General features: G+C 38.2%; 2 protein-coding genes, 1 long non-coding RNA gene and 1 pseudogene across 6 annotated transcripts; 3 read left to right on the forward strand and 1 right to left on the reverse strand.

Moving 5' to 3' along the window:
• Positions 1 to 1936: 1936 nt before the first annotated feature.
• On the forward strand, positions 1937 to 16795 carry Akr1c19 (aldo-keto reductase family 1, member C19). Of its 3 annotated transcripts, none has more exons than XR_873094.2 (9): positions 1937 to 2288; positions 4523 to 4690; positions 5470 to 5586; positions 6828 to 6905; positions 7402 to 7524; positions 10986 to 11095; positions 11361 to 13821; positions 15237 to 15319; positions 16512 to 16795. XR_873094.2 is itself a non-coding variant. In NM_001013785.3 (9 exons), the coding sequence occupies exons 1-9, from the start codon at positions 2205 to 2207 to the stop codon at positions 16552 to 16554; spliced, it is 972 nt and encodes a 323-aa protein (NP_001013807.2). In that variant the 5' UTR covers positions 2174 to 2204; the 3' UTR covers positions 16555 to 16793. The 3 variants fall into 3 exon arrangements, 1 of the variants encoding a protein (NP_001013807.2); XR_003950459.1 differs by having other exon boundaries at positions 11361 to 13735; NM_001013785.3 differs by having other exon boundaries at positions 2174 to 2288; positions 11361 to 11526; positions 16512 to 16793.
• A 373-nt stretch (positions 16796 to 17168) lies between these two features.
• Positions 17169 to 18211, forward strand: Marcksl1-ps4 (MARCKS-like 1, pseudogene 4; annotated as a pseudogene). The gene has a single exon (NR_028405.1). The product of NR_028405.1 is annotated as an MARCKS-like 1, pseudogene 4 (transcript).
• Positions 18212 to 20598: 2387 nt separating this feature from the next.
• Positions 20599 to 26895, forward strand: Gm40656. Its single transcript, XR_873103.3, has 2 exons — positions 20599 to 26028; positions 26287 to 26895. It is a non-coding gene; the product is annotated as a predicted gene, 40656 (long non-coding RNA).
• A 9710-nt stretch (positions 26896 to 36605) lies between these two features.
• On the reverse strand, positions 36606 to 47833 carry Akr1c12 (aldo-keto reductase family 1, member C12). Its single transcript, NM_013777.2, has 9 exons — positions 47707 to 47833; positions 44663 to 44830; positions 44158 to 44274; positions 42781 to 42858; positions 42165 to 42287; positions 41363 to 41472; positions 40630 to 40795; positions 38595 to 38677; positions 36606 to 36864 (listed from the first exon to the last, which is right to left on the reverse strand). Exons 1-9 carry the CDS (start codon positions 47788 to 47790, stop codon positions 36822 to 36824), a joined length of 972 nt encoding a protein of 323 aa, NP_038805.2. The 5' UTR covers positions 47791 to 47833; the 3' UTR covers positions 36606 to 36821.
• Positions 47834 to 72089: the final 24256 nt, after the last annotated feature.

A 72089-nucleotide genomic window follows, 5' to 3' on the forward strand; every position in this document is an offset into this window, starting at 1 on the left:
TTATTGACCCTGACCCTCTTTTATTGGGCAACCAAATTGCTTTGTTCCAGAATTCAACAGATTACTTTTCAAATAGTTATGCAAAAATATCACTGAACTGGCTGCTATTCCAGAGGACCTGGGTTCAATTCTCAGCACCCACAAGGACACTCACAATCCATGTGAGCTCACAACTCATTCTCACAGAAACATGCATGCAGGTAAAATAACATCAGTGCACATTCAAAGATTCAAGGCAAATCTTTGTGATGGCTCAGTATTTAAGAGCACCGTCTGTTCTTCCAGAAATCCTGAGTTATTTCCAAGCAAATACATGGTGGCTTACAAGCCTCTATGCTGGAGCTGATGCCCTTTTCTGGCGTGAAAGTGTCCACCTCTCCTGGACCACATCCTGACACATCATAGCCAACATTGGATAAAATGAGATAAGCCTTCTTGAGAATATTTTAAGTTAAAAAAATAAATTACATGCTACTTATACCAACAGGCTCCCAAATTTCTTTCTCATAGTTTTATTTTTGTCTGTGCCTTTGGTCCTTGTTTAGTTTAGTACCATGCTACAACTGATGTCTTCAGCACTCCTTTTCCCAAAAATGCAGCTGATGGTAACCAAGTAACCCTAACCTTGACCATTACAATCACTTTCTTCTTTTAAAAACTCCCTGAACTTACTTTTTTGGAGGAATCTGTAGTTCCTCATCTGGATGTTCCTTATGACAGTGCCCTCACCCAGCAAAGAATAGGCAGAGAACTGCCCTGCTCCCTGAAAACTTTCAAGAGCCTCATGTAGAGCAGAGGTTAGCTGACCTACAGTCTCCTCATATCAGGATATAAAGAGCTGTAGGTAACCCCTGAGGCTTAGGTATGAGAGTTGTATTACAAATGTCAGTTGAGACCAGGCTCCACAAATGTGCATGTTGGTTTTTTGTTATTTTTTTTTTCTATGATGGCCTAAATCTGCTTTATAGAGAAGTTTTCTTGATGAGGAGTAGGGACTAAATTTAACTTTGAGAATAAGAGCAAGTATTTAGAAGATAGTTAGGGATAATAGCTTAATAATGTGGTGGTTATAGGTGTTAGAAGGCCCATGATTTCACTAGTCCTAGGTAGCTCGCTAAGTTTTCAACACCAGGACTGCTGAGTTGGTCTTAAGTCCAATTAGACAGCTGTTAGTTACCACCAAAATATGAGTACCACTACTGTACACTTAGGGTTATTGTACCATGGTAGTGGTCATTTTAACTGGGATAATTCTGGACCCTGAGTAGGTTGTATAGCTGCTGGTAGTGGGTAAAATAGGTTACAACAATATTTGGCCATATTCACCCTCACTGGGTCAGTGCTAGTCTTCCAAAATAGGACAGAAAGAACACCAGGTGGAAGTGGTTGACATTACCTGGATAAGCTCAAACCAGCTCAGTAACTTCCTCATATGGGAGTGTGTGCCTATTGATGCTACACTTTTATTTTAGTGAGCATTTCAACTTTGGGGTTAATCTAGATTCTATTCCTCATTTATTACACTGAATTTGGGATAAAATAGTCTTTCAAGAGATATAGACCCCTTTTCTAAAAGTGCCCACACTGAGGGAAATATAGGTAAGAGACAACAGAGAGAGAGAAGACTGTGCCTGTCAGAGTCAAGACCACTGTTGCCCCCCTTGGTCTGCTTTTATTCTGAAGTCTAAACTTCCTTGTTTGCTGAAACTCAAGCTAGACTGCTTGCTCAATTTTTGTGCATAAGAACTTAAAGTGCTGCTGAGCTTGAGACAAGGGGAGACTTGAGATATCCCCATCACCACAAGGTTTCTATCTAGAAAACAACCAGTGATTGTCCCTTAACCGCTTGGAACAGCTGACAGTAATTTATATGTCATAAAGAGAAATTTAATTTAAAAATCATGATTCACTACAGAATTATCTTTTATCTTGGTACCATTATCTGAATGATACCAAGTCACAGGTAAAAGCAGTTCTTTAAATTCCTACCTTCCCTTTGGTATTGGTCAATCATTAAACAGGTAATGTCACTGGGTAACCATTAGACAGGTGTAAGTGCTGTTTAATCATTAATCAGATAACAACACTGCTTAGACATTAGAGGGGGTTGTGCCTTTGGTTATCCATTAGCCAGGAAGCTGATTGACTGTTCCACGAAGGGTGCAGGAGCAGCAGAACTTGCTTAGTCAGAAGAGTGATAAGCAATGAGTTCCAAACAGCAATGTGTGAAACTGAATGATGGCAACTTCATCCCTGCGCTGGGCTTTGGCACCTACAAACCAGAAGAGGTAAGAACAGTGGTGCTGCGGTGAATGGGTCAAAAGAAAATGGACTGAGGGTGGGTGGAGGAGATGAAGCCATCAAGTCACTCACTTGCTATGTGACTCAGTGGGACTCAACTGGTTCTGTTTCTCTAGACTACTGTAAAGGATAGAAGATAGTTTGACTTTGCTCTGTATCAAGGTCTAATTACATCATCACTTACCAATAATTTCAATAACTGGTCTTGGCTTGCTAGAAGAATCAGTTACCAGTCCACAACACCATCAGCTTCCTTGATTCTATGGTAATGGCAGAGGAAAGAAGAGAGGTTCCTCTGTTTAGCTATGTATTTCAGGTATTTTCTCCCTATTAAATAATACAAGACTTAGAAAAATCAGCATGTTGAATGTTTGTATAAATGTCTAAGGACTATCACAGTTCTATGTAGAGAAGCTCTCAGTAAAATTCACAGTAAATGCTGCACTTGAGTTAAGTAAAGCCTCCACTTACAACTCTCAATTGTGGGGACTGAGGGGACACTGCAATGTGATGCTGGTATAAATGGTAATGGTGACATGCTAGCTGGTCTTTGCTACTGTACCTTAGGAGTGGAACACCATTGTCCAGAAGGTTCTCTGAAGTGAGGTGAACAAACAGGGCAATTTGCAAACCTTGAAGAAATTTCATATTTTAAAATCTTCCTTAAAGTCTCACAATTTTAAAATAAGTGAATTATTCCTTTAACTTTGAATGTGTACATTTTTTATCTCTAAGATTTACAAAGATATTTGTGGAGTAACAATGACCAAGCTGCCCTGAATGCAATTTACCTTCTCATAAATATTCAAAGATCAAGAGTGAAGAACTATGGTGAGACATAGTTACTTTATAGGATAACGTGGCATGCAGAAGGGAAAGCAGCAGAGCTAGAGAGCTGGTTCAATGGCTATGAGCATTTATTGCTCTTGCAGGGACCAGGGTTTGATTCCCAGCAGTCCCATGGTGGTTTATAACCATCAATAATTCCAATTCTAGTAATCCAACATGGGACTCCACAGGCACTGTCTGCACATGATGCACAGACCTACATGAGAGCAAAACATTCATACATGAAATTAATCCAAAATATTGTTTAGAAAAAGAAAAAGAAAACAAGTGTCCAGAAGTCTCAGCCTGAGTAGGCCTGCAGCAAGACAACCTGGGCAGGTTTCTGGGCTCAGTGCTGACAATCACCATTTCACTTTTCATTGAGAAAAGAAATTCTTTTTTCTCTTCCTCTCTCACTTTCTCTCCTGTCATCTATTCCTTCCTTCCTTTCTTTTTTATTTGTTTTGAGATAGGGTGGCTTGGAATTTGCTATGTAGAGCAGGCAGACTTTGAACTCACAGAGATGTTTTCCTCTGCTTCTGGAACATTGGTATTAATGGTAGGGTATCATATCCTGCTCTGAAGTTTTTAATATAATTGTGAATCCTCTATTTTTTAACATATGAATGTTCTCAACATTACTCAAATCTGGCAGAGTAGGCAATAATTTTAAATTTAAGTCAGGTTATATCTTCACTAAACAAAGTAACTTTTATTGTAATGGCCAGCAACTCAACATCAATAATCCCTTACAAAATAAGGAACAACCAGCTGTCTATACAGATGATATTTTCATATATTGTTACACTTTGATGCAGAAAATAACTCAGTATTTCCTAGGAGTCTTTGCTAGAGGAAGACACATAATTCAGAAGCAAATTTGAATTCCTTTCTGTTTTGATCCAAGCACCCTTCTCCTGTTGTAGCTGTGACCCCACTACATAAATTATAACAAGACTATTCCTATATACTCAGACCTGTAAACTTTTCCAGAGTACTGGCTGAATGTCAGATCTATTTCAGGTGCTCTGATGCAGCTGATGGACCATTGCTGTGTGGGTATGTAAAGGTCATGAACTTCTGGTGATTGATTACCAGTAAACACCCAGGGAAAATAATTTGACACTTACTACCCCAAATGCTCACCTAACCTGAGATATAGGAAAAGGATGATTCTCCCGAAATAACGCTTGTGTATTTGATCTCCACAATTTCTGTTGTAGGTTCTGTTGTCTTACAGGTGACAAGATTTCAGTGGCAAGATTAAGCACTAAAGCTGTATGAGAATGACCTGGAAATATATAATTCCTTCAACTTCAAGAAATTGACAGTCAGATCCATTTATGCCACTCTCTTCTGTGCCTTTAACTACTTCCCTTTGCTATTTCTCCAGGTTAATGAAAATAAGCCACTGGAGGCTATCCATTTAGCTCTAGAGGCTGGGTTCCGCCATATTGATACTGCTTATGTGTACCAAACTGAAAATCATGTAGGGCAGGCTATTCGAAGCAAGATTGCAGCTGGCCTTGTGAAAAGAGAAGACATATTCCTCACTACAAAGGTATTGTGTGTATGGTGCTTAGGTGTACAGATTAGTTGAAATGTAATATAAGCAAGCAAACACTCACTTGATTGGATCATTAGGTGGTAAAATATACATTCAGGTTGAACTCTTAGTTGCATATAATTCATAGATGATTTCCAGCACGAAAAGACAAAATGATTATGACTTCCTACTGTCTACTAATGCATAGTTCAAAGTTCTTCATTTTTCTAAGCCTCGATTATATTTTATCATGGGCAGTGAGTTCAGGTAAACAATGAAATTGTGGCTTTTATATCTCCTAGATAGCTTTCTAATCTGTTATATTCCAAAAAACTAATTTTTACCTTTAAATATCAAATAGCAGTAAAAAGCAACCTTCATATTAAAGATGGGTTAAAGTGAATGTACTTGTGTCCATCACAGATTAGAATATTCACATGGTGTTCAATGATGTAAGCTTCCAATTCTTCTTTAATTGAAGAAATGTTTGAATAATTAGAATAATAATTAGTTTTTGATCTCTTTACAATATAATCCAGAGGCTGAATATTATTATTAGTTGATGGGAGTTTTATCTTTTGAGAAAATTTCTTTCAGTTTTGAAAGATTGAAAGCATCCTATAATGATGGTCATGTGTATGTCACATTAATGGAAGCCACAAATAAAATAAAGAAAATTTTATTTATTAGTACTTTCTAAATAGTACAAAATGCACCAGTGTTATGTAATATAAAGCCTCAATATGTGAATGATTTACTAATCCAGGATTTTTTCCATTCTTTCATGTAAGTAGCTTTGGTGCACTTTCCATAGGCCAGAGCTGGTTCGCTCTAACTTGGAGAAATCTTTGAAAAACCTGCAGCTGGATTATGCTGACCTCTATCTTATACATTATCCCGTGCAAATGAAGGTAAGCAATTTAAATGACCAGACTTAATCAACTTTGACAAGCATGGGGCTATTATTTTCCACAATGATCAAGATAAGTTTATATTATATGTTCCTGTAAACTCAATTGCTATGCTCTGTATTCTATACAAAGTAATTATACACAAAATAGTAAAATGGGAAGCCCAAGTAATTGCTAGAATTTTAGATTTAAAACTAATCTTGCATTAGTACATATTTGGATTTAATTCAGCTTTTCTTTGTGGCATTGAGGCAGCTCAAGTTTCTGGGTTATTACCTCCTTATAGCATCTTTGAGTTTACTATCATTAAAATTAGTCTCGAATATAACCCTAATTTACCATCCTTAGTGGATATAGTTGCCTTTTGCCCAAATAAACTCAGATAGAAAAAGACAACTGATTGGCCTAGGTCATGACTCAATTTCATTATTGCTGGAGATCAAGTTTGTATGACTACTGAGTTTCTCAGTGATAGAAAAATATCTCAGAAGAAATTTACTGGTCCATCTGGTAGAAAGTTGAGAAGTCCTCTGAGCTGGAAGTGAAGATTATACAAATGCCAGAGAAGAGACTCAGAGGCAAAGGCTAGAAATTGGGAGGGCTGTTCAGTCAGCACTGCAGCAGTCCCAAGTTTAATTCTCTTCGTTTTATATACTTTATAGTACTGTGGGATACAATGTCATAAGCCGACAGATACAATGGCTGGTGTAATTTGGTATCTGTTCTCATCTGGAGGCCTCCCTATTCCTCCATGCTCCTTCCTCCAAGATTAACAGAACATTCAGCCCCTAGCCTTGGATATCAAATGTATGCCCTCTTATCGTTCCATGTGTCAGCAGTCAAGGAAATCTGCAAGTAGACCTTGGCCTGACTTGACTCTGCCTGACAGGAAGAATTTCACAGATGCAGGCAAAATGGCTCCCAACACAGAAGTATCAATAAGACATGACAAAATAATAAATATCAGCTAGGAAGCCAAAGGTAGATCTGTGAGAACACTGCATAATAATAATTAATAATAATAATAATAATAATAATAGATATGTAAAATTACATGATATATACAAGAGACTAGTTCAAGCACCCAAGAATACTGCTTAAAATTTCACATGCAAACTGATCTGTAAATATAAATACATAGCATGATGCTCCACTTAATGAATATTTAGTGCTCCAATTCAAGCTATTCCTATGAGACACTGTATTTACTCAGACCATCATGGAGACTATTTCTATTACAGCCAGGGGAAGATCTGTTTCCAGAAGATGAGCATGGAAAAACATTATTTGACACAGTGGATATATGTGCCACATGGGAGGTGAGCAGTTGGAAGAGGGACAACAGAGGAGGTAAGGGAGGGAGCTCAAGGGTACAGAAGGACATGGGAATGTGCCTCTGGGTGTAGGCATTCTTTATGTTTACAGAATGTGTCATTGGAGTTCCTATGATGTGACAGAGGGAAATGGAGTGAGTATTCAGGACAACAGGAATGACTGGATTCTGCTGTGATACCCACTTTGAACATCACTGCTTCTTAGCAAGGACCCAGGGATACTGCGTGGTTGTCACTTTCTTCCTCTGTTAGCTTCAGTCTTTTGGTTTTGTCATGTTCAGTGTCAGGGATCATTCAGTGTCTCCCTAGGATAAGTTTCTCAATGTTAGTGTGATGATGACCAAATTCAGGGTCTTTCCCACTGTGGCAAGGGCCGTGCTAATGAGCTATATGTGCAGAGTGGACACATCATTTAATAGCTCCATCTTGCATTTATTTATTTCGATATAAATATGACTCTTTGCAACTCCTTCATTCCTAGGCCATGGAGAAGTGTAAGGATGCAGGATTGGTCAAGTCCATTGGTGTGTCCAACTTTAATAGCAGGCAGCTGGAGAAAATTCTGAATAAGCCTGGGCTCAAATACAAGCCTGTTTGCAACCAGGTGAGAACACTCATGTGCCTCTTTACCTCACATCCACTTCCTTATTTCTGTTTGATGCCTCCAGTCTGGTTGCCCCTTCTTTAATTCATCTTATTTTCATGGAAAGAAGATTATAAAATAAGTGACACTGTATCAAAACATTCTTAGAGATTCTAAAATAAAATAGTGGATTATTAAAATATGGAGATTTAAAGTATTCCTGGAAGCAGATGTCAGTAGGAGCATTTAAGGATCAAAGTAGACTTATCCTTGAGCTGGAAAATATATCTCAATATATATATATATATATTGTATTTTTCATTACTTTTTTGTGGGAGCCACATGAATACCAAGCTTCATATCCATTACATATCTGCAGGGGGCCTAGTTCCAGGCCTTGTATGCTCTTTGGTTGATGGTTCAGTCTCTGGTAGGCACCAAGAGTCCAGGTTAGGTGCCATTTTTGGTCATTCTGTAGAGTCCCTATCCCTTCAGTGTCCCTCAGTACTTCATTCAACTCTTTGACAAGACTTACAAGATCTGTCTAATGTTTGGCTGAGGTTTTCTGCATCTGTTTTGGTTAGCTGCTTGGTGATCTCATTATGTAACATCTTAACTCTTCGGGGAAGTAGTATGAGGAACATAGGAAACACTGAACACTGTTTTTAAAACTGCCTCCAATGTAAAACCAAAATACAAAATTGAAACCAATGAATAGTAGAATGTCATGGAGAATGTTCCTATAACACTTGTTTGAATTCTTAATTGATAATCTTAAATGGTCTGAGAAACAAAAGTGTCTTTGTCTGTCACCAACTGTAGCAAAGTTATATGCATGTTTCTTTTTATCCATGGTGAAGTAGCTTCTTCATCCAGACAAGAATCAATTGTTCTTATACATAGAAGTGCTTTACATAAAGTATCAGTCTAATGTTAACAGATGGATTATGGTTGCTTTTAAGCCCAGGACCAGCAGGGTTTAGTGCAGAATTCTATCAGACATTCAAAGAAGACCTAATGCCAATACTCTTCAAACTATTCCACAAAATAGAAACAGAAGGAACACTACCCAATTCATCCTATGAAGCCACAATTACACTTATTCCTAAACCTCACAAGGACCCAAAAAAGGAAAAGAATTTCAGACCAATTTCCCTTATGAATATCAATGCAAAAATACTCAATAAAATTCTTGCTAACCAAATCCAAGAATACATCAAAACAATCATTCATCATGATCAAGTAGGCTTCATTCCAGGGATGCAGGGATTGCTCAATATAGGGAAATCCATCAACATATTCCACTATATAAACAAACTCAAAGAAAAACAAACACATGATCATCTCACTAGATGCTGAGAAAGCATTTGACAAAATTCAACATCCCTTCGTGGTAAAAGTCTTAGAAAGATCAGGAATTCAAGGTCCATACCTAAACATAATAAAAGCAATATGGAGCAAGCCAGTAGCCAATATCAAACTAAATGGAGAGAAATTTGAAGCAGTCCAACTAAAATCAGGGACTAGACAAGGCTGCCCACTCTCTCCCTACCTATTAAATGTAGTACTCAAAGTCCTAGCCAGAGCAATTAGACAACAAAAGGAGGTCAAATGGATACAAATTAGAAAGGAAGAAGTCAAAATATCACTATTTGAAGATGGTATGATAGTATACTTAAATGAGCCCAAAAATTCCACCAGAGAACTTGTAAACCTGCTAAACAACTTCAGCAAAGTGGCTGGACATAAAATTAACTAAAAAAAAATCAGTAGCCTTCTACTCAAAGGTACAGAGACAAAGAGAAAGATCAATGGAATAGAACTGAAGACCCAGAAATAAACCCAAACACCTGTGTTCACTTGATATTTGACAAACCATACAGTGGAAAAAAGACAGCATTTTTAACAAATGGTGCTGGTTCAACTGGTGGTAAGCATGTAGAAAAATGCAAATCGACCAATTCTTATCTCCTTGTTCAAAGCTCAAGTCCTAGTGATTCAAGGACCTCCACATAAAACCAGATGGACTGAAACTTATAGAGGAGAAAGTGGGGAAAGCCTCAAACACATGGGTACAGGGGAAATTTTCCTAAACAGAACACCAATGGTTTATGCTCTAAGTTCAAGAATAGACAAATGAGATCTCATAAAATTGCAAGGCTTCTGTAAGGCAAAGGACCCTATTAATAGGACAAAATGGCAACCAACAGATTGGGAAAAGATCATTTCCAATCCTACATTCTATAGAGGGCTAGTATCCAAAGGGCTTGAGATCCAACAAAGAACTCAAGAAGTTAGACTCCAGAGAACCAAATAACCCTATTTTAAATGGGGTACAGGGCTAAATAAAGAATTTTCAACTGAGGAATATCGAATAGCCAAGAAGCATGTAAAGAAATGTTCAACATCCTTAGTCATCATGAAAATGCAAATCAAAACAACCCTGAAATTCCACCTCACACCATTCAGAATGGCTAAGATCAAAAACTTAGGTGACAGCAGAAGCTGATGAGGATGTGGAGAAAGAGGAACACTCCTCAATTGCTAGTGGGATTGCAAACTAGTTCAACCACTCCAGAAATCAGTCTGGTGGTTCCTCAGAAAATTTTCATTACTTTTTAATTAAGTAAAATGAGAATAAATTTATTTTTGTAATATATATTGAATATACATTTTATATTTATTATGTATGTTATTTTAATTATAGTTATAATAATATAAAATATTTAATTCTAATAAAAATAAGACATATACTATATAAGATATGTAATGATATAGTAAATAAAAATTAAATGTAAAACATAGGAATATAAGTATTTTCCTTAATTTTTAAAGTAACATTTGTGTGAATGTGCTCATGATTGTATGTGTGTTTGTGTGTGTGTGTGTGTGTGTGTGTGTGTGTATACACATATGTTATGGTGCATATGTGGAAAACAGAAGATAATATGTGTGTCTCATGGAGCAAACTCAGTTCTAGCTTGGCAGCAAAAATCTTAAGCCACTGCACAATGTCCCTAACGCTATTATTGCAATATTCTTATGAACTTGTTCAAAGCAGGTTCTTTGATTTTTCTCACCTTCAGAGAGCTTAGAAAGATCCCCCAAGAATGAAGATGTTCTCAGACATTGTTAGATTTGTGTTTAGAGACGTTGCAATAGTTCTCTTACATAATCTGAATCTCCCTATATTTAAATTTCTCAATTTCTGGAAACATCTTCAAGCCAACACTATGCTTTCTGTTTGTAATTTGCAAAACAGAATTAAACTCCAAGGTGTGGCTCATAGAACTGGATTATCACAGGAAAATTATTTTATATTAGTAATATAGACAAGAAATTAAGTTTTAAAGACACAGATTACATTATATTGATAATCTAAATATGTTACATTTTTTTTCAGGTACTTGCCTTTAATGTTTCTCTGTTACATTAACATTAGCATCTCATGTAATCATATATCTTTGTTTGCCCATCTACAGGTGGAATGCCATCTCTACTTGAACCAGAGGAAGCTGTTGAACTACTGCAAGTCAAAGGACATTGTTCTAGTTGCCTACTGTGCTCTTGGATCTCAACGACCTAAGCGATGGTAAGCAAGGCAATGGGGAGTTTACTTCAAACACCAGTGCTGCTGAGGTCTTTCTGGTACTATCAACTCAGTTTCCAGAAGCTCAGCTTGAACTGGCTTAGAGAGAGGGCTGAATTTGCATTTTTAGGAGACTTCAATGATGGAAATGTTGCTGGTCCAAGGACTCCTTTGAAGACCCCTAGTTTTGAGTGGGTACCCTATGAGTTCAGAAGCCTCCTAAAGATTCTCAACCTTTGAAGCTAAAGATTTCTGCCTTTTCTTCTAGGGTAGACCCAAGCTCTCCAGTTCTCTTGAATGATCCAATTCTTTGTGACATGGCAAAAAAGCACAAGCGAAGTCCAGCTCAGATTGCCCTTCGCTATCATCTCCAACGTGGAATTGTGGTTCTTGCCCAGAGTTACAAAGAGAATGAGATAAAAGAGAACATACAGGTGACCAGAGAGGCTGCAGACATTGGCCTCCTACATGCTATCTCACTATCTTTCCTCTATTTTCTTCTCTGAAATCTCTCAGGGCATTTTTCTTTTCTGAGTCAATCTCTTAGCATTGCTTACACATATGAGACTTCATTTGCATTCAGAAGTGCTCTGTACTAAACACAAATGTCAAGTTAACTTGATAGAATTAGTTTTAGGGAGAGCACAGAGATTTAGGATTCAGCGTGAAGTCAGCCATGCACTTGTGAACAGCTCCTCTGCAAGGGATCTCTTTATTGCTTGCTGAAATGAGAGTGTAAGTTTGGATAGATATTTTGATATGACAATCTTTGATGCTTTATTTTGTACTTGGCCTGCATAGTCACATATTTTGCTTAATTTTGTTTATTCATTTTTAAGTTTATGTGTATAAATCTTTTGGCTGAATATATGTACATGTACCGTACACATTCCTGGTGCCCACAGAGGCCAGAAAATGGTATCATATACCCCAGAACTGGAGGTGTGGATGGTCGTGAGCAACCCTGTGGGTACTAGGGATCAAATTTGCCCAAAAAGAGCAGTTAGTGCTCTAAATTACCAAGCCATCTCTCCAGGCCTGTGCTCACACATTTTAATATGATTATATTTCTTTCTAGCTTCCCTAGCTAAGTGCATATTATTTTCTTGAAGACTTACCTATGCAGATGATCTTTTATTTTCAACTACAAGAACTATGTTGTACTATTACCTAAAGTAGTTGCAAAGTGAACAAGTTCCAACATAGAGCTTTAATATAAAGAGTCTTATTTAGTTCATTTGTCCATGATCTTAAATTCTTTTTTAGTTTGGCCTGAATACAGAGGCATATCTCTAGCTGGGATTCACTCAGATATGTTCATAAAACTGTTGTATATGTTTGCAAGATGATGAGGTCCATCTACCTCAGGATTCAGTTTGTCTCTGATGTTCTTTAACTTCAAATAATTTTCATTCAGTGGCCAAATGGCATAAGCTTCACCTCTCCACGTGTTCTCCTTCAAGTCACTGAGTAGATATTTGCAAAGATTTTAAACTTAGGCCAATAATTATTATTATATCATTTTCTCCTGCTAATTTGTAGAGGTTAATGTAAGCTATAAAGCATTAAGAGCTGGGAGATAGCTCAGTGCTAAAACTCTTGCCTAGCAACCATGGGACTGATTCTCCAGAACTCTTATAAGATTCCAAGTGGATGTGGTGCTCTCCTCTATCTCCAGCCTTGTCGGCAGACAGGGGATCCCCAGAATAATCCGGCAGGTGAAAATAGCCATATTGGTGAGCTCTGATCTGATGGAGAGACCCTCCCCTAGGAAATGAGGTACAATTGCTAAGAGGATGAAGCCTGATAAAAACCTCAGGTTTGCACACACACACACACACACACACACACACACACACACACACCCATGCAAACAAGAATAAACATATACATTCATACATATATTTATTCATTCACTCAATATATATATTCATGAGCTAAAGCTCTTCTTTTTATTGTGATTATTCCTTTACTTTGTGGTTAAATATGTTCTTTCTTCATTAAGAATAGAATGCTATATGCCTTTTTTGTTTACAGATGTGTTACAAACTCTTCTTTAATGGAAGTACAATTAATGAAGTCATGTAAAGTAAAAATTCAAAAAACACTTAAGTAATTTTCTAAATGTCTATGTGGTGTTGCCTGCAAGAATACTTATATCCATGGATTTTCTCTGTCTTATTTATGCTCACCCTTTCTCAAATTATGTTGGAATATCAGTCTTGCTGAACAAAGTGACAATCATTTTGATCTACCTTCTTGTATTTAAAAATAGGACAAATTACTTCAACAGTATGGATGTTTAAACAAGACCTGGATAAGAGAACAGTACCAAAAGTCACTCCTACATGATGGGCAGAGCTCTCATGAAGGGGCATCCTTAGACAGAGAGCTGGAGGCAATTAACGTTTTCTAAGAGTCTAAGAGCAAAAGAATGTCTTGCTTAGGATAAGCTCCTTAATTGCTCATTCAGTACCAACTAGTTAGACACTGAATCACATATATACAAGCAACACTAAGTGTTGTGGCTGGCCAGCGGCTCACATGTCTGGGTTCTAACCTGGGAGGCATTCTGGAATCTGGAAGAGAAGAGGGAGCTAGGCGGCGCGAGAGAGAGGGAACCAAGACAACCGTCTGATCAAGGTTCAATTTTACTATTCCGGACACTGGGTTATGAAGCAGGGGAAGGGGCCCACTCCCGCCAAGTCATCCTGGGAGTCCAGTTGCAGGTGACCACGTGTTTGGCTCTGGAACAGCAGGGCGGCAGGCAGCAGCAGTGGGAGTGGCAGACAGCAGCAGTGGGAGTGGCAGAACAATAGAGCGGCAGGCTCCACCGCATGCTCTCTTCCCGCTAACAGTGAAACCTGAGCAGCCAGGTTTCAGGCTGAGGGGGGGAGGTTACAACTAAGTAGATTCAGCAGGCTGTGTTTGTGAGTGTGTGTGTATTGGTGTGTAGATGTGTAGTGATAATTGAACAAAAGAGAACATGAATATGAGAGAGAGTAACAGGGAGACATATGAGACTTCTAGAGAGGACGAGAAAGGGGGTGGCAAAATGACATAATTATATTTTAAATTAAGAATAAAAATATGATTCTCTGAGCAGATAATTCAAGCGTATGTATATATGATTTCCATAATTTACTATTGTTTACCTTGATTATATCTTTCAGTGTTTAGATAGATCTTTCATTCCTTAGGTATGCACTAAATTTGTCCATCAGTTGAGAAATCCTGAAGTTTTGAATTAGTGAGAAATTTAATATGTAACTATTGTGGGAGATTTCAATTTTAGGTGGCTTTTTAAATATATTTTAAATAACTTTCTTACTGTTTTTCTATTAGGGAATTTGTGGGTATTGTTAAGTTTATTGATAGAAAAGTGGCTCTATTTATTATCTCTTAATAATTTATTCTCAGTTCTTTTGATGTTTTTTAAATCTAAAGAAAAGTTGACTCACTGATTTTTACTAGATGGATCAGTTGTTAGACTGTTGACATTTTAAGCTCTTTCCTCTCCCTTCTTCCCTCCTTTCTTCCCTCTTTTTCTCTCTCTCTACCTTCATCCTTCTCCCTTCCCCCTTCCATTTTCCTTCCCTCTCTTCCTACCTTCCTCTGTTCCATTTATATATCCCTATTTTTAGAGAAAAAAATTAATAAAATTTATTTTATTTTTATGGAAAATATCCTCTACAAGTCAAATCCTTTGTTCTTTGGAATTGATAAAATTAATACCTTCCTAATTCTTGGATTAAATTGTGTTGTAAAGAAAATTGTTAATATTTTGACAGTTCATTATGTGGGATATAGAAAGCTACTTATATTCACATACATATTTTAATTATATGGTTTGGAAATTTATTTTGGCTTGCTTGGAAACAATCTCTATGGTCTTTGAATAAAATCAAACTTGTATCTGCTGCAGGTCATTTTATCTATATTGTTCTGCCTCAACATATGTGAAAAATTATTTCCTTGAACTTTTATCTGACATCCATTGACCACTTGAGTATCTTTCTTTATATCGTTCATATTTTTGACCTTTTGTATATTAAAAATTGCCTTTCAGAATAAAACGTGATTCACTTGGCTTTTAAGATTTGCAAGTGTGCAGTGTCCTAAAGTGTTTCTAATTTTTCAATAGGTATTTGAATTTGAGCTGCCTTCAGAGGATATGAAAATCCTAGATAGCCTGGACAGAAATTTAAGATATGCACCTGCTCCATTGTAAGTCACTCTGAAAAATAGGCCACAATTTATTTTAATTTATGTCTTTTCCTTTTCAGTGAATGCTAGTTCGGAAACAAAAAACTTCCTTAGTTTCTTGAAAGCTGCCATTAGTACAGTTATTTTAACAATTGCTTTTCCCATTTCTGAATTACAAATATGTTAATACTGAAGATAAAATTTATGAAGAAAGAGATATAAAACCTAGGGGAAAATATTTAGTTGGAAAAAAAAAACTCCCTCATTGATTAAGTTGATAGTCATTAAATGTTTTTCTTTGCGGGTTTAGGCACATCTTCTCCCACTGAGGCCATGGTTATATAATCTGATAGTTTATACGTATTTCAAATAAATTCAAACATGGGATATGTAATCACTTTTTACTCGTGGAGATATTAATTCAAAACAGAAATGAGTATAATAATGTTTAAAAGTGGTAAATAGTTTGCAAAGATGAGTATATCCAGTATCATTGCTAAAAGAGTTTTTTAATTAATAAAACAAAATATGATGAGATACAACGCAAGTCAGAGAGTGGCAAGTCAGAGAGCGGCAAGCACTCAGGAATTCTGGCCACCTATTAAATAGTTTAGTAAGTAATTATTTTTGTCAATTTATGTTTTGTAATGGTGATAAAGCATAAAGATCTGCAAATTATATGATAGCCTTGCTCTTTTGACATAGATATCTATCTTATCAATGGCATTCTTTATCTGAATGTAACAGAATGTGTTGTATTTAATAGGTAGTGTATAAAAACAAATGAGTTAGTTAAATGAAAAGAGATTAGTACCTAAAAGCTGCATTATCCACATATCTTGTAATAATGTTCAGACTCACACTGCACAGGATATTCCCTTTATGTTTTTCCTGACTGACTGAAATGTGACCCAATCTTGCCTTTTGTGCTTTGACAGACTGACTGAAGAAGCCAAACGAAAGGAGCATTTTGTGAATGTCTAGCTCTCTAGATCATTCTGATCTTGGCAAGGAAAATAATATGAAAAATTCAGTTATAATATTCTTAAAAGATTTCCTTCATAGTCGTTTATGAAAATAAAAATAGCATATTCCACAATTGAGCTAGAAAATGAAGTGGTCAAGTCTAATGATAACATCATAGATTTCTGCTTTTGTTACCATAGAAATAAATCCAAGAATTAATGTTTTACATTTTTCTTTTCTTTTTTAGTGGAGAGGGTCACCCAGAATATCCCTTTTCTGATGAATTTTAGTGTAGAGACCTGTGTCATGACTTCTACGCACAGCTCAAAGTGTCTTTATAAGGATTGTGGTGTGTGTGACATATCAGATGATGCAGATTCAGCATGTGTCACTTCTGCTCAGTCTGAGCCGCCTGACAACCCTCCTTCAGCCAGAGCTGTGTCCACCAGTCCGGAACATAAGTCACTACATTTTCATCATTCTTTGACATTGTTGTAATACTTGTTATAAAGATCTTTCTTTGGTCAGGATTGTCGGTTGTTTGTTTCCTTTTCAATGATTGAGACCAAAAAGTAACTTCTGTGGAACTCTGGGGATAGAGTTTAGGAAATGGTAACCTAAGGGGAATTAGTGGGGGGAGACTCTTGGCTCTAGGGAGGTTGCAGTTATAGCAGGTATTTATGAGAGGGATCATCTGGCCTGTGACATATTGCATGTAGTCTATGGTTCTTAGTATGGAAGGTGAAGAGTTCTTGACTGACCAGTGGTGCCTGGCTTCCCTTATAGCATCTAAATAACAGAGTTCTGGATTGGGGAGTGAGACATTACTGAAACAGTATGGGGCCAAAGAGGTGACAGGAGGGTTGAACAAGGCCCTGATCTTTGGGCATAGTGATATGTTGTTAAATTGAGTGACCTGTCCTTCAAGAGAAATCGGAAGGAGGGTGGGGGTGATTCCTCAGCCTCCTCACCAACAGAGGAAGAGCAGGAGCAGAGGGAAATCAGTGCCTGCAGCGATGAGGGCACTGCCCAAGAAGGGAAGGCTCCTGCCACCCCTGAGAGCCAAGAGCCCCAGTTCACGGGTAGTGCTGCCTCAAAGGAAGGAGACACAGAACAGGAGGCAGGGCCCCGGGCTGCAGAGCCATCCACTCCCTCAGAGAGTGGCCCCACACCTGCCAGTGCTGAGCAGAATGAGTAGCTGGGTAGGGGCAGGTGGGTGATCTCTAAACTGCAAAACTGTGCTGTTCTTGTGAGGTCACTGCCTGCACCTTGTGCCCTGGCTGTCTTCCTGTGCCCATAAAGGAAGTGGCTTGTTGCCCCCTCCCAGACATGCTCCCTTTTCGCCCTCCTGTGGATTCTCCCATTAGCCATTTGGTCTCACTCTTAAGGCCAGTTGAAGATGGTCCCTTACGGTTTCTCAAATTAGGTTAGTGATGTGAAATGCTCCTGTCCCTACCTCCTTCCCGAGCCCCATCCCTGCAGAAGGCAACTGCTGGGTTTCCAATTCTTTTCCAAGTTCATTTTGTTTATCCTGCTCCGCAATCCCCTGAGCCAGAAGTGGAGGCTTACATTCTCAAACCCTGAGTGTCTAGCCTTTTCCCTGTTGGATTCTTAGTTTCTTGTGCTATGCCTAGTGGCACCCAGGCTGGGGAGGACATGGCCCCTGTCTGGGTTTTTATAAATGTCTTACTCAAGCTCAAACCGCCAGCTGGTGAAATCAACCATGTCTCTGACTTGATTAGCAAGTGTTAGGCTTCAAGCAGGAGGGAGGTCTGTAATGTGAAACAACTTCTTGCTGTTCTTTTTTTCCTCTCCCATTGTTGTAAATAACTTTTAATGGCCTAACCCCAGATTTGTACCTTTTTTTTTTTTTTTCCTAACTGCTGAAACCATTCTTCTACCCGGATTGACTGTAACATTTGGAAAACGAATAAATGTTGTCCCTTTTTTAAAAAAATAAGTCATTCTGTTGCTACGTTGCTTTAGCAGAGTAGTTAAGTTTTCCCTGGATCCCATGAACTACCTAGTCTCAGGTTCTAGGCTTCATTAACCATGTCAAGGTTAATTGACACTGTTGGTCTTCGTATGAGGTTGCTATCCCCTTCAGCTCATTCAGTCCTTCCCCTAACTCTTCCATAGGAGTCCCTGACCTCAGCCCAATGGTTGGCTATGAGTATCTATATCTGTCTCAGTATAGGTAGGAAAGGGTGGGGCAAGGGAAGGGGGCAGAATCAGGTATGGGAGAAGACAAGCAAGAAGCCCAGAGGGCTAGGAGAATGAATGGAAATATGCAACTTCAAGGAGTTGGGGGTGAACCTTTCAAAAGTCCCAGATAACTGGGGTGTGAGAGGCTTCCAGGACTCAATGGGTATGACCTTAGCTGAAATGCCCAAATGTAGAAACAAAATGTCTATCCAGTAAACAGACAGGGCTCTCAGTGAAGTAATGGGGTCACCAAGCTAGCTTCAAAATTTTTGACCCATAATTCTTCCTGACTAAAAGAAATACTGAGATAAAAATACAGCAAAGATTACAGGAAAGGCCATCCAATGACACCTTCACCTTGGGATCCATCCCCTTGGTGGACACCAAACCCTGACACTATTACTGATGCCCAGCCTAGCATAGCTGTCCTTTCCAATTTTTAACCCCTTGATCTTTTGTTGTATTTTTGCTTTAGCTAGAACTTCACACTGTATTGAGTAGACAGGGAGTAGGTAGCCTTGCCTTGTCCCTGATTTAAGTGGAATTGCTCTACGTTTCCATTCAATTTGATGTTGGCTATTGGCTTGCTGTTTTTGGCTTTTCTTCTGTTTAAGTATGTGCCTTGTATCTTTGATCTCTCCAAGACTTTTAACCTGATAAGGTGTTAGATTTCACCATCTAATGAGATGATCATATGATTTTTTTATCTGTATTTTTTGTTTGTTTGTTTGTTTATATAGTGGATTACATTGATAGATTTAGAACCATCACTACTTGAAGACTACTTGATCAAGGGTAAATCATTTTGATGTGATGTTTTTAATGTGATGTTAGATTTGATTTGCAAAAATTGTATTGAGTACTGTTGTGTCAATGTTTCTAAAGGAAACTGGTCTGAAGTTGTCTTTCTTTCTTTCTTGAGTCCCCCTCCCTCCACTAGAAGTCCCACCTGGCTACTGGAACTGTCCTTTTCACTCTCTGCATTTGCCCATTTGCCGCTGCTTGAAGTCTCAGCTAGGGTCACCCCTATAAACTAGAGGAAGTCTTCTCAGTCACAGATCTCCAGCTAGCCTCATAAGTGCCCCCCATCAATTTCCATTTTTAATCCCAGCCCCCTGTCCACACCTGAACCCCATTTATCATTTCTATATAGGAGTGCTATTTGATTTTTGTGAGTTAATTTTGTATCCAGCTACTTTGCAGAAAGTGTTTATCAGGTGTAGGAATTCCCTGATAGATGTTTAGGGTCATTTATGTATGCTGTTTTATCACCTTCAAATAATAATACTCTGATTTCTTTCTCTTCCATTTATATAGCCTTTGGTTTTCTTCAGTTGTCATACTGCTCTAGTTCAAACTTCAAATATTATAGTGAATAGAGAGAGTGGACAGCCTTGTCTTATTACTGCTTTTACTGGAAATGCTTTGAATTTCTCTCCATTTAACTGGATGTTGGCTATATCTTGCTGTTAATTCCCTTCATTATGCTTAGATATGTCCCTTGAATTCCTTGTATCCCTTGTATCCCTAATCTCTTCAGGACCTTTATCGTGAAGGAAGGTTGGATTTTGGCAAAGGCGTTTTCTGCATCTATTGAGATGATTAAGTAGTTTTTTTTTTCAGTTTGTATTGTGGATTACATATGTCGATATTTGCATGTTGAAGCATCACCACATCACTAGGAAAAAGCCTCTTTGATTGTGGTGGATGATCTTTCTGATGTGTTCTTGGATTCCATTGCAAGTATTTTATTGAGTAGTTTTGCATCTATGTTCATAAGAGAAATTGTTCATAAAGGCAGTTCCTTTTCTTTGTTGGGTCTTTATGAGGTTTTGGTATTAACTATACTATGGCTTCATAAAATGAATTGGATAATGTTCCTTCACAGTCTATTCCATGCAATAATTTGAGGAGCAGTGGCATTAACTCTTTATTGACTGTCTGCTAGAATATTGCACTAAAACCTTCTGACCCTGAACATGTTGGTGACTTTTATTGACTGTTCTAATTTACGAGGGGGATATAGCCTTCTTTAAATTACGTATTTTATCTTGATTTAAGTTTGGTAAGTGGTACATATCAAGGAAATTATCCATTTCTTTTACATTTTCCAATTTGGTGGAGTACAGGTTTTTAAAGTATAGCCTTATGTTTTCTGGACTTCCTTGGTTTCTGTTGTTATGTACCCTTTTTTGTTTCTGCTTTTGTCGATTTGCATTTTCTCACTCTACCTTTGAGTTAATTTGGATCAGGATTTGTTGATCTTATTGATTTTCTCAAAGAACCAATTCTTTGCTTCATTAATTATTTGTAAAATTTTCTTTGTTTCTATTTTATTGGTTTTGGCACTCAGTTTTTTGCCATCTACTGATTTGGGGTGTTGTTTCTTCTTTTTCTTAAGCTTCCAGGTATGCTACTAAGTTCTTTCTATAAGATATTTTCTATTTTTTAAATGTTGACCCTTAGCACTATGCACTTGCCTCTTAAAACAGCTTTTATTGTTTCCCATAAGTTCAAGTTCAATGTGTATTAGTTTTCAGTCAATTTTAGAAAATCTTAATTTCTTTCTTAATTTCTGTCTCTACCTATTTTTGGTTCAGTGGAGAGTTCTTCAGTTTTTATAAGTTTTTAAAATTTATGTGTTTATTTCTTGTTGTCAATATCTGTTTTTAATCCATGGTGATCTCGTAGGAATTATTTCAATTTTTTTGTATCTCTTGAGACTTGCTTCATGTTTGAGTATATAGTGAATTTTGGAGAAAGTTTTATGAAGTGCAGAAAGGAATGCATATTCATTTTTGTTTGGTGAAATGTTTTATTAATATCTGTTAGTTCTATTTGGTTTATAATGTTTGTTAGTTCCAGCATTTCTCTATTTAGTTTTGTCTGGATGACCTATCTGTTGGTGAGAGTGTCTATAGAAGTCCCCACTCTCAGGAGGATCAATATTTGTGAGGGTCAATATGTGATTTAAGCGGTAGTGGTGTTTGTTTTACAAACTTGGGTTCCCTTGTGTTGGGGCAAAGTTGCTAAGAATTGAAATGTCATATTGGTAATGTTTTTCTTTGCTGAGTACATTGGAATAATCAAGGCCTGATAGCGTAGGAATTGTTGGATCTAGTGGAATCATACTGTCCTGGATGTTAGAAGAATGTAGTGGTTGTGTGTTTCCTGACAGAAAATTTTCTGTGGACATGGTGGTTGTGGCCATTGAGGTTCCAAATAAAATGTGTTTCTAGAAATTGGTAGCTGACACTTAGAAAAGGCTAGGCTTCTGAAGTGGTTCACAGAAACAAGGAAATCAGAGTGTTCCAATCAGATCTATTTACTTCAGTTGGGAGTAGAGAGTGAAGAAAGCTCACCAAAGAAAATCAGAGATAGACTTGAGAATGAGACTGGGAATTGGATCTGGAAGAAGAGAAGGAGATGGGAAAAATCTACAGTCAGCCTACTTGCTTCTCTGGCAGAAGTAGCCTGTCGATTAGCAGTAGGTGTCTGTCAGAATTGTGAACTAGGATAAAGAAATGAGTGAGGGCGGGGAGAGGTTAAGAAAGAAAGATCTGTGGGATCCACAGTAGATGTGGGGAGCTTAAAGGTGGGGAAGAAGGCTGTAGCATGTGTTCTGTTTTGAAGCTAGGGAAGGGATTACATGATTGGGTTTGGAGGAGAGAAAGAAGTGGTGAAGGTCTTCAGTTAAATTACTTATTTTCGCTGGCGTGCCCAGCTTGTGTGTTCCAAGGAATACCTTCTAGTGTTGGAGGCTGAGATAATGGGAAGAGTTGGGAGAAGGAAGGTTGGAGGAGACATTTCTGATCCATTGGGAATAGATCCACTGAGGTCAGAGAAGGATTGCAGGGATTGAATATGGAGGAACAGAAGACAGGTGAAGATCTTCAGTCAGCCTACCTGCTCCCCTTGCAAGAGTGGTCTTTGAGTTAACAGGGAGTGCCATCTGGCATCCAGTGCTGGGATAAAGTAGTGAGTCAAGTTGGGGAACAAAGACTAGGAAAAGACCTGTGAGATTCACAGGAGATGGGGTGTTGGGCAGCAGTAGGATGCTGAAGCATATGTGTAGTTGTAAAGCTGGTGCTGAAACATGGAGATTGGGTCTGGAGGAATAGAGGAGAGGTGAAAATCTGAAGTCAGCCCTCCTGCTTCCCTGGCAGCGGTGACCTGTAGGTTCACTTGTTGGATTTGGGGGCTGGGATAAAGTAACAAGATGAGGGAAGAGATTAGGAGGGGAGATCTTTGGGATCTACTAGAGACAGGGTGAAGAAAGTCTGCCACAGGTTTTCTGCTGAAGAGCTGTGAATATATTGGGGGATTGGATCTGGGGAACAGAGGGAGAAGTGGGGATCTGTAGTCAGACTACCTGGTTCTCTAGCAGAAGTGGCCTGTGTGTTAATAGTGGGTGCCTTCTGGATTTGCAGAATGGATAAATTGGGAGAGGGAAGTTAGGAGGGGAAAGACTGTGGGATTAACATGAGATGTGGGCAGAGAGAGAAAGAAAGGCTATATACAGCAGGTGTTCTGTTTCAGAGCTAAAGATGAAACTGGGGGATTGGATTTGGAAAAGTGAATAGTGAAGATCTTCAGTTAGTTTAACTGTTTCCCTGGCCTGCTCAGCTGGCTTGTTCCTCAGAATGCTTAATGTTATTGAAGACTGGGATACTGGGATGAGTTCTGGAAAGAAAAGTTCAAGGAAAAGATCTTTCTGACCCATGTGAATGGGTCAGACAGGGAAGAAAACCTTAACAGGTACTCTGCTCCAGATCTACGGATGAGACTAAGAAATTGCATCTAGAGAAAAAGGAGAGATTAGGATCTGCAGTCAGATCTGCTTCCCTGACAGGTATGTCTTCCTCATTGCTTTAATTTTTTCTTTTATTTCTTGAGATTATGATGTAATTTATCATATTCCATTCCCTCTCTACCCTCAAACATTCCCTTGATCTTCTACAAATCCGTAGCCTCTTTTTCATTATTGTTATATATTATATATTTTATGTTATATGCTTTATGTTTTATGTATTATGTTATATGTTATGTTTATGTGTTATGTGTTATATGGTGTATGGCATAGGATATATTATGCTATGTTATGTATTATGTTATACATTATACATATTATATATAATATGTATTAATGTTATATTGTATATACAGTATACACATATATTTCTAAATAAACAACTATAATGTGCTCTTTATGTGTTATGTTACTTGTAATATATTGTTACTTGTAATATAGCTTTCAGAGCTGACCATACAATATTGGACAATCAGGTGATGTATTCTTCCTTGTGGAAGACTCTTTCTCTCACTCTCAGCATTTCTTAGCTCTACATTATTACTGTGGTATTGATAAATCTTTCAACAGCATTTAGATTCAAAGAGGTTCATGCTCTCAGAAGAGTTAAGAGTTTTCAAATATTTTGAATGCTTTGAGAAATATGAAAATTCTGGTAAAGTGAGGAGTAGGTGGCAGAATATTATTTTCTTCTTTAGCTTCAACTAAGTTATAGCCCTGTATATAATTGGCTTAATCCTTTCAGAAATATTAATTCCATAACAAGAACCTGAGAAAGAGTGAGTTCTATGTATTGTCCACTGAAAGTCGAAGTTTTCCTCCCTCGTTTCCTGACCCTCCCTTCACTTGTATGCTGAGATCATATTGTGGCCGGCAAAGCAGAATGCAGTAAAACAGGAAATTACACAGTAAATGAAGAAAAGTCACATTTCCAAACATTCCTCTTAGAAAAGTTCTGTCCTGTGATTTGTCAATTATTTGCTTGATTATATATATATTGCTGCACAAAAGGTTTAAACTCTGGTGACTTCTTAGCTTTTTTCTTTTTGTTTCCCATAACTTCCAGATATCACAGTCTAATCTAGCATCAAAGCCCTTAGTTTTACTGCCTTATCATCTAAATTGAAATCTTGAATCAATTTTACGATGATTATCACATATTATGTGAGATAAAGGACTGAATTCTTTGTTTTGCCTTTTAGATTTCTGTTTTACTCAATTCCATCAGTTAAAATCTGTCTAAGTCTCAATGTAAAGTTTTGACATCTTGCCAAAAATCAGTGGCCGACATGCAGTGATAATCATTTCTGGGTTCTTAAACATACTATATGTTTGTCTTTATTTCAAAGATATTCTTCTAAATGTGACATAGTATTCAATTCTACATAAGCATAAACATTTACATAGTAATAGGGTATCATCTAATCTTTTGATAATATTTAAATCAGAAAAAAATAATATTCAGTAATATATGTTTAACATACACATAAAATGTATATAGTACATTCTGTGTCTTCAAAAATTGATTAGTTTTTATAGAATAAACATTCAAACTATAACATAGAGGTTTAAAAACTATATTTTAAAACTATACTCATCCTCCTATACAACAGCACATTAGACTTCCTTTCCTACACCAACTATTCCTTGGTGTGCATTATTAGTCCTTCACTGTCTCCCTCCCCCATACTCTCTCAGCTTCTATAATGGCCATTATACTCTTAATTTCTTCCAAAGCATCATTTTTACAAATTTTACAAATTTGTGAATGGCTGCTGCCTTATAATGCTTACCATTTTTGTTTTGACATGTAGTTCTAGTAATATAATTATTCCTAGGTTCATTTATGTGGTAGCAAATGGCAAACAAAGCCATTTTAGATGAATAGCTTTCTTTTGGATGCATATCCAATGCTTTCTTTACTTATTTCTCAGTTAATGGATGATGGATACCTAGATTCTTTTGTCAGACATCAGAATGGTGACACCTTCTTGCTTGTTACCCATTTTCTTAGAATATATTTAGCCATTCCTTCACTCTAAGGTGGCACTTATCTGTGATGGTGAAGATTGTGTCCTGGAATCAATCCTGTGTTCTGATACAATCTCCTATTCTGTTTTCAGTGACAAACATGAAAAAACTGATCAAGCAGGATATCTCAAGCACACAGAGAGAGTCCTTGGAATTGATAACCATCTCCCCTGTGGGTGGAAAGAGCTGAGTTCTCAGAATGAAGTTAGAGTTTGTAGAGTCCTTGGAATTGATAACCATCTCCCCTGTGGGTGGAAAGAGCTGAGTTCTCAGAATGAAGTTAGAGTTTGTAGAGTCCTTGGAATTGATAACCATCTCTCCTTCAGGTGGGAAGAGTTGAGTTCCCAGAATGAAGTGGGAGCTCCCCTAAAACCATGGCTCCAGATTATTACTGGCTTTGCCAAGCCTCTTTCTTGCTTTAGACAAGGAGTTACTTTCCTTCTCCATGCAACAGGTGCTCATGGAGGCCCTTGGATGAGCCTGGCTGTCGGACTGTGAAAGGCAGCCTGTTTTCTGGTCGAGCTAAGTTTAAACCCCGGAAATCCAGCAGATAACTCTACAAGGGATGAAAGGCCTGTTTGCCATGCTCCCAAACACTAGGCTCCCGACACAAGGCCCCAGCTCCATAATTCTGTGGCCATCAGTCACACAGGGCAACGCCTCAAGCTCCTTGTATTCTGTCTGGACTTCACCCCCACAGTTACCTGGCAACAACCAGGTAGGCCCAGCCCACTATAAAAGGAGCTGCTTGCCCCCTCCTCCCTCTCTCTCTCTCTTACTCTCTTACTTACTCCTTTTTCCCACTTGCTTCTCTCTTGCCCTCTTTCTCCCCATCTTTCCACATTCCCTTCCCCCTTCTCTCCACGTGGCCATGGCCAGCCTCTATTTCTCTGCTCTCTCTCTCTCCCTGACTTTCTCTACCTCTACCCCATGACAATAAATGCCCTAAAATCATGGACTGTCTCTTCTCATTGAGATCCACAGTGCTGGAGCAATGGAGCAGCTAAAAAGCCTCCAGTGTAACCTCCTGAGCAAGGCCTCTCTGCATTCTCAGATATGGCTTCCACTAAACCAAACCACCTCGAGAACCATCCGCAGTCCTCCTCCTGAACATCCAGCGGCATCTGTGGTGTCTGAGAATCTGAGAACCTACCAGTCTCAGCCTCTATGCGGGCCTGGACCCCCAAGTCCACGCAGACCTCAGACTGCGCTTCCCCACCTCCAGAGCAGGATCCTGCAGCTTCTCACAGCCAGACACGTGGCCCGAGGCAGCATCGTGGGGTACTTGCAGTCAAACTTCCCAAGCAGCCCTAGCTCTGTGGCAGACTGGACACAGGACACCATTCTAATCCACACGTGGCTCCCAACATCTTCAGTGGAAGAATAACATCTAATACCCCCTGTAGGAGTGGCTTGGTGACCATAGATTCCTTCAGTCTATTTTATCATTAAATATTTTTTTCCTCCCTCAATCTAGATGAGAGATTTTGCAAGGTATATTGCTCTAGGTTTAAAGCTGTGATCCTTCAGAACTTGAAATACATATCCAAGCCCTGATTGCCTTTAAAGTTTTTCTTAAATAATTGCCTGTTGTCTTTATTGTCCTGATTTTATATGCTACTTGGTGTTTTACTCTTGCACCTTTTTTTTTCCATTTTTTTATTAGGTATTTAGCTCATTTACATTTCCAATGCTATACAAAAAGTCCCCCATACCCACCCACCCCCACTCCCCTACCCGCCCACTCCCCCTTTTTGGCCCTGGCGTTCCCCTGTACTGGGGCATATAAAGGTTGCATGTCCAATGGGCCTCTCTTTCCAGTGATGGCTGACTAGGCCACCTTTTGACACATATGCAGCTAGAGTCAAGAGCTCCGGGGTACTGGTTAGTTCATAATGTTGTTCCACCTATAGGGTTGCAGATCCCTTTAGCTCCTTGGGTACTTTCTCTAGCTCCTCCATTGGGAGCCCTGTGATCCATCCATTAGCTGACTGTGAGCATCCACTTCTGTGTTTGCTAGGCCCCGGCATAGTCTCACAAGAGACAGCTACATCTGGGTCCTTTCGATAAAATCTTGCTAGTGTATGCAATGGTGTCAGCTTTTGGATGCTGATTATGGGGTGGATCCCTGGATATGGCAGTCTCTACATGGTCCATCCTTTCATCTCAGCTCCAAACTTTGTAACTCCTTCCAGGGGTGTTTTGTTCCCACTTCTAAGGAGGGGCAAAGTGTCCACACTTCAGTCTTCATTTTTCTTGAGTTTCATGTGTTTAGGAAATTGTATCTTATATCTTGGGTATCCTAGGTTTTGGGCTAATATCCACTTATCAGTGAGTGCATATTGTGTGAGTTCCTTTGTGAATGTGTTACCTCACTCAGGATGATGCCCTCCAGGTCCATCCATTTGGCTAGGAATTTCATAAATTCATTCTTTTTAATAGCTGAGTAGTACTCCATTGTGTAGATGTACCACATTTTCTGTATCCATTCCTCTGCTGAGGGGCATCTGGGTTCTTTCCAGCTTCTGGCTATTATAAATAAGGCTGCTATGAACATAGTGGAGCATGTGTCCTTCTTACCAGTTTGGGCATCTTCTGGATATATGCCCAGGAGAGGTATTGCTGGATCCTCCGGTAGTACTATGTCCAATTTTCTGAGGAACCGCCAGACGGATTTCCAGAGTGGTTGTACAAGCCTGCAATCCCACAACAATGGAGGAGTGTTCCTCTTTCTCCACATCCTTGCCAGCATCTGCTGTCACCTGAATTTTTGATCTTAGCCATTCTGACTGGTGTGAGGTGGAATCTCAGGGTTGTTTTGATTTGCATTTCCCTGATGATTAAGGATGTTGAACATTTTTTCAGGTGCTTCTCTGCCATTCGGTATTCCTCAGGTGAGAATTCTTTGTTCAGTTCTGAGCCCCATTTTTAAATGGGGTTATTTGATTTTCTGAAGTCCACCTTCTTGAGTTCTTTATATATGTTGGATATTAGTCCCCTATCTGATTTAGGATAGGTAAAGATCCTTTCCCAATCTGTTGGTGGTCTTTTTGTCTTATTGACGGTGTCTTTTGCCTTGCAGAAACTTTGGAGTTTCATTAGGTCCCATTTGTCAATTCTCGATCTTACAGCACAAGCCATTGCTGTTCTGTTCAGGAATTTTTCCCCTGTGCCCATATCTTCAAGGCTTTTCCCCACTTTCTCCTCTATAAGTTTCAGTGTCTCTGGTTTTATGTGAAGTTCTTTGATCCATTTAGATTTGACCTTAGTACAAGGAGATAAGTATGGATCGATTCGCATTCTTCTACATGATAACAACCAGTTGTGCCAGCACCAATTGTTGAAAATGCTGTCTTTCTTCCACTGGATGGTTTTAGCTCCCTTGTCGAAGATCAAGTGACCATAGGTGTGTGGGTTCATTTCTGGGTCTTCAATTCTATTCCATTGGTCTACTTGTCTGTCTCTATACCAGTACCATGCAGTTTTTACCACAATTGCTCTGTAGTAAAGCTTTAGGTCAGGCATGGTGATTCCACCAGAGGTTCTTTTATCCTTGAGAAGAGTTTTTGCTATCCTAGGTTTTTTGTTATTCCAGATGAATTTGCAAATTGCTCCTTCTAATTCGTTGAAGAATTGAGTTGGAATTTTGATGGGGATTGCATTGAATCTGTAGATTGCTTTTGGCAAGATAGCCATTTTTACAATGTTGATCCTGCCAATCCATGAGCATGGGAGATCTTTCCATCTTCTGAGATCTTCTTTAATTTCTTTCTTCAGAGACTTGAAGTTTTTATCATACAGATCTTTCACTTCCTTAGTTAGAGTCACGCCGAGATATTTTATATTATTTGTGACTATTGAGAAGGGTGTTGTTTCCCTAATTTCTTTCTCAGCCTGTTTATTCTTTGTGTAGAGAAAGGCCATTGACTTGTTTGAGTTAATTTTATATCCAGCTACTTCACCGAAGCTGTTTATCAGGTTTAGGAGTTCTCTGGTGGAATTTTTAGGGTCACTTATATATACTATCATATCATCTGCAACAAGTGATATTTTGACTTCCTCCTTTCCAATTTGAACCCCCTTGATCTCCTTTTGTTGTCGAATTGCTCTGGGTAATACTTCAAGTACTATGTTGAAAAGGTAGGGAGAAAGTGGGCAGCCTTGTCTAGTCCCTGATTTTAGTGGGATTGCTTCCAGCTTCTCTCCATTTACTTTGATGTTGGCTCCTGGTTTGCTGTAGATTGCTTTTATCATGTTTAGGTATGGGCCTTGAATTCCTGATCTTTCCAGAACTTTTATCATGAATGGGTGTTGGATCTTGTCAAATGCTTTTTCTGCATCTAACGAGATGATCATGTGGTTTTTGTCTTTGAGTTTGTTTATATAATGGATTACATTGATGGATTTTCGTATATTAAACCATCCCTGCATCCCTGGAATAAAACCTACTTGGTCAGGATGGATGATTGCTTTAATGTGTTCTTGGATTCGGTTAGCGAGAATTTTATTGAGGATTTTTGCATCAATATTCATAAGAGAAATTGGTCTGAAGTTCTCTATCTTTGTTGGATCTTTCTGTGGTTTAGGTATCAGAGTAATAGTGGCTTCATAAAATGAGTTGGGTAGAGTACCTTCTACTTCTATCTTGTGAAAAAGTTTGTGCAGAACTGGAATTAGATCTTCTTTGAAGGTCTTATAGAACTCTGGAAACAGAAACTAAACAAGGACACACTGAAACTAACAGAAATGATGAAACAAATGGATCTGACAGATATCTACAGAACATTTTATCCTAAAACAAAAGGATATACCTTCTTCTCAGCACCTCATGGTACCTTCTCCAAAATTGACCACATAATAGGTCACAAAACAGGCCTCAACAGATTCAAAAATATTGAAATTGTCCCATGTATCCTATCAGATCACCATGAACTAAGGCTGATCTTCAATAACAACAAAAAAAAAAATAACAGAAAGCCAACACTCACGTGGAAACTGAACAACACTCTTCTCAATGATACCTTGGTCAAGGAAGGAATAAAGAAAGAAATTAAAGACTTTTTAGAGTTTAATGAAAATGAAGCCACAACGTACCCAAACCTTTGGGACACAATGAAAGCATTTCTAAGAGGGAAACTCATAGCTCTGAGTGCCTCCAAGAAGAAACGGGAGAGAGCACATACTAGCAGCTTGACAACACATCTAAAAGCTCTAGAAAAAAAGGAAGCAAATTCACCCAAGAGGAGTAGACGGCAGGAAATAATCAAACTCAGGGGTGAAATCAACCAAGTGGAAACAAGAAGAACTATTCAAAGAATTAACCAAAGGAGGAGTTGGTTCTTTGAGAAACTCTTGCACCTTTTAAAACAATTTCTTTTTCTGTATATTTAATTTTTCAACTCTGATTTACCATGAAGCATTTGTTCGTGATCTTGCCTAGTTTATGTTCCATTAGATTTGATCCTGCTTAGGACTCTTTATTGATTTGGGAAATATTCTATTATGATTATATTGAAATTTTTTTCTAAGTTTTTGTTATGCAGTTTCCTACTTGTATGTACTTTATAAAAAATATCTCATAGATCTTACATAATTCATTCATATTTTCTTTACAAATCTCTCATTTTCTTTAATTAAATGAGTAATTCATGTACCTTGTTGTCCTTGCGATGTTCCATTCTATTTGTGAAGTCTTCCACTGAGCTTTTTATTTGATTAAATTATTTTTAATTTTCCAACTAAAACTTCATAAACATCTTTCTCATTTGGGGATCATTATTTTGGGATTGCTAATTTTGGAGGTGACAGGTCATCTTGGATATTCATGTTACCTGTGTTTTGTACTGGGACTTGTAAAATTAGAAATTCAGTCTTTGGCTTAAATTTCTCAGTATTTTAAGAAAGTCTTCTTTAATAATATGTCCCCATTGTAAAGGCAATATCCACATCATTGAATAGAGAGGTCCATCTGGCCCCTGCATGTAGCCTTCACTCCTAAGTTCTAGTTTCTTTAGAGCAAAACGGTACTCTACGGGCTACTGGAAAGAGAAACTTGTACACCAATCGGGCCACAAAACCCATAACCTACAATCTGTCCTGCCTGAAAGACATGCTAGGTAGGGCACTGGTGGCACCGAAGTTGTGGAAATGGCCAACCAATGCCTGGTTTAACTGGTGGTCCATGCCACAAGAGGAAGCCCATGCTCTACCCTGCTTGGATGGCCACAAACCAGAAACTGAGTGCCTAGAGTTCTAGGGTACAACCAAACACTACTGTCCCTCCTAAAAATTCAATGAAATGATTCTTAATGATATTCTGATATTTCTGAGTATTTGAACAGTGTCTCTTCAAGTACACTTTTGGTCAGGAGATGTCTAAATACAAATTATATATTAGGACAAAATGACTGACTCGGAGAAAACCTCATTCTCTAAATATATGGCATGTTTACCTCAAAATTACTTTCAAGAAAAAAACAAAAAGCAAAAAGGTCTTATGTAGAAAATATAAGATTATCAGTTAAACTGAGAAAACACTCACTGACATTTGTTCAAAACACATGAGAACTAAAGTGTGTGAAAATTTAGTTTAGGGGAATTCAAAAATAACAATAGTAATTTATAAAATAAAATCACTCAGTAGAGATCTCTATTTCTGAAAACAAAGATGACATTTATACAAACCGGGCGTAGTGATGGAATCTAAGTCTCTATGTTTTCTTTTAGATGACACTTCCTCCATTATCTGCAAGAATCAGGGGAGAAAAGAGTTTAAATAAAAATAATTTTAAAAAATAAGAAGGATTTTTTCGTTCTTTTTTTTCTTTCCAAGACACAAGAATAACTGAAATCATTACATCTAAAACTTGTTCCAGTTTCAAGCAACAGAACCCCTTGTGTTTTATCTTTGTATGTAGAAGTATGGTGTGCATGGTAAGTGCATGAACATGTGTGTGAGTGTGGGTATACACATGCCTCAGCATGGAGATCAGAGGAAGAGGACAACCTCAGGAGCCAGTCCTTGCTCCTTAACTTCCATCTTGTTTCAAACACTGGTCTTGATGTTCACTGCTGAGCATGCCAGTTTAGCTTATCCAAAAGGATCCGGGGTTCTCCCATCTCTATCTCCTAGCTCACTATGGAGAGACTGGGATTACAAACACATGCTAACACACATGCTTTTAATATGGATTCTAGTGATCTTAAGACAGATCCTTATACCTACATATCAAGCACTAGAGTGAGAATTTTGTTTGCTTAAAAACCCCAGTTATGTTATGTGAGTTGTTCGATGTTTTAGTCCCAGGTGTGAGATGTGGGGTTTCTTCAGTTTATCCATAGCTGTTGACTATGACTGTCTTATGCCCTAAAAGGGCATAACTTTTGGCAGCTGCATATAGTTTAATTCTAGGGACTGTGGAGAAGGAATAAATGCCATAACTCTGAAAGGGTCACTAGGTGCTCTGAAGAAGATTAAGAAGAAGACAAGGAGGAGGAGCAAGAGGAAGAAGAAAGATGAAGAAGAGAAGAGGAAGAAAAGAAAGAAGAGGAAGGAGGAGAAGGAGGAGAAAGAAAAAAGAGGAGGGGAGGAGGAGAATAGGGAGAGGAAGAGAAAAAGAAGAGGAGGAAGAGGAAGAAGGAAGAGGAAGAGAAAAGGGAGAAGACAAAGGAGGAGAAGGAAGAAATGAAAATGAAGAACAGGAAAAGCAGAAAAGAAGAGGAAAGGAGGACAAAGAGGTGGAGGAGGAGAAAGCGGCTGCTGCTTCTGCTACTCCACCTGCTGCTGCCTCTGCTGCTCCTCAGCTGCTCCTGGTTGCTGTTGTTGCAGTTTGACAAGAAGAACTTAGGAGACAAATATTGGACTGGCCCCAAGAAACATGACGTCTCTAATCAACAGAAAGTAGCCTATAGAGGTCTACGCCCCTTGGCCCCTCTAACCTTCTTTCTCTCCTACCTAGTGTTAAGGGATTGGAAGGGATTAGGGTGGAGTAAAGGTTGGAAAGGAGGTAGAGGTATAAAAACCCAATAAAATAATTTAAAAGTAAGCCAGTAAAAAGGCTTCTTTTATTCACAAAGCCATCTCCTCAGCCCATAAAGCCTCTTCCTAGTCAGATATGCATTGAAATAGTCAGATGTCTTACACTACATGCTCACAGTAATGCATACAGGACATTAAAAATGATGGTTGTTTCTGAATTTTTGACTCTCAAAAACCTAAATTGAAAATTAAAAAGAAAAATAAGCCTTTCAACTTCCCATACTTGGCAAGCCCATTTTTGCTTTGTAATTATTGTGTTTAGTCATGACAGTACAGTGAGAACATCGTAGTAACAAGAGCAGTAAGCAATTAGATGTAGAATAATTAACCACTGTTGTAAACTGTGTGCCAAGGTACAAACCAAACCTTAGCACTCATTATGACCCTCACCTGTTATATAACTATTGGTATCTATCAGTGCAGTCAAATCAAGTCTGAGAGCAGAAGAAACAGTCTTTCCCAGGGAAGAGAATACTAAATGGTTATGCTATACCAAATGTTAAGTCCCAAAAATGTGTATGCACGTAACATTATATAGACTCAGGAAGGGTTATTTATGTATTTAGAAATATATATGTTTGTATTAATATATGTATATAGCGACAATTAATTTTGAAACACCATGAATTTGAAAGAGAGCAGGGACGGAGGTAAGGCTTGGATGAAGGAAAGGGTGGTATTAATTATATCTGAAACCCACACATGGCCTTCAGAAGCAGCATGGGCCTGGACATCACCATGGCCTCAGGTGGCAGAGCAGGCTATTCACACAGGCTGTGTCTCACTACTCTCATGTCTCCAGTTGTGCCTCTCTTCATATCACACAAAAAACTCCACTTCTCTTCTCTCTCATCTCTCTCCATATACTTGCTTATCATAGGGACACTGAATGGGCCTCTGGCAGTCTTCTGCTGGCCTACACCTACAGGTGGACTCTCAAATTTTTTTTAAATAAAAAGCTATATCTTTAATTATGGGAATAAATGGAATTTCCCAAGAAGAAAATGGCAGCTTAACTCTATGTCAACTGCATTTACTCAATACAGCAAACTCAGTGTCCTTCTGTCTCCTCTGTTACTTCCTTGATCATTATTACAGTTCTCCAATATGCTCTCATAAAGGCAAATATGGAATTTTGATAACTCCTGAGTTCCCTTTGCCTGAACTCCAGAACATTTCCACCATTGTCCATATCTGTGGAGATCTGAATATTTTCCTTTTTAATCCTGGTACCCTGCTCATTTACTTAGACATTACACTATATACCAGCATCTCAGTTCAAATGCCCTGGACCCAAGAAAAGAACTCGAACATTTTCCTCCATGTACAGCACCTTCAAATTTGCTACCCCCCTGCCCACAATCTACACTGGCAAATTCTCCTTTTAATAGAACCTTGAGGATATGTTGAGAATTTGATAGCAAAATTTTAAAAACTTCAAGTGCAATTGCATCAGGAAAAGTGTTATCTCATAAGTAAAGCTCTTTATAATATAAAGAGATTATATAAATTTTTAAAATTCCCATAATCTTATATGACAAACTCTTAGGTCTTTTGTGCTTAAAACTGTGTACTTTATCCAATGATGCCTCCATCAAGGATAATCTCACCATATACCCAGCAATAAGTTCCAATAGAAAAAAAATCATCACTATATTATATAGTTAAAAATCTACCAATAAATTAAGATGTGAGCACAGTTCTCTATATATTGTGACGAACCATATTTCTATTATTTCAAAGTTGATCTGTCTTGACAAGTATCAAGTAATGAACCTAATTCCTCAAAGATCAGGACTGCAGTCTTGGTGCTCATCTGGTCACTAAACATATCTGGTGTTTTGGCAGGTTCTTGGGGTTTTTTTGTTTTGGTTTGGTTTGGGTTTTTTTTTGTTTTGTTTTGTTTTGTTGTTTTTGTTTTTTTTTTTTCTGATTTAGAACTGGGTTCAACTCAATTTTAAATTCTAAAACTCAACTGATCAGACTCAAACTGATCGGTTCCCATACAAGTCTATGATCGGTTCCCATACAAGTCTAAATGTTCAAGCCAGGCTGAATGATGAACTTAGGAAAGGATAATTGGACTCTCATTCTTCTTTCTATAATTTGTTATTCTTTTTTTTTTTTTTTTTTTTGGCTAATGGGTACACCCGTTGTTTTCAGCTATTAACCTGTTTTTATAGAAATTTTATGGTGGAGATGTGTCTATAATGGAAAGATCTCTGCTCTTACTTACATGGGTCCATGTATTTAAACCTGAGTTCCTGACTTATACATTTAGACTAGTAGTAAAGCAGGCATGACTACCCTTCAACACTTGCCAAGCAGTTGTAAGTCTGGATAAGATGAGAAACCTCTCTCAATAAAATCATCATGGTCTCCCCATAATTTAACAATCAAGGCTTTTCCCCCCATATTAATTGTTTCAGGCACTCAGGCTAATTTCATTGACTTTTTTCATATGAACTGTAGACAAAGCATGCTGCAATCAATTTCTAAACAATACGGCATGAGTGAGGACCATGCTCAGGCAGTATCCAATTCTATTTTGTAAGTGATATTTTTAAAAGATGGATCTTCTTGTGTTGGACATTATGGCACCGCTCCATAGGGTCTAAAATTACAGTAGCTTCATTCACCTAACCTAAACATGAGGTCAACACACAGAAGTGCATCACAGGGCATGAAGAGATGGCTCAGAAGTTAGGTGCAGTTACTTCTTTTCCAGAGGACCCAGATTTAATTCCTGGCATCTCCATGATGGCAAACAACCAGTTCTAGAAGATTAATGCTCTCTTCTGGCCTCCATAAGTACAAGACATGCACGTGGTATGCAGTTATATATACAGACAAACACATATACACATACAATGAAAATAAAATATTTTAAAATTATATTGATAAAAAGTTAATAAGAATTAATACAAGAAAGTTAATGGTATACAATAGGTACTTAATACTCTCATAAATATTAAAATTTGGCCAATTTTCTAAGCATCGAGAAAGACTGTTGTTTATCATTTTAATCACTTTTTCAAATGCAAAGAAAATAAAATTTATTTTCTTGTATTTTCTATGGTACATAAAGATTCTGTAGGAAATAATTTGTAAAATTACCAAAGAAAGCACCATAAACATAGACTTGCTATCTGATGCTAACTGATATTTATGAGGTTAGCGTGTGGGTAGGAAGTACTCAGAAAATAATGACTAAAAAAAACAAAAACAAACCAACCAAAAAATAAAACCAGAAATATATTTAAAGAGAAAATTTTATATTTATTTCAAAGCGTCATCAAAATTATATTCCTTTTTCTTGAAATCATGAACTAAAGCTTCCGCTGAATGTAAGTTGCTAAGCAACCAAGACTGATCAGAAATGATGTTTCCATTCACCAGCATCTGAGTCACATCACCAGCATTATGGTCCACACACAGGGACATCAGGCAGAAGTCATGATTAGGTCCCCATGTTAATATTCCTCTGAAAATGGATACTCTGGGTGGTCAGCAAGGCTAAATAGGAAATGAAAACAAACATGAGCAGAATGGCTTATATCTGCATCTAGAGCCACCGTTGAGGTGAGAGCTAATTGTTTCATTCTCTGATTAGTTGAAGAATAAGATATTATTGCAGTATTTTGCAAGGTTTTATCAGAAATGATTTTTAAATATCATCTATAATTGTTTAAAATTATGTTCCTTCACCTAGAACAGAAAACACAAAGACCAGTGTTCACAAATATTCATCTCCCTTAGCATCCTTCATGTATCAGTCAAAGAAAGAAATGCCAAAATCCTTTCCAACTTTAGTCTCCAATATAAGGAGAAAAGCATTATGTGATTTTAGTTCAACACACACACAAAAAATCTTAACATGTTCCATTTATGCCTACTACTTTCACTTCCATTTAACTCTTAGTAATCCATTAATGAGTTTCCATGTCCAAGGAAATAACAGTAAAATTTATAAATCTCTATATATGGATAACAATCCAAAAATGCCGTGATGAAAATTTTAATTGATAAAATATGGCAAGAAATGTTTATTATTTATAACAGTGACTCAATCACTGAGCTATATCCCTTTCTGTGCCTTCATTCTGCTCTATATTATCAAAAATAATAATGATAATAATATATTCACCAATTTTATATTGTAGATTTTCTAATCTTTATTCAAATGTTATCCTATTTACTTCTCCTGAGAATGAAAATTTTTTCAAGCAGAAAATAGATAGATCATTCGATAGATAGGTTGATATGATATGATATATTTGCACATATATGTGCATTCTATGCTTGTCATCATTTATAACCTATGTTGCAGGATATTTGGTCACACTGTAAACCCCAAGATTTTGTTGTTTACTGGAAAAAAAAAAAAACCTGTTTATAGCTCAGCCCTAGCACACATGTTTAATCCAAAAGCTTTCTGCTTGTTGTAAACAGAATTAAATAAAGCCAACCATAGGACAAGAGGGTGAGCAAATCAGTTGACAGGAAGTGAACATGGAAAAAATAGAGTAAGAGGAATCGGGAGACAGAGAGATGCACAGGAAGTAGAAAGAAAATAGATTGAGGGATTTTTTTTTCCTTTTTGAGACAACATGGAAGAGAGCATCCTTTGGAGACTTAGCTGAGGAGGAAGGACATCTGGATGCTTTCCCTGTCTCTCTGGCCTAGCAGGCTTGCACACCAGCATCTGCCTCCTGAGTTTTCATTGGTAAAATTGAATGATTGAAATATTGTTAAAAAAAAAAGTAAGTACCCAAAGTGGGCTTGAACAGTGGACTGGACTCTCAGATTGACTCCCTGTAAACTGGTTGCTTGTTCTGCCCCTAGACCTATGGTTGACTTTATTTAATCCTGTTTACAAAAAGCAGAAAGCTTTTGGATTAAGTTCACAGCATGATCAAATATTCTGCAACATACCTATGTCCAGTATCAAACTTGTAACCCTAAGAGCATAAAGGGTAATTAAGATCTTTGGGTAGCTATTAAAGCTCTGAAATTTTTCTCAAAGGCTCTCATGTTATTTTTGACTATGACTTTCAAAACTTTCTCTGTGTTTAGTGCTGATATGTTCACATTTTAGAAATTTGGAAACAAATATTATATTAACTATCTCCATGGGAAATATTCTGCAAATAGGCATTTAGTTTCTGAACCAAAATGAATGGAAGAGGGAAGAAACCACTTGAATTGAAATACATTGAGCCGAGGTGTTCCTCAACATTACTTACAACTCTGCTGGAAGGTATCGAAAGTTTTTGTTCAGGCCATCTAGTGTTTTCATGTCCTCAGGGGACAACTGAAATTCAAAAACCTGTCAGAAAAGCACAAAGGTTTTAGGGTTTGAATGACTCACATATTAAGTCTCAAAGGCGATGTAATTAGTACATTCCTAAAAATGATGACCATTGTTTATCAAAACATTCATGGTTAATCAATACCAAGTAAAAATGACAGAAATTGCTTTTGAGATATATTAAAATTGCATAATACCACAGACAATGGGTAATCTCAAGGGTAGCTTGTGAAGAAAAAATGCTGACTTCATAAACACGCTATGGTACACAGTTTCCAAGAAATCTAGAATAATGTTTTGAAATACCTCAAACAAATCATTGTCTTGTATGGGGAGTTAGATTTCTGGGATTCATCAATAAATAACTAAAATGTAAACAATGAATATTCGACGTTATGCAAGTTAAGACTTATCCAAATTAATGTAGAATAAAAAAAGCTGGTTTTAAAAGATGTTCTTATTTAAATTTGAGAGGTTTTAACTTTAAAATGATTTTCTATATATGCTCGCATCTGAAAATATACACAGGGTTAGGTCCTTTGGTTCTTTAAAAATATGGAGACAGAGAAAGATGGAGAGAGGGACAGGAAATTTGTCAACAGTTTAACAACTGATAAATCTATTACAAAGTACAATCTGGGTGGTGAGAGAGAGTAAATAAAATAGGGAAACAGGGAAAAGAACTCATAAGTGTAACTGCTAGACATAAGTTATTAAAATTAGATTCATATGTGGATTTATATTTCATGACCCATAACAGCTGCATTCTAGAGAACAGTTTAGGGGGAAACAACACAAACCCTTGGTAAAATAGGGAAGTAGACTCTTGTCTAACAAGCAAAAGGCTGTGAGCTCAAACATAAAGTGAAAACATGAAGACAGTAGTGTGCCCCCCTTTGTTCAGGAAATAATGAAAAGAGAATGAAAACAAGAAAAAATGGGAAGAAGATCATTCAGCAAACATTTCTGAATTACATAATAAGTACTACTGAGACAATGTAAGTTCAGCAGACTACTTAGAATCCACAGTTCTGGGTCTGCATGCTGTTCAAGTGTTTTATCTCCTTCAGGCACAGACTGTTGTATATTTCCTTCCCCTTGAATCTTGTCTGCTGTGTAACTTGCACTGGACATTTGAACTTTACAGATCCAATGATGGATCAACTCTCTGTCATAAAAGGCTTCTCATTGTCTTGGTTTAGAGGAGGAGTAAAACCCGGGAAAATGTCAGTACAAAGCCTATATGGAATTGAGGAAACGCTCAATCAGTCGTCTGAGCTTGAGAGGCCTCATCATCCTGAAAGTATGTATAATGGTTCCTCGAAGATATGTGAAGGGACTCAGTGTAGACAGGAAATTTTCACTAAGTTCAGGCTAAAGTAAGGCAAGGTTTTATATCAACAAACACTAAGGTAAATGAAAGTTCTTTATATTAAACATCTACTTAAAATAGTTCCTATAGTAACTGCTAATATTTTATATTAAAATAAAATATACTTAATTGATATTTTTTAAAAAATTAACTTAGGTAAATGTGTATGACTGGCACACACAATTATCTGTTATATGTGTTCAAGTGTATGTATGTATATATGTATGTGTGTATGTATATTAATGTTAGGATATTTGAGCATGCATGGAAATAATAGTAAACCAAAAGAAATTTCTAAAATCAAAATTACTGAGTAGAGATCCCTCATTTTAGAAAATAAAGAATAAGTCCATGGGAAAGGGTTATATAGTATTTGGCTGAAAATGAAAACCAAATTCTATGACTTTTCCAACACTAAACCTGTCATGTCATGGTGGGTTTATGTCATAGACAAAACATTTCTCAATGCACTTGAAAACTCACATGCCTAGGAAATCCTAGGGATATGAACTTGATCTCAAATGTATTCTGATAGATTTGAAGGAAGCAAGCATATGGAAGGTGCTGTATAAGAACCCTTAGGACCAGAGCTCATCACCTGCAAATTCTCTCTCATCTCATTCTCTTTGAAACTCTGGGCCAGGGGCACAATCCCACGTTGAAACAGGTATCGAAGTGCAATTAGGGCAGGGCTTCGCTTGTTCCTTTTGGCCACATCACAAAGAACTGGATCGTTCAAGAGAACTGGGGAGTTCTGGTCCACCCTAGAAGGAAAGTAGGAATGAGCTCATGAGGCCAAGCTTTTGGTTATATTACAGTACTTGAAAACACATTAGATGACCCATTCTAGCCCAGGTGTGATGGCTATGCATATGGTTATGCCCAGCTTTGTCAACTGGACAAAATCCAGAATCACCTAAAAGATGAGCCTCTAGGATCCCTGTGTAAGATTATCTTATTATGGAAACTGATAAGGGGAAGACCCATTTACGTTTTGGCTGGGACCCCAACCTGTATAAAGGGAGAAAGTAATCTGAGTCTTAGTGCTCATCATACTCTGCTTCTTGAATGTAAGAAGTGGCCACCCAGCTCAAGCTCCTGACACCTTGACTTGCTCCTTTTATAGTCTGTTCCCTTGAATTGTGACCTATAATAAGCACTTTCACCCTTAATTAGCTTTTGTCAGAATGTTTTATCAGAGTAACAGGAAAAGAAACTAAGATACTGCTTCACCAGGTTCTTCTAAAGTAAGATCCCCCTTTCCCTGAGAACTGAGTGTTGGGGTGCTAGTTAACAATCTTCCTTCAGGTTTACTCTTTGTAACTTATTACCATTCTTTATATCGCTGGGTCCCCAGAGCACCGTAAGCAACGAGAACAATGTCTTTTGACTTGCAGTAATCCAATAGCTTACTCTGGTTCAAATAGAGATGACATTCAACCTACCATAGAATATGATAGAAAGATATTAGATTTTATCAAATGTTTATGTTATGATGAATATAAATGCTTAAAGTCAATAAAGTAGAAAAAGAAAATCATGCAATATTGCCTTTGAATTAAATAGAACAAACTCCTTTAATTTTTTGAAGGACAAAAGAACTGATTTGGGAGCATTCTTCTGATAACATTTGACTGGGCAAGTTTTTGTGTCAAAAAACATATATTTAAATGACAGCTAGAGAGTTGATTGGGTAAAGATTCTAGCTGCTAAGCTTAATAAAATCCTTAGGATAAACCATAATTAGATGGAGAGAAACATAAAATATATGCAAGTCCTGGCCACTGACTAATTTTTATCTTCATCCATTTTTTCAATGAACTATCTCATGTCTACTCTGTGTATTTATTTCAGGAAGAAGTTCACTTTCTCCAGGCCTCAACTTCTTTCTGATGGACCAACACTAAGTGTCCACATTGCCTTTGGGTACCATAGCATGTCCCCGTTCTCCCCAGTTCTATAAGAGTTCAAGGTTAAATTTATAATACCCCATGTCTTTGAAACAATGATGCTGCTCTTTGAAACTTCTTTCCACAAGATGAAAGTCACTTGGACAGAGGGCAACTAAATGGGCATCAGTTCTACAGAAGTGAGGAAAAGATTGACAGATGGAGAGGGAATGCAGATCCTCACCTGGTTGCAGACAGGTTTGTACTTCAGTCCTGGCTTGTTGAGGATTCTCTCTAGCTGCCTGTGGTTAAAGTTGGACACCCCAATGGACTTGACCAATCCTGCATCCTTACACTCCTCCAACCTCTGGTAATGAGAAACAGGCAATAAAAGGTCATACTTAAAAGCGACTACATGGATATAGAGTATATGTACCAGTTACAGGAAAAATTTCCCAGAGCTAAACATATTGTTCACTGGTAAAACACTTGCCAGTGTGTGCAGGACCCTACGTTGACCACAGGCACTAAAGGTGGGAGGATTTTTGCCCACGTGACCAGTGAATTTAAATCCAAAGAAGTCAAGATAAAAATGATAACAAAGCAGAAGAAATTGGCCAGAGAGGAATTTCTGTAACATCACTAGAAAATCAAGGATATTACTACATAAGGTGGCAAAATACCCATGTGCCCCCTGTCCTGTGCCCTTCTTCATTTCACCCCCTTATATTTTAGTAATGTTTCCCTCCCCTTCCACTCCAGCAAATATCTATGAGTAAAATGAGTTTCTATAACCAAGGGAAAATGAGCTGATTATCCCTCTCTCTTCTTGCTTTACTGTCATTTTGAAAAGTACTCACCTCCCATGTGTCACAGAAATCCACAGTGTCCAATAGAAATTTCCCGTTCTCATCTAATGGAGATTCATTATCCCCTGGCTGGAAGAGAAGCAACTTTAAAACAATCTCACAACACATGTATCTTGTTTACAGTAATGTGTTTAAGACTATCTTGGAGGAGCTGGAGAGATAGTTCAATGATTAAGCACTGGCTGCTCTTTCAGAGAACCTGGGTTCAATTTCCAGAACATACATGGTCACAACTATCTGTCATTCCAATCCTAAGGGACCCAGTGCCCTCTTCTGACTTTCACATGCACCAGGTGTGCACATGGTGAGCAGCCATACACACAAGAAAAACATTCACAATAAACAAAAATATACCTTTTAAAATTTTTAAAAGATTATCTTGGAAATAAGACAGTAAACAGCCATAAGTGAGTGAGGCATCATTCTGCATACTGTGTTTAAAAACTGATATGCATGTAGAGTTGCACTATCTTTGGAAGCATAGTCTGCTGAATTCACTTGAATTAATTTTATGAATAATTAAATATTTTCTTTCTTATAATGGTTTTAATTTTGAAACTATAATATAGTTAAAACATTTCCCCCTTTCCCTTTTCTCCCTCCAATCCCTAGCTACATATTTTATTTGCCTACATGTGTCCTTGCTTCCTCTCAAATTCATTGCCTCTCTTTCTTTAATTGTTGCTACACACACACACACACACACAAAACACACACAAATACACTCACTTATATGTTATTGAACTTCTGAGTATGTGTGTGTGTGTGGATATATATTCAATACACATAAATAATGAAATGAGACATCCTAGTTAACTTGTATTCTTTCTTTTGGGAAAAAAAAAACTTCATATTCACTGGGAAACCTAATCATTATATGATTATCTACGGCAAGAATTTATATCAATCCTGTTCAAAAATAAGTAATGAATCTGACCACATGTGGGCCTAGATAGAGACATGTGAGCTAAGCATGTCCAATCAGGAATGTACACAGGATTGATGTTAGTAAGAAAAGATGCAAAGAAGCTATAAAGTGTTAATGAACTTGAAGTTAAAACTCTTAAGGCAACATTTGCCACCAAGAGAGAAAAAGGGGATAAAACCTAAGCAAACATCTAGTAATACAGATTGAGAAGATGTGTAATCCAAGTTTTTCTGGACGTCACTTCTAAGCTGTGATTCTGGAAATTGCTTGGTCATGTAAAGTCATAATCCAATAAACCCTTTGTGGAACTATCTCAGAAATTTATTAACATATAAGTTAACTTTTATGAAGTTATAATAGTAACTTATCTCAACCATCCATAAAAATGATACCCATGCTCCTATGTAAAGATATGTACATTTGACAATACCTTCCCCTACCTTCATTGGCACTGGGTAATGTATAAGGTAAAGATCAACATAATCCAGCTGAAGGCTTTTCAGTGATTTTTCCAAAGCAGGCTTGACCAGCTCTGGTCGAAAGCAACCGCACCAAAGCTACAGATGTTGAAGAATAGAAGTTAAGCTGAATTAATAGATGACCCAAATATACATATTAATTTATCCTAATACTGAAATATTTTTTATACTTGAAGGAAAAGTATAAGCATTCCTTTCAACTCAGTGTTTACTCTTACTTAACAATGAGAACTCAAATATGTTTGGGGGTTAATATTAGCTAATTTAATAAACAATGAAAAAATTACTCAAGAAATAAAATACACACTAATAAAATAATGTCCAACAACTAAATTATTTTCATATAGAGATAAATCTGTTTTTACTCTTCCTTACCCATTTATGCAATTGACATCTTTAACCAATTTCTCATGCAGTAGTATAATTTTTACTGCCTTAATATATTTCAGTGATCTGCATACTATACCTTTGTAGTGATGAACAGGTCTTCTCTCTTTACAACCCCAGCTTTAATCTTGCTTTGAATGGCCTGTCCTATCTCCTCTTCTACTTGGTATGCATAAGCAGTATCAACATGGCGGTACCCAACATCTAGAGCTAGGCATGCAGCCTCCAGTGACTTACTCTTGGGAACCTAGGGAAGGAACCGAAGGAGGCATTTAGAGATGCCTGTTCTGGGAACTAGCTCAAAGTGAGCCTAGATGGGAGATGACTATACCACAAAGAAGTTTGTCTTTCAAAGTCATCCTAAGAACAGTTGTTAGGAAAGAGCCTAGTACCCCAATCCTTGCATTCCCACTTCCTATTGTATAGAACCCAATGAAATCTCCAGAGATATTGTAATTGTCACAGAAAAGTATCTTCACAGAATCAATGTTTGCCCATATTTTGTCTCATGTTTGAGCTAATGAGGCAAAATTGCTTTCTTGTGGTCTTTTTTTAAATTAACAGCAAGACATTTGCATCCAAGAGCCTGTCTATACCCATGCAATCCTGGTTACTCACTAGCACTGATGGATGCTCACCCTGGCTTCAGTGGCCTGCTAGAAAGTCACACTAAATGTATGTAGTAGGATGACTAAGCAAACTGAACACAAGGAAGTCTTCTTGGGACAGGACAATTACACAGACACTCCTTCTACTCCCAGCTAAGACACTGTTACAAAAGGATGCAAATGCAAAGATCACAGATACCAAGCAAGGCCAGGTTAATAATAGGGACTTGGAGAGAAAGTACTGTCCTATGTTAGTCTTTCTACATATCCATTCTCTTTTTCTGAGAGATCTAAATACAAACAGGAAAAAGCATCTAATGTAAGAGTATATCCTTATTTAAAGTACCTTAACTACATCATGTTAGAGATTATTTATTTCGGGTATCAGCCTCTTCAATCAAAGATTATTTGTTTTAAAAAGAAATGGCTAGAATTAAATCTAAAATTATTGCCTTGACTGCCAGATTTGAGTAACAATATGACTGGGGTTTTGTTAAAGGTTTAGGGTGTGGACTGGGGAGATGTCTCACTCAGTAACACCCTTGCAGACAACTTTGGTATCTTAGTTTGGAACCCAGCTCTCTTGTAAAGCAGAGTATGGCATGCAGACCCAGTGCATGAGGAGGAAGCATCAAGGTGAGCCCTGCAGCTCACCCCTGAGCACTACAGACTCGGTGAGACACTGGGTTCACACAGATGAAGCAGGAGCATTGGAGGGCGGCTTTGACCTCTTACTTCCTCAGACGTTGTTCACAACACGCAAAGACACATACAATCATACAACACTTACAAAGGGTTGAAAAAGTAAATGAGAGTGGCTTTTTCATTGTCCTAAGAATCTCTACAGCTATCCTTTCACGATAAAAGACAGTGACTAAAATTCTGGCTTCTACCACCTTTTGTGGAAACCAGCCGTGCCTTATCCAAGAGTAAGGACACTGTGAGTTATCAAAGCTGAGGCTACAGTAGTGGCCTTGACCTATTCCTGATATTGTGCAACTTTGCAAAAGTAACAAATCCTGTGTATATCTCCAGATTTCTCTGGAGTCTAACAGGAAGGAGATGGACACATTTGAAGTCAAGGGAAGAGGTCCTTTGCCACACATTTAAAAGGTATCAGGAGGAATAGAAAACAAGAAAGGCCCTCCAGGTTCTCAAACAGTCCACTCGATGTTTTTTGTTCTGAGGACAACCATGTTCTAAATCCAAAATACACTAATGAATACCAATAACTCATATTTATCTTTACTAGGTCCTCCTTCTCCCCATCATAATGATGCACTATGAAATTCCAGAAAGTTTTCTACAGTTGAGAGTTATACATGGGAGATCTTACTTAGTTCTTGTAAACATCCACTGTGAGATGCTGATAGCTACCCTGAAACAAAACCAAAGTATTTGCAAATATTTGTTTCAGGCCTTAGTCTCCTACATTGGTTCCCAACCTTCCTAATGCTGCAACTCTTTAATTCATTGCCTCATGTTGTGGGGACCCATAAAATGATTTTGTTGCTACTTCATACTGTAATTGTGCTACTGTTATGCATCATAATGTAAATATCTGATGGCCAGGATATCTTATATGCAAACTTTTGGAAATCCAAAAGAGTTCCAACTCACAGATTGAGAACCACTGATCTACAGGAAGCCACCCTGAGTTACCATGTTCATTTCTGGCACCTTTCCTTTTTGGAATGAAAATTGGTGCTGTAGATTGTGGACATAAACATAAGTCCCCTCCCACACTGCAACCAAGACAGCTGTTGGGCAATCTGGTGACTTTATTCTCCTGTATCAATCTGTGAAGCATGGATACAGGAAAAGCATAGTGCCCAGAATTGTTAGGTGATGGGTCTGTCACTTTAAGCCTGGAGCTCACAGCCAAGTTCTCTCTTAGAGCTGATGGGCTTTGGATGGGAACAGTAAACTCACAAGCAGGCCTAGGCCAGAAAAGTAAATCCAAGAAAAAAAAACAAAACCAAAACCAAAAAAACAACAAAAAGGACACAGCCACATCCTGCCAAGCCCAGATTCCCTAGCTGACAGCAAGAATAACAGGGAAGATAAGCAAACATTTTCCCTGTCTCTGTAGTCACTGACTGAGTAATAGCAAGTATCCCAGTGCCACTGAGGCATGTACCCAAGAGCTTCAATATATGCTACACTATCAACTGCCACCAGGGAAAAATGTCTTTAGAGTTTAGCCTTTCCTATGTTCCCTATAAGCATGCCTCCCTATGGACTGACCAGGAACACGGATCTTTTTCCCAGAAAAAAAGCAAGCATGTTTATAGACCCCGTTCTTTTGCCTGAATCCTCATGCACCCTCCCATGGAACCAGCTCAGTCTCTTACCCATAGCCACCAATTACAGCTGTTACTGTAACCTCTATTTAATAAGAAAAGTCAACAAGTGGGGACACAATCAGACACCGATGCAGGGCAAATCTAACTATCTGCTCTCTTGTACATAGATTAGCTCTAGCCTGGAGATACTGAGAATTCTGTATTCTTACCTCCTTGGGTTTATAGGTGCCAAAGCCCAGGGCAGGAATTAAGTGGCCATCGTTTAGTTTGACATAGTGCTGTTTGGAGCTCATTGTCTCTCACTCCCCTGGCTAAGCACTTCCTGAGTCTTCTGTTGCCCTGAAGCGGAAGTGGGTAAACATTGTATATCAACTTCCTGTCAAATGGTTAGCAAGGGACATTCCCTTTCTGAAAGTTAGCCATGCCTACTCACTGGCTAATGTTTAACTATCTGCTATCCAGCTAATGATTAATCAGTGCTACTGTCTAGCTAATGGTTAACAGTACTGTTGTGTGCCTACTGTTTAAATACTACTATCGTCTCTCTAATGGACACCAACTCAAGGGAGGAGTCAGAAATTTAAAGCAGTATTCCACAAATAAGAACGCAAGCCACTCATTTTCATATGATGGATGAATTTCAAATAAAGTACTATATAATGATAAAGCATTTGTTTTCTGTGTTTTTTCTCTTGTTTATCTCATATATTATATATTATTAGAGAAGAGATTAATTGGATAATTTTGATACTGAAGACATTTATTTTCATTTGGCCAGTATGAAGCCTCTACTTGATCATGCATCACTGAAAATAATGATCTACTGCATACCATACAACATAATTAGCAAAGAAGCCACAATTGAGTTCTTAAAATGATAGGGACACACTCCCCTCACAATATTTCAACCCAAAAATTGCCCTATCTACAAGAAATATCAGGACAAAGATGAAAGAGGGACTAAGGGAATGGCCAAGGAATACCCGGTGCAACTTGAGACCTATCACATGGGCAAGCACCAATCCCTGACACTATTAACGATACTCTGTTATGCTTGCAGATAGGAAGCTAGCATAATTGACCTCTGAGAGGCTTAATCTAGCATCTGAGTGAGACAGATGCAGAGGCCCACAGACAAACATTGGATGGAGCTCAGGCACTCTTGTGATTATTTGTGTGGGGGAGAATTGAGCATCCTGAAGGGGGTAGAAATCCTATATTAAGATCAACAAGGCCAACTAATCTGGACCCTTGGGGGGCTCTCAGAGATTGAACTACCAACCAAAGAGTCTGGCTAGACCTATCCCCCTCCCCCCACATATGTAGTAGTTGTTCAGCTCCATCTTCATGTGGGTCCCCCCAATAACTAGAGCAAATCTATCCCTAAAGGTTTTTTGTGGAATCTGTCCCCCCAACTGGGTTACCTTCTCTCACTTCAGTAGGAAAGGATGCACCTAGCCTTGCAAAAACTTGATGTGCCTGGGTCGGGGGATATCCAGGATACATCCACCCTCTCAGAAGCGAAAGGGAGGGGAAAGGGACTTTGCAAAGGACTGAGGGTACTGTAGTGTGGTCCAGGGGCAGAGTCAGCAGTCAAGATGTAAAGTGAATATGTAAATTATTTACTGAAAAAGAAAAACCTCATGAACTGAATTTAGTCTTCTCAGAATTTTATTTAAAAAGTAATCAACAATTAAAGTTGAAAAGTTTAAACGTTTTGAAATTTCTCCCTGCAATTTTTTCCTGAATTTTTTTATTGTCACTGATAGAATTGTGACCCTGAAATACACAGTAAAGGGGACAGCACAGAATAGTGCTTAGTGGTTGAAAAACAAATGGCAGTTACTGGATTTTTTTTCCTGCACCATGACTTAAACATTTCTGACACATTCATTTCATAGACAAGTTTAATATATTTGCTTCAAATGTTACATATTTCTGTATGTATGCTGAGTGTATCAGAAAAATGTGTCTAATCACTTGGGGATATAGTAACCAGCAATTCATGTGAGATCCAGCTTTCTATATGAGTGCTGGGATACAAACCCTGGTCCCATGAATTCATAGCAACCACTCTTAACCACTGGACCATTTCTTCAGTCCCTGATTTTAGATAACCATAAATAAGATGCTAAAATGCAGATTAATATTTATAGCTTATGTCTTTGTTCAACACTCATTAAAGAACTAAATTGAATGAGATTTAGAGTGGGAGAATAAATTTAAAGTATTGGTGAAATAGTTTTTTTATTCCATTAAGCCTAGAATGCATAGATTTCCACTAAAGCAGAACATATGGGACAGGAATACATAATAATTTTTAATGTCAAGTTGTCATTTCATGTGCATTAAATAACAGGTCAGGCTGAAATTTGTAAAACTTCATTCTTTTTCAAAGAAACAATTAATGATGATTAATAACTTTTCTGTATGCTTTCCAATATTCTAGAATTAATATCTATCAACTTGGAGTCTGAAGAAGTTGTTTACTAGGAAGTATATGAGCGGACAGAAGAGATTCCTTGGCTCTTAAGAGCATTATCTATCTTCGTGGTCTAAGCTTCCATACCAGAAACTTCTTCCTGGCTCACAAAATTCTATTATACAGGGACCTGATGCCCTCTTCTGGCTTCCATAAGTAGTACATGCATGTGGTTAACAGACACGGGCAGGCAAAATACCTATTCACATAAAAATACATCATCCTAACCCCCCCTAAAAAAAAGTCGACCTCAAATTTGTCTTGCCTAAAATAAGTGCAGGAACAGAGATAGAGCAGAGACTGAGGAAATATCCAACCTATGTCTGGCCTAGGTTGAGACTCATCCCATGGGCAAGCACCAATCCCTGACACTATTCATGATACTCTGCTATGCTTGCAGATAGAAGCCTAGTAGAGCTGTCCTCTAAGACGCTTCATCCAGCTTGGTGCTCAGGGTGTTTTGTGGAAAAGTTGTGGGGAGTATTGAGAGACTCAGAGAGGATAGGGCCTGTATAAGAAGATCAACAGGGTCAACTGACCTAAAACCTTAGTGGCTTCCAGAGACTGAACCACCAATCAGAGAGCAAGTCTGGCTGGAATCTAGACTGTGCCTACACATATATAGCAGATGTGCAGCTTGGTCTTCATGCAGGTGCCCCAACAACTGTAGCAGGGACCGTCCCTGACTGTTGCCTACCTGTGGACCCTGTTCTCCTAATTGAGCCACCTTGTCTAGCCTCAGTGGGAGAGGATGCATTTAGGCCTGCAGTGACTTCATGTGTCAGTGTGGATTAATGTACATGACGGAGCTGCTGCTTTCTCATGGGAGAAGGGGAGGAGGTAGGGGTATGCACTAAATGAGGGTAGACTGGGAGAAGGGTGTAATTTGCAATCAGTGTGTAAAGTGAATAAATAAAGTAATGAACAAAAATAAATAGATAAGTAGTAGCATTTTAAAGAACTATCAAAAAGTATCAATTATATTTCATTTGTGCCTAGCTTCCATCGTGCAGTTTATCTGTGAGATCCACTAATGTGACTGAAAGCATCTACAGTTCATTCCAATGATTGCTTAATAATGTTGCATTTGTTTACAAGTACGCCACATGTCAATTAGACCCTCCCCCGCTGATGGAAATTTAAGCTATTCCACTTTCTGCACACATAAAAATCCTTTCTTATGGTATCATGATACACCTTTTGATTGTCATGGGATAGATAGATAGATAGATAGATAGATAGATAGATAGATAGATAGATAGATAGATGATAGACTATAGTTTACTGTGGGAGTTGATATGGATATTTCATATCTCCTATAGGACCCAATCTTAAATGCCATTACCAAAAGCCCCAAATGCCACACCACATGATTCTGTGCTACCAATTCCAATGTGGTGAACGTGGAGAGTTTTAATGAATAAAGAATCAAATACTGAAAACAGGAGCAGGTCTGTCCAGGAGAGACAAGACTTCAGTGGCAATCTCTCTCCTATGGGAGCACGTGTCATGTCTGATTCACAGCCATGCTTCTCTCCTCCAAGTGCTACCAGGGTGAGAAAGGAGAGTATTACAGTTAGGATCTGAGTTGAAGCTCTTGCAGGGTCTGGCTTTTCCACTTACACTGCTTGGTAACCCCCAGCTGATCCCAACCCTTATTGGTTTGGATGATTCCTTTACTTAGGTAAGAACCTTAATGATTCTGACTCTTCCCTGTATCTTCTCAATGATCAAAAGGAACAAGTCTATGGCTGGAATGGAGTCCTATAATGTTCATGTGACATGAACATTATTATTTTTTTAATGCAGATGTTTCAAATACTTGCTTAGTACTGCATCTTTTGCAGGTTAACATGGAGAGGCTTTGGGAAGAGTGAGAAGAACTGGCATTCGGAGGAAAACATCCAGGTCACAGTACAGCCTTTGTGTTGCCGTATGACCTGACCACAGTAGTTCCTTACTGAATAATAAGAAGGTATATGCTTGTATACCTTCATTTGTATTCTTCACCTTGGAGTTAGAATAGGTTGCACAGTGCAATTCTGTTGTGAATAATGACTGTGCACCTATCCCCTACCCCCAAAATTAGTACTCTAAAGGCAGAGATAGAATGACACCTGGAGCTGGTTGGCCAATCAGCCTGGCCTCGTTTAGAGGCTCCAGGCCAGTGAGAGCTGATCAAAGAAAGGTGGATAGGGCTTAAAGAATGAAAAACATGATCTATGAGGCAGGTCCTCACAGAAGAGCACACAGGCTGAAGAAGTAACAGAGCTTCTTGGACACAGTCCCTTTGGGCCTTTATCCTCAGCCAGGAAGTGGAGCTGATCCTCAGTCCTCTATGTGCCAGTCTTGCCAGAAGAAAGCTGGTCTCCCAGGAGTGCTGACAGAGGTTAACAGACTCACAGAAGGAACAACTAGAAAATCTAACACCAGAGATTACCATATGGCAAAATGCAAGAATCTTATCTAGCACTCCTAACACACCTAGTCCTGGATACCCCAACACATCAGAAAAGCAAGATTCGTATTTAAAATTATATCTCATGATGCTGGTAGAGGATGTTAAGAAGGACATTAATAACTCCTTTAAAGAAATACAGGAGAACACAGCTCAACAGGTAGAAGTCCTTAAAGAGGAAACAAAAATCCCTTAAAGAATTACATAAAAACACAACCAAACGGGTGAAGTAATTGAACAAAATCATCCAAGATCTAAAAATGGAAGTAGAAACAATAAAGAAACCCCAAAGAGAGACAACTCTGGAGATAGAAATTCTAGGAAAGAAATCAGGAGCCATGGAGGCAAACATCACCAACAGAATACAAGAGATGGAAGAGAGAATCTCAGGTGCAAAAGATTTCATAGAAAACATGGACAAAACAATCAAAGAAAATGCAAAATGCAAAGATCCTAACTCAAAACATCCAGGAAATCCAGGACACAATGAGAAGACCAAACATACGGATAATAGGTATAGATGAGAATGAAGATTTTCAACTTAAAGAGCCAGTAAATATCTTCAACAAAATTATAGAAAAAAAATTTTCCTAACCTAAAGAAAGAGATGCCCATGAACATACAAGAAGCCTGCAGGACTCCAAATAGACCGGACCAGAAAAGAAATTCCTCAGAACACATAATAATCAGAATGCCAAATGCACTAAATAAAGATAGGATATTAAAAGCAGTAAGGGAAAAAGGTCAAGTAACATAAAAAGGCAGGCCTATTATAATTACACCAGACTTCTCACCAAACACTATGAAAGCCAGAAGATCCTGGACAGATGTATACAGATCCTAAGAGAACACAAATGCCAGCTCAGGCAAAACTCTCAATTACCATAGATGGAGAAACCAAGGTATTCCATGACAAAACCAAACTCACAAAATATCTTTCCACAAATACAGTCCTTCAAAGGATAATAACAGGAAAAAAAAAAAAACAATACAAAGACAGAAACTACGCGCTAGAAAAAGCAAGAAAGTAATCCCTCAACAAACCTAAAAGAAGACAGCCACAAGAACAGAATGCCAACTCTAACAACAAAAATAATAGGAAGCAACAATTACTTTTCCTTAATATCTCTTCATATCAATGGGCTCAATTCCCCAATAAAAAGACATAGACTAACAGACTGGCTACACAAACAGGACACAACATTTTGCTGCTTACGGGAAACCCATCTCAGGGACAAAGACAGACACTACCTGAGAATAAAAGGCTGGAAAACAATTTTCCAAGCAAATGGTCTGAAGAAACAAGCTGGAGTAGCCATTTTAATATTGAATAAAATCGACTTCCAACCCAAAGTTATCAAAAAAGACAAGGAGGGGCACTTCATACTCATCAAAGGTAAAATCTACCAAGATGAACTCTCAGTTCTGAACATCTATGCTCCAAATGCAAGGGCAGCCACATTCATTAAGGAAACTTTAGTAAAGCTCAAAGCATGCATCACTCTGCAAACAGGAATAGATGGGAGACTTCAAAACCCCACTCTAATTAGTTGACAGATCCTGGAAACAGAAATTAAACAGAGTCACATGGAAACTAACAGAAGTTATGAAACAAATGGAGATAACAGATATTTACAGAACATTTTATCTTAAAACAAAAGGCTATACCTTCTTCTCAAAACTTCATGGTACCTTCTCCAAAATTGAACACATAATTGGTTACAAAATAGGACTCAACAGATACAAAAATATTGAAATAATCCCATGTGTCCTATCAGATCACCACGGACTAAGGCTGATCTTCAAAAATATCATAAATAATAGAAAGCCAACATACACATGGAAGCTGAAAAATACTCTACTCAATGATAACTTGGTCAAGGAAGAAATAAAGAAAGAAATTAAAGACCCTTTACAGTTTAATGAAAATAAAGACACAACATACCCAAACTTATGGGACACAATGAAAGCAAACATGAGAGGAAAACTCAAAGCTCTGAGTGCTGCCAAAAAGAAACTGGAGAGATCATACACTAGAAGATTGACAGCACACCTAAAAGCTCTAAAACAATAGGAAACAAATTCATCCAAGAGGAGTAGATGGCAGAAAATAATCAAACTCAGGGCTGAAATCAACCAAGTGAAAACAAAGAAACAAATCAAAACAAACAAACCAACAAACAAAACTATACAAAGAATCAACCAAAGCAGGAGCTGGTTCTTTGAGAAAATCAACAAGATAGATAAACCCTTAGCTAGACTAACTAGAGCGCACAGGGACAGCATTCTAATTAATAAAATCAGAAATGAAAAGGGAGACATAACAACAGAATCTGAGGAAACACAAAACATCATCAGACCCTACTACAAAATCCTATATTTAATAAACCTGTATGAAATGGACAATTTTCTAGACAGATGCCAGTTACCAAAGTTAAATCAGGATTAGATTAATGTTCTAAACAGTCCCTTATCCCCTAAAGAAATAGAAGCAGCCATTAATAGTCTCCCAACCAAAAAAAGCCCAGGACCAGATGGGTTTAGTGCAGAGTTCTAGTAGACCTTCAAAGAAGACCTAATTCCAGTTCTCCTCAAACTATTCTACAATATAGAAACAGAATGTACTCTACCCAATTCATTTTATGAAGTTACAATTACTCTGATACCTAAACCACACAAAGATACAACAAAGAAAGAGAACTTCAGAGCAATTTCCCTTATGAATATCGATGCAAAAATATTCAATAAAATCCTCACTAATCATATCCAAAAAAAACATCAAAATGATCAAACATCACAATCAAGTAGGCTTCATCCCACGGATGCAGAGATGGTTTAATATATGGAAATCCATCAACCTAATCCAGTATATAAACAGACTCAAAGACAAAAACCACATGATCATTTCGTTAGATGCTGAGAAAGCATTTGACAAAATCCAGTACCCATTCATGATAAAAGTCTTGGAAAGATCACAATTTCAAGGCCCATAACTAAACATAATAAAAGCAATATGCAGCAAACCAGTAGCCATCATCAAACTAAATGGTGAAAAATTTGAAGCAATTCCACTAAAATCTGAGACTAGACAAGGCTGCCCACTATCTCCCTACCTACTCAATATAGTACTTGAAGTCCTAGTCAGAGCAATTAGACAACAAAAGGAGATCAAAGGGATACAATTTGGAAACGAAAGAAGTCAAAATATCACTATTTGCAGATGGTATGATAGTTTATATATGTGCTCCTAAATATTCTACCAGAGAATTACTAAACCTGAAAAACAACTTCAGTGCAGTAACTGGATATAAAATTTATTCAAACATATGAGTGCTCTTTCACTACACAAAGGATAAACAGGCTGAGAAAGAAATTATGGAAGTAACACCCTTTACAATAGGCACAAATAATATAAAATACCATGGTGTGACTCTAACTAAATAAGTGAAAGGCCAGTTGGTGGTGGCACCAGCACTCGGGAGGCAAAGGCAGGTGAATTTCTGAGTTCAAGGCTAGCCTGGTGTACAGAGTGAGTTCCAGGACAGCCACAGCTACGCAGAGAAACCCTGTCTCAAAAACAAACAAACAAACAAAAACAACAACAACAACAACAAAAAAGAAGTGCAAGGTCTGTATGATAAATACTTCAAGTCTCCAACAAAAGAAATTGAAAAAGGTCTCAGAAGATGGAAAGATCTTCAATGGTCATGTATTGGCAGGGTTAATATAGTCAAGATGGCTATCTTGCCGAAAGCAATCTACAGATTCAATTCAATCCCCATCAAAATTCCAACTCAATTCTTCACCGAGTTAGAAAGGGCAATTTGCAAATTCATCTGGAATAACAAAAAACCTAGGATAGAAAAAACTATTCTCAAGGATAAAAGAACCTCTGGTGGAATCACCATCTCTGACCTCCAGCTGTAATACAGAGCAATTGCGATTAAAAACTGCATGATACTGGTACAGTGACAGACAGGTAAATCAGTGGAATAGAATTGAAGATCTAGAAATGAACCCACACAACTATGGTCACTTGATCTTTGACAAAGGAGCTAAAAGCATCCAGTGTGTGTGTGTGTGTGTGTGTGTGTGTGTGTGTGGAAAGACAGCATTTTCAACAAATGGTGGTGGCACAACTGGCAGTTAGCATGTAGAGGAATGCAAATTGATCCATTCTTATCTCCTTGTACAAAGCTGAAGTCCAAGTGGTTCAAGGAACTCCATATAAAACCAGCGATACTGAAACTTATAGAGGAGAAAGTGGGGAAGAGCTGCAAAGATATGGGCACAGGGGAAAGATTCCTGAACAGAACACCATTGGCTTGTGCTGTAAGATCAAGAATTTACAAATGGAACCTCATAAAATTGCAAAGCTTCTTTAAGGCAAAGGACACTATCAAGACAAAAAGACCACCAACATATCCGGAATAGATCTTTACCCATCCTAAGTGCTAGGAGGACTAATATCCATTATACATAAAGAACTCAAGAAGTTGGACTCCAGAAAACCAAATAACCCTATTAAAAATGGGGTACAGAGCTAAACAAAGAATTCTCAATTGAGGTAAGGATTCTCAGATAGGTAAGGATTTGGAGCAGTGACAGACAGACAGACACAAACAGTGAGGTTTAAAGCTGTTGTGACTTGTTTTACTTTCAGCTGAGGTTATATACACTCAGATTAGGAACATAATTTTTAGCTACAGGCCATTATATGGAACATCTCATACCCCAAAGATAAACATTAACAAGTTATCTTGAAACCAGAAGTACAGAACAGGTTTTGAGAATCATCTTGGTACCCAGACAATGGTTACTGGTCCCAAACTGAGGTCAGCCTATTTTTAGAATTTTGCCAGCTGAGGTTTACAAAATACAGTCAAAAGTTTAACTTTAACTTATAGCAACTTTACAATTTTATGGGCCTTTTGGCCAATCTGGAAAATTTGTGACTGCTTTTATATAACTCACTTTAGAAAACAGGCTCTTATAGTTTTTTAAAAATCTATGAATTTGTCTTATTATTGTTCTCTGACCTCTTTTTGTCATCACACACCAAGGAGGCCTTGCTCTGGCAAGTCACTCTATAAAATTGAGTGTAGAGTATAAAAATTTCTCTCTATTAATATTACCCATAAATCTCCATTTTCATCATAGGCTCATGTATAAGGTAAAGGTTCTCCAGTTGTTCTTAACTTATAGGATCCCCTTTGTATAGGAGGGGCCCACCATCTGCCTCTAATTAAATACTGTTTCCTTTCTCCAACTATTCTTACAGGAATTCCTAGTTCATATTCCCAAGATACAACTCTTGCTCATCCTGAATGGGTCTTTTAGGCTCCCTTAAAGCTTGAACTTTATGACTATCAACATCGTCTGGATTTTCTACAAATGATTTTTGCTGCTGTAATGCATTAATCACATCCCCAAATATTTTATCCTTGATCAAACTAGATAGTAATGATTTTTATCAGAATAAGCAGTAAGGGCCAAGAAGGCCATGAGGAAGAATGAAAGAACACATATCACTTCACTGCAAATAGCAATTGCTGAGCCTGTGCAAGTTTTATGGGCTCTATGCCAGTGACCTCCAGGAGACTGGGTTCTGGGGAACACACGTCTCAGGTTTGAACATACTTTCTGCACTTTGTGCTGCATGCCACTTAGACTCCACTGGAGTTGGTGTGGCACACTAATAAGTGAATATTATCCCAGAAGCTCAAATACCCAAGATACAATTTGCAAAACACACGAAACTCAAGAAGAAGGAAGAACAAAGGAAGACATTTCGTTCCTTCTTAGAATGGGGAACAAAATATCCATGGAAGGAGTTACAGAGACAAAGTTTGGAGCTGAGATGGAAGGAAGGACCATCCAGAGACTGCCCCACCTGGAGATCCATCCCATATACAACCACCAAACCCAGACACTATTGCATATGCCAGAAAGCTTTTGCTGACAGGACCCTGATTTAGCTTTCTCTTATGAAGCTATGCCAGGGCCTGGCAAATACAGAAGTAGATGCTCACAGTCATCTATTGGATGGAACTCCTAATAAAGGAGCTAGAGACAGTACCTAAGGAGCTAAAGGGGTCTGCAACCCTATAGGAGGAGCAACAATATGAACTAGCCAGTTCCCCTGGAGCTTCCTGGGACCACCAATCAAAGATAACACATGGTGAGACTCGTGGCTCTAGCTGCATATGTAGCAGAGGATGGCGTAGTCAGCCATCAATGGGAGGAGAGGCCCTTGGTCTTGCGAAGATTCTATGTCCCAATATAGGGGAATGCCAGGGCCAGGAAGAGGGGATGAGTGGGTTGGTGAGCGGGGGAGGAGAGAGGGTATAGGAGATTTTTGGAGAGGAAACTAGGAAAGGGGATAGCATTTGAAATGTAAATGAAGAAAATATCTAAAAAAAATGAAAAGAAGAGAAAGAAAAGAAATATAGTGTGAAAAGGAACAGTATATGGTATCACACCCCATTTTATAGAAGTGAAAAAAAAGGATGAAAAACACTTTGACATCTTGCTTCTGCATGCATGTATGTCTCTGTTGCTGTCTCTCTATCTTTCACACACACACACACACACACACACACACACACACACACACATACACACACACACACACACACACACACACACAGTCATATGTCTAATCCATCACTACCTCTGAGGAATACAAATAACAAGCTGTGGTCATAGAAAACATATTTTATTTAGAAACAGCCGAAAATCTCTCAAATCCTGAGAAAGACCTAAACATAAACAATAGATATTTATAACTTTGATGATATATGACCAAAGAGACTCTCTATAACATAACAGTAATTTGACTGTCAATAACTCAAAGCAAACTAAAATACTAAAATCTGAAAGAAGAAAGTGTCAAGTCACATAATTCATCAACAGTTTGGTTTGTTTAGTTTTTTTTAAGCAGAACAATTAAATTATTAAGCTAAATATTGTAAACAGTGTTGTTGTGAGATGTATTTTAGCATATCATGAACAGGATGATTGTGCTAATCTTCAGTTCATGTGAGAAATAATCCTTGATTTGCTTCTGTGAAGGACAAATTTTGATTCACGATGTGAAAATTTCAGTACTACATATGAGAAAAGTTCCCATGCCATGAAGAATGAGAAAGGAGTTCTCATATGGTAGACCTTTTTCTTCCAACAGTTAACTTTGGATACATCCCTAATATACTTGTAGAAAATAATGTTGGGCCCTATTCACTTACTTGCTGGTTATGAATGTACTAAAGCATTTTGTCAATAAACACCCAGCTGGAAGCAAAGAATGGCTAGTAGAAGGATAACTTTAGGGACAGGCTCCATGTCTACAAGACAGAAGACTCAAGGCTTACATTTGCTAATAAATTTCTAAATGGAAAGGCTTCAGATAGAATTGCCTTCAAGGGAAAAAGTTTTAAAATGAGAGAGAGTTTAAATGAGTTGTATTTGAACACATAAATTATTAGAATTGTTTATTAAACTCTAAGTTTAAAATGAATGAATATATGTGAATTAAATTTACACCAACAACCACAAATTACTGAAAACTACTCATCTAATAATATAGTTTTTATGTTGGCAAAATCATGTTTTATACATGTGTACACAAACACACTATATAAAGGCATTTGAAGTATAGAGTATGTCTTCTCTTTTTATCACATCATCTGCCATTTTGTTTCAGTGGCCCATACCATCTATTCTTCATTCTGTACAGAATCACTGTGTTAACTTGTTAACTTCTTCAGCTACTCTTGTGATCCAATTGTAAATGAAATCAAAATGTGTTTTTATCCACTGAACTGGGTGATTCATTCCACATGCAATGACCTTCCCATCATCTTTTCTTTCTTTGAGTATTTCTATAATTGTGAAAGAAACCAATTCCTGTTCAAAGGGAAATTTAGGAGAGTTAACCATATGTTTTTTTTTTATTCTAGGAAGTCCTTCAGTCTTAAGGACCACTAGTTGATGATCACCCTGAACACCTCCACATTCAGTGAATAGATGTACATTCAATTATTTACTACAAATATCTATTACCAAGGCTCAAAAGTAATGTGTGTTGGTTTTGCAGTGAAAGAACACTATAACATGAAAGAAAACAAAAGCTATTTGGCTATAAATACTGCAAGGTGATATAAACACTCAGTTCTGTTTTGAGGCCATCAAAAAATATCTGCTTTATCCTTCATAGTCAGCATTTGAGAATGCTATATGTCCACAGAGAAAAGTCAGTAGGGCCTAAGGACTCAGTCTTTGGTTCAAAACTAGACATGTGATCAAGATTTCTACCAAAATCTCAGACTCCATGGGGAGAGCAAGTATACTGTGTAAATGTCTCATCTTCTATATTTTTCAAAAGAAATATTTTAAAATGTTTTCATGTAGTATAAAACATACTTACATTCTTTGTTTTCTTCCGATTCCTGGGTGATCATTACCACCTTCCACCTATCCAAATTAATGTTCTTTCTTTTTCTATCTCTTTATCATCAAAATAAAAAATTAAAAAAAATACAGAGGGGGAGAACAAACAGACAAACAAACTTTTAAAAAAATCAACAATACAAAAAATATCAGAACAAAATATATGCATATGTGCATGTACACACACGCACACACACACACACACACACACACACACACACACACGAATTCAACAACAAAACATGGCATCCATTATGGAGTACATTTTGCTCTGGCTAACAATACCTAGTCTTGAGAACTGTTTTGGAGTGTGGTTAATAAACCAAGTGACACTCAACTGAAAAAAATTTATCTCCCCATTCCCAGCAGGTATCAATTGCAGATACCAGCTTCATTCTGGTAGAACTTTGTGTCCATTTCCTCGCCTTAGTGCTGAGATTTTGTCTTGTTTGAATCTATTCAAGTCTTCTACATGCAGTCACTGTCTCTGTGAGTTTATGTGTACCAGTCTTGTGTCTGGAAGATAGATTCCTTAGTCATGCTCCATCTCTGACTCTTACAGTCTTTCTTCCTCCTCTTCCACGTAGATCTCTAAACCTCGAGAGAGGGGGTTGATAAAGATATCCTATCTGAGGTTGAATGCTCAATCCAAGGTCCCTCACTCTTTGCATATTGTGAACCATTGTCCTCAACATCAGACTAGATTTCCTTTACCAGATATTGAATAAATTAAGAGATAAGCTTCAACTCTCTGGCACAAGAAAGAACTTTCTAGATGATGCTATTGACACAATCATTAAGAACAGTTAATATATGGGATCTCATGATACTAAAATGTTCTATTCAGCAAGGGATACTATCACCAAGCAGAATGGGAGCCTACAGAATGAAAAGTATCTTTAACATTTATCCATCTAATAGAGGGTTACTATCTACCACACATAAATAACAGCAGAACAAAAACATTGAACATCAAGAAAACAAATAACCCAATTTAAAGTAGAATATAAAACTAAACAGAGTTCTCTTCTTCTTTGTGAGTAGGACTTCAAACTTCTATAGCCCCTACGGAAATCAGTTGACAGTTCCTCAAAAGGATGAAAATTGATATGCCACATGATACAGCTGTACCAGTCTTGGATACATACCTAAAGGACTACATACATGTTACTACATACATACATGTTACTACAGTTACTACATAGATACTCGCTCATCCATATTCGTTGTTTCTCTACTCATAGGAGCTAGAAATTAACAGCAATCTAGCTACATCAACTAGTAGATGAATAGCAAGAATATGTTATGTTAACATAATAGAATATTACTCAACTGTTAAGAACAGGAAATCATGAAATTTCTAGATCAGTGGATGGAAATAGAAACACTTATGGTGAGTAAAGTAGTACAGACCCAAAACAACATAGATAATATGTTTCCTTTATACATGGATGTTAGCTTTTAAGTTTAAAATATGTGTCTGAACCCAAACAATCACAGAAACTAGCTAGCTAGTAATGGACTTGCAGGAGAAGAGGATCTCCAAAGGAAGGGAAAATAGAACACAGTGCTCTGAAAAAATAAGGGGCAAAGTAGAATAGGAAGATTAAATGGGTGGGGATGGGACACTAGGGTAAAGGGTGAAACACGGAGAAGCACAACTAATACAGGGCCTCATGCACATTTGCAAGTAAAGAAGTGTAGAGGGGGGTATTGTTGGAGAATTTGCTTTAGTATTTTATTGAATTCTTATATCTCTACCATGATTCAAATCCTTATGCCACCTGAATCCCTTACAACCCTCCAATAAGAAGGTATGCTGTGGGACAAATTGTGACACAATAAGATTTTTTTTTCTTTAGGGAGGAGGTTCCAAGGGTCGAGGGCAGGTATTAAGAGATGGGGTCATGAGTGGAATCAAGGTACATAATATGAAATTCACAGGCAATCAATAAAAGCTTAAATAGTAAAAAAAAAAAAATGTAGAGTGCTAAGACTGTTTCAAATTGAAGTTGACAGGACCACATGTATGTATGTATGTATGTATGTATGTGTGTGTGTGTGTGCGTGTGTGCGTGTGTGTGTGCGTGCGTGCGTGCGTGCGTGCGTGCGTGCGTGCGTCCTGTTATAGGTGCATCTCAGCCTCAAACACCAGCAGGTGTTCCCTGTGAACACGAGAGTCAAGCAGGGTGACAAAAGAGGCAAGACACAACCATCACAGTCTCTCAAAATTCAGGGATGAAATCAAAGGATGTTATGGTTTACAAAAAAAAAAAAAAAAAAAAAATTAGCCAGATTGCTGAAGTATTCTTGGCTTCTTTGTCAAAGATCAAGTGTCCTTAAGTGTATTGATTTGTTTCTGGGTTTTCAATTCTATTCTATTGATTGACCACTCTGTCTCTGTACCAATACCATGCAGTTTTAAATCACTGTTGCTCTGCAGTACAGCTTGAGGTCAGGGATGTTGCTTCTCTCAGAGGTTCTTTTATTGTTAAGACTTGATTTTGATATTCTGTGATTTTTGTTTTTCCATATGAAATTGAGAATGGTTCTTTCCACGTCTGTAAGAATTGTGTTGGAATTTTGATGGGGATTGCATTGAATCTGTAGATTGCTTTTGGTAAAATATTTATTTTTACTGTTAATTCTACCCATCCATGAGCATGAGAGATCTTTTTATTTTCTGAGGTCTTCTATTTCTTCCTTGAGAGACTTGAAGTTCTTGCTATACACATCTTTCACTTGTTTAGTTAGAGTTACATAAAGATATTTTATATTATTTGTGACTATTGTGAAAGGTGTTGTTTTCCTATTTTCTTTCTCAGCCTGTTTATCATTTGTATAAAGGAAGACTTATGGTTTGTTTGAGTTAATTTTATATCCAGCCACTTTGTTGAAGTTGTTTATCAGCTGTAGAAGTTCTTTGGTAGAATTTTTGGGGTTGCTTATGAACACTATCATATCTTCTGCAAATAGTGATACATTTGACAGAAGCTAACAGCTTCTGGGACAGGCGGCAGCCACAGAGCTTCTGAGGCAGTGCCCTTTTCGGGCTCCAGACATCTGACCACCTTCCCGGCCAGAGGACAGGTGTCCACCCAGCCCGGGAGGCTTTTGCCTCAGGATTGGCTGGAGCCATCTTGGTTCCGGGACTCCACCAAAAGTAGTCTGCACAGGTGAGAGTGTGGACTACAGAAGCTAACAGCTTCTGGGACAGACCAAAGCAACACAACTTCTGGGAAAAGTCCTGTTTTGGGCCTTCATCTTCGGCCAGGAGGGAGGTCCGAACTCCAGATATCTGTGCACCTTTCCTGTAAGAGGAGAGCTTGCCTGCAGAGAGTACTCTGACCACTGAAACTCAGAGGAGAGAGCTAGTCTCCCAGGTCTGCTGATAGAGGGTAACAGAATCACCAGGGGAAAAATCTCTAAACAACTAACTCCAGAGATTACCAGATGGCGAAAGGTAAACATAAGAATCTTACTAACAGAAACCAAGACCACTCACCATCATCAGAACGCAGCACTCCCACTTTGCCCAGTCCAGGGCACCCCAACACACCCGAAAAGATAGACCCTGATTTAAAAGTATATCTCATGATGATGGTAGAGGACATCAAGAAGGACTTTAATAACTCACTTAAAGAAATACAGGAGAACACTGCTAAACAGGTAGAAGACATTAAAGAGGAAGCACAAAAATCCCATAAAGAATTGCAGGAAAACACAACCAAAAAGTCTTCTTTGATAATAGGGCCCCATTGTAGAAGACAATATCCACATATCTTATCCAATAGAGAGTCCATCTGGTCCATGCATGTAGCTTTCAACTACAAGTTCTAGTCTAAAGCAAGAAGGTATTCTGAAGGCTACTGGACAAAGAAACTTGTACACCAATACAGCCATAAAACCCATGACCTGCCTGAAAATCTGTCCTGCCTGAAAGATGTGCTAGGGCAATGGTGGCACAGAAGTTGTGGTAATGGCCAACCGATGTTTGGTTTAAAGGGAGGCCCATGACACAAGACAAATCCTATGCCCTACCTTGCTTGGATAGCCAGAAATTGGTGACTGGATGCATAGAAACCTAGGATACAACCAAACACTACTGTCCCTCCTAAAAAAAAATCAATGAAATGATCTTAATGATATTCTGCTACAATTATAAATCAGTACTTTATGCAGTCATCATCAGAGAGGCTTCCTCCAACTACAGATGGGAGTGGTTACAGAGACCTATGGCCAGACATATGGAGAGAGTCTAAATTAGAAGTTCCCATCTGGTCCCTCTCCTAGGAGGTAGGGGGGGGGGGGATCCTGTGGAAGAGGGGAAAGAGAGATTGTAGGAATCAGAGGGGATAGAGAACATGGTCCCCAATCAACCAAGCAGGGCTCACATAGTCTTAAAGAGAGTGACATGGCAAGCACATGGTCTGCAGGGATCTGTACCAGGTCCACTGTATATATGTTATGTATGTTAGCTTAGTGTTTGTTTGTTTGTGTGTTTGTTTTGTGGGATCCATAAAAGTGGAAGTGGGTGTTATATCTGGCTCCTTTTCCTGCTCTTGGGATCTTTTTCTTCCTATTGGGTTGCCTTGTCCAGCCTCGATATGAGGACGTTTGCCTTTTCTCATTGTATCTTGTTTTGTTCTGTTGGCTGTTGCCTTCATAGGACTTCTCTTTTATGATAAGGAAATGAAAGAGAGTGGATCTGGAGAAGAGAGAAGTGGTGGAGAAGTTTAAAATATTGTGGTTGGACTAGACTGTATTATGGTTAATATATCATTTTGTTGTTTTCGGTTTGTTTTATGAGTCACAAGCTCTGTCCTCATGCCTCACCTGAGAGTAAAATGTCAACTGTAACATCAGACACTATTCCAATCTATGCGCCTGATTGCTGGGTTTCTTTTGTGTATTATTACCTTCTTATCCTAGTTCCATGGCTGTCTTACTGCTGAGATTTTTCTCTGTGATGGGCAGTCACTTTGCTTCACCTCTATTTTTAAGACTGTTTCAAACCTGTGTGTGGCTCTGACTCTAGATGGAAGCATTGCTTTGGCTCTGGCTCCAGACCAGGCCGTGGTTTGGGTTCTAGAGCTTAAAGTCTAGAAACGGCTATATAAGTGCATTCTTTATTTTAGAGTAAGCATTTGACACTGAGATGGGTGAGTTATTGTCTTGGTCTGGGGCGCATTCTCCACTTAGTTTGCCTCTGTTAGCTTGCCTCTGTGTCCTAAGAAGACACATGGAGATTTTTCCTGGTAGAGTAGGCAAGTTGATCTCAGTTTGGCAAGTGGATTTTCATATAGAATTCAGGGAGATGAATTCCTAGAGGCTGGGAAGGGACTGTGTGCGAGAGTTGCAGTTCTCTGACTTCACATTGACCTGCCTGATTTCGTGCATGTCATGAAAGACCTATAATTGTAGCTTTCAGACTTTAGGTAAAAGTCCAAATTTGTGGTGAGAGAAAAACCAAGGTTGTGGTGAGAAACTGAGAATGGGTTGGGGTTGGGATTACAGTCTCTGATCTCACACAGAGCTCGTTTGAGTGCACACAGGCTCAGGGTTGAACTGCTGGGGTGTTACAAAATTCTATTTATTTTCCTAGTTGCTTATTTTATTGCTGTGGACATAGCTGCTTAAAAGAGCCTGAGATTGAATTTGTAATTTCATAAGTCAACATTTATTAACATCATTATGTAACCTCAATTTACAGTGTATATACAAGATTCTACTCAGTCATGACCATCTGCTACAAGTATTTTCAAACCTAAATGCTCCACTTCTCATTTTTAGGACTCAGATACTGAACTGATGGGAGGAACCTGGGCACTGTCAGTTATTCTTCTTAGATATGTATAGTTGATGTTGTTTAGCCATGGGCAAAGAACACTAACACTGTGTTAGGGCCAATTCTTTGGAGCTTGAAGGTTTTACTTTCTCCCATTCACTAGTTTCCTAAATGGCTATTATTGTCTTCCATTCTTGTCCACTCACTTCAACCCAAATCTATTTGGTCACAATTAATCAAAATAAACACATAGAGGTAACATAGGTGATAGTACAAAAAATTCTGCAGAGAAAAAAAGGTTACTTTTATTTCACTAAGTAATTAAAAATGTAGTCCCTTTCCTTTAGGTTAGTGAACGTAGCTCTAATTGCCAGTAAATTGCTACAAGTATTACGAATCAACCAGATGTGCTGTGTCTCATCAGTATCAGCTCCACCATCATCAGCATCAGCATCATTATCCATTTAGGAGTTTCAGATAGATGTCATGACAGAGGCTCTCAATTAATATTCATCAGAAAATGGAAAATTGGGTTGCTCAGCAGCACTAAAATAAAAAAGAAAAATACCCAGTGTGGGCTCAATGAATCTGGTTCAAATACATAAGATGTATAATTATTGCTATTACACTTTATTATTACTTCTTACTGGATCTGACACTAGAATAAATTTGAATTGCTTTACTTTCTGGTTTTAAAATCTACTTTTCTTACTGTTATGAACACAGCTTTATAAGAATATTTTAAAATATCATAACTAAGTTATTTAAATTGTATTTCCTGTCTTATAACTGAAAACAAAGAAACACTTTTTTTTAATTGAATTTAATTTGTAATTCATTTTTTACACTCTATATTCGATTTCCTGTTCCTCCCCATCCACCATCTGACTGTTCTACATCCCATACCTCATCCCCATCCCACCCTGACTCCACATGGATGCCCCCACCCCCTACCCTACCTGACCTCTAAACTCCCTGAGGCCTCCAGTCTCTTGAGGGTTAGGGTGCTTCCTCTCTGAATGAACACAGACCTGGAAGACCTCTACTGTATGTGTGTTGGGGGCCTCATATCAGCTGGTGTATGCTGTCTGTTTGGTGGTCCAGTGTTTATGAGATTTCAGGGGTCCAGATTAATTGAGACTGCTGGTCCTCCTACAGAATCCCCCTTCTCCTCAGCTTCTTTCAGCCTTCCCTAATTCAACAACAGCGGTCAGTTGCTTCTGTCTATTGGTTGGGTACAAATAACTGCATCTGACTCTTTCAGCTGCTTGTTGAGTCTTTCAGAGGGCAGCCATGATAGGTCCCTTTTTGTGAGCACTCCATAGCCTCAGTAATAGTGTCAGGCCTTGGGACATTCCCTTGACTTTGGGCCTGCTGCAGAATCTTCTTTTCCTCAGGCTCCTCTTCATTTCCAACCCTGTAATTCTTTCAGACAGAAACAATTGTGGGTCAGAGGTGTAACTGTGGGATGGTAACCCCACCCCTCAGTTGATGTCCTGTTTTCCTGCTGGAGGTGAGCTCTATAAGTTCCTCTCCATATTGTTAGCCATTTCATCAAAGGTCCCTCCCTATGAGTCCTGGGAGTCTCACATCTTCCAGGTCTCTGGAACATTTTGGGGGCTTCTCCCAGCCTCCTATTTCCTGAGGTTGCCTGTTTACATTTTCTGCTGGTCCTCAGGGCTTCAGTCTTTTCCCCTCACCCAAAGCAGATCAGATTCCCCTCTAGCCCCCCACTGCCCCTGACCCCATCCATATTCCCTCCCAAGTCACTCCCTCCCTCGATCCCCACTTGTGATTGCTTTCTTCTTTCTCCCAAGTGGGACTGAGGCATCCTCACTTTCACAACTGAGGAATCTCGAATGGCTGAGAAACACATAAAGAATCTTCAAAGTCAATGATCAGAGAAATGCAAATCAAAATGACCTTGAGATTCCATCTTTCACCAGTCAGAATGGCTAAGATCAAGATTTCAGGTGACAACACATGTTGGAGAGGCTGTGGAGAGAGGAACACTCCTCTATTGCCGGTGGGATTGCAAACTGGTACAACCACTCTGGAAATCAATCTGGAGGTTCCTCAGAAAATTGGGAATAGATCTACCTGAAGACCCAATGCCATATAAGATGCTCCACTATGCCACAGGGGCACATGTTCCACTATGTTCATAGTGGTCTTATTTGTGATAACCAGAAGCTGGAAACAACCTATATGTCCCATGACAGAAGAATGCATACAGAAAATGTGGTTCATTTATACAATGGAATACTACTCAGCTGTTAAGAAGGAGGACATCCTGAGTTTTGCAGGCAAATGGATGGAACTAAAAATATCATCCTGAGTGGGGTAACTGAGACCCAAAAGGACATGTATGGTATGTACTCACTTATAAGTGGATATTAGCCAAAAAAAAAAAGAAAGAAAAAAAAAGAAAAAGAAAAAAAAAAAGAAAATACCAATACAGAATACACAAGATATAGTCCACAGAACTCAAAAGGAACATGTTTTCATGAGTATATGTCTCAATTAACTACATCCCATTAATTAAACAAAGCAAAGAAAATTCCAGAATCTTCCAAATTTCGGTCACCTAAGGAAAATAGGTCCTGATTATGCATGTTTAGTATTAAGACAAGTCCAGATATTTGCAAACACACACACAAAGCAAGACATCCTGCCTTATGGATCCTAATTCTGCTTAACACACACTGAATATTTCATCATTCTGGACCTCATACAGTGTCTTGTCAACAATCAGAGGTACAGTGTCTTTTAAAAATCTCTGATGTCCATGAAACTTCCCATGCATGTGCATATCTGTTTATAATAAGACTAATATAATATATAAAGTAATATTAATAATCATTTGATGCTTTCTCTCTCTTTGTATTATTTCCACTCTTTATCCATGATTTGCTCTGTACTAACAAACCTAGCAATCAATCTACCAATCTTTGAACCCAGGTATTTGTGGGTTTCCCAATGCCATTTCAAGCATATCACACTTATTTCTTTTATGATAATATTTCCCACAAACAGAAGGAGAAAAGAGTTACCCCTCCCATATAAGCAATACCTTTACTACATGCTCACCAACTTCTCTTAGAGGTCCAGTAATGTTGTTATCCATTTGAATTCACATATGAGGCAGAATAGCAGGCATCAGAATAAGGACACATGCCTAGGTTAAAGGTTTCAGCCATTAGACACGTTTTAGCCCCTTGTAAGTCTTATAACATTAATATGGGTTACCCCCCAGCCATAGTGAGTTTTGTCAGTCAATGGGCTGACAGTCTGGTTAGTTCTTATCTCTATATTGTACAGTAGATAGGTGTCTAAGCATATCCAGAAACCGTGGCTGATTTTTGGCTAGGAATGATTAACTTTACCCCAGTGTCTATTCCTCTGGCATAGGATCTGAGTCTGCAGGGTTTTTGTTTGTTTGTTTCTTTATTTTGTTTTTTTTGTTTGTTTGTTTTAGTTTTAGTTTTTGTTTTTGTTTTTTTTTTTATGTTTTCCAAAGGCCACAGTACTTATAAAGAAAAATTTCAGGAATTTTCAGTTTTATGACTACAGTTTTTACAAATGGAAATTCCCTTGTTTCTGGTAACTAGAGGGCCCAGCTGCAGAACAGCATAAAATTATGAATTCTATCTTTATGTCAACGTTAAAATTTTATATCATTCATATGTATATGTGTGTGTGTGAGTGTGTGTGTGTGTGTGTGTGTGTGTGTGTGTGTGTATTCTAATGGAATATTAGATTACTGGTCTATAGTCACATTAGCTAATACCAGCCCTGTATCTGTTTTCCTCTGTTCCTAGTCTAGGCCTGAGTGTGGTTGAACCATGACCCTGCGTTCATACCCATAGTGTAAAACACAAGTCTCAGGAGGAGGTAGAGGGCCAGGGAATGGAAGGGCCTGGAGACCCAACTATACATTAATTTCCACGAATCTGTCATCAAAGACACTTCATTTGGCAGCATCCATGTCACTTTCTTTTCCTGGGTGTGGTGAATCCACGGTTTAATGCCTGCTACCTACACAGTCATAGGTGTGGAGAGAGTAACTATTTCCTCCTTGTTGTGGATGATCCTAGTGCTGTTTGTATTTTGATTTTAATTCTGCTCTCTTGGGAGAGGTTGTGGGCAAGGAGTGAGTCATGTACCCAGGTGACTTCTTGTGAACCAGTCCCCTAATGAATAAAGGAGACTATCTGTAGGCAAGTAGGAGAGACTTCCCAGTTGGACAGAGGAAGAGAAGGAGGAGCAGAGAGTTAGGGGCCTTTTGAATGGGGCTAGCATGAGGACAAGATGTAGCTACAAGTGTCTCTCTGTTTCAGTGTCAGCTCCAACAGGATTCTCCACAAGAGGATTTAGATTTAATAAGGCTTACAAGATTAGGATTTTAGCAATTGAGTTACTGCTGTTTCTGAACTAAGTTTGTGTTGTGTTTTCCTTTACACTGTGGCTCTTCTGGGTTCAAGAAAAAAGGTCCGGTGGCAAAGCATGGGTTTGCCTGATGTGAACCACAAAGGTCATGGGGGTTTTGAAGCAGGGGGCTGGTGCGATAGTGAATTGGGTGGAGATGTTTCAGGAGCTCTGGGCCAGTCTCCATGAGATAAAAACAGGTTGGCCATTGCCCACCAGCCCATAGCCCATCAGGCCTCCTGGACAGAAAGTTGCCAGCACAAGCACAGGAATGTGCTGGTTCATTTTTAATATTTCCCAAAACACCTCCTCAGTTGTCTGCTTGACCCAGAGAGTATCATCAGACTGGAACAAAAGGAAACTGGTGGTAGACTCAGAGGTTGGCTGCATCTCTTGGATATTCCTACAAATAGCCTTTATGGAGGACTGAAGTGCTTATAGTGACTTGAGAAAGAAATGGTTAGAAAGTTCTGAAAACTGTTGGTCTCTGAGCCTGTGAAACAATAGGGGAAGTCCTTCAGACATAATCTCTTTGGGAGATGGGGTTAACCCCATCTGTATATGGGGTGCAGCAGACTGAATAAAAGCAAGGCAATAGACGTCTATCTTTGCTAGACTCTAATGAGAGTTTTGTTAGAGTTTATTTTAACATTTTTTTGTCATCTCTGAGGTCTATATGTAAGATGAAGTTTTAAAGCTCTAGCTGTTAATTGAGAGATTTTACCTATGAAAGCCAGATCATGGCCTGACCCCACTGCTAGGAGGATGCCAAATCAGTGGACCAGTTCCTGGAGGAGCTTTTTAGCTTCTATTAGAGCAGTTTGAGTTCAGGTTGAGAATTCTTCTGACTGTCCTGAAAAGGTATCTTTAAAAACTAACAAGTAATTTTATCCTCCCACAATAGACTGGATCTTGGTGAGGCCAATTTTCCAGAGTTTGTGGAAATGTTGGTCTTTCATTTGGACCCCTTCCTAGGTAAGAGTTC

Source organism: Mus musculus, chromosome 13 (assembly GCF_000001635.26).
Source record: "Mus musculus strain C57BL/6J chromosome 13, GRCm38.p6 C57BL/6J".
In the NCBI taxonomy this organism is placed as follows: Eukaryota; Metazoa; Chordata; class Mammalia; order Rodentia; family Muridae; genus Mus; species Mus musculus.

Excerpts from the sequence above, each read along its gene's own strand:
- Akr1c19 (NM_001013785.3), top strand. The coding sequence starts at position 2,205 with ATGAGTTCCAAACAGCAATGTGTGAAACTGAATGATGGCAACTTCATC. Across the intron at positions 4,691-5,469 it reads ACATATTCCTCACTACAAAG|CTTTGGTGCACTTTCCATAG; the intron begins GTATTGTGTGTA and ends TCATGTAAGTAG. Across the intron at positions 15,320-16,511 it reads AGATATGCACCTGCTCCATT|TGGAGAGGGTCACCCAGAAT; the intron begins GTAAGTCACTCT and ends TTTCTTTTTTAG.
- Akr1c12 (NM_013777.2), bottom strand. The coding sequence starts at position 47,790 with ATGAGCTCCAAACAGCACTATGTCAAACTAAACGATGGCCACTTAATT. Across the intron at positions 42,859-44,157 it reads ATTACCCAGTGCCAATGAAG|CCAGGGGATAATGAATCTCC; the intron begins GTAGGGGAAGGT and ends CTTCTCTTCCAG. Across the intron at positions 38,678-40,629 it reads AGATGAGAGAGAATTTGCAG|GTTTTTGAATTTCAGTTGTC; the intron begins GTGATGAGCTCT and ends CTTTTCTGACAG.